The sequence below is a fragment of the Lycium barbarum genome, chromosome 10 (assembly GCF_019175385.1).
Source record: "Lycium barbarum isolate Lr01 chromosome 10, ASM1917538v2, whole genome shotgun sequence".
NCBI lineage: Eukaryota > Viridiplantae > Streptophyta > Magnoliopsida > Solanales > Solanaceae > Lycium > Lycium barbarum.
The window spans coordinates 2116391-2174249 of NC_083346.1; the positions used below are offsets into that span (position 1 = coordinate 2116391).

A 57859-nucleotide genomic window follows, 5' to 3' on the forward strand; every position below is an offset into this window, starting at 1 on the left:
AAAATTAATAGAAACATGTGACTTTTCTTCCCTGTAATTGTTGATCCTTTGTTAGGGAAATGCAGTGGATGGATTATTCCCTTGTTCTTTTGCAATACAGTGGATAGCTGTTAGCGAATTGATTCAGTTTTGATCTCACTGTGCTAGAAATCAAACTTGAAGATGGGAGAAAAAGGTGACGAAAATTGATGGAAGTGGGGTCTTGAGTTCTCGTTATGAATAATTTCTACCTTCCACTTAGAAATGATTTAGGATGGTCAATGGATTTTTATTCTTTCTCCATTGGTATCATAGTGGCATGATATCTTAAAGTCTGTGATGACATATCTTGTGCAAACTGTTGTTTATACATATTTCGTCTTAGACTGCTTATGTAATTGGACTTGGTTGGACTAAAATGAAGTTTGGCTTGATTATATATTTAACAGTGGGGAGGCGGGGGGTTATTTAGGCATAAATGTAGTTGCACCTATTTCTGGAGCGGAGGCGTCTGACAATCTCAGTTCTACTTATGGTTTTTGGTATTGAATTGATTATGTTGCTCATAGTTCCATCTGTATAATATAATTCATTCAGTTTGAGTTAGATTACTAAGTTCATAAGTGGTTGATTTTGCCTTAAAAAGCTTAATTCCGAGAAAGATGAAAGAGGTGTGAGTTGCATTTTTAGGCATCTTTAATTGTTATTTCTTGCACATTTATCATTTGGTAGTCCCAACTCCTACATGCTTGGTCTCTTCCTGATCTACTTTTTCTTTGAGTATGAAGATGAATCACATCTGAAAGGAAATCTTCATAGACGTTGAACTATGTTTTCATTTAAATTTTAAGTGAGACTTGAGCTCCTTTTTTTAGAAAAATGCCGGCGATGAAGTCATTTGCTACATATTAGAATAGTATGGCTAATGTGTTGGTGCTATCAAGTATTCAGCGCCAACTTTGCCAATAAGAGACCAGAATAATATTTCTATTCTGAAGTATCAAATATGACATAATGTGTTGATTGTTACTGTGCTTGTGGTTCGATTATAGAGCTCATTTACTAGACAAATTGGTCACTTTCGCTCGAATGTAATATCACTAATCCCTATCCGAAATGCAGATGGATCATTGACCCACCACTAGATGTGACTGTCCCAGCAAAACGCACACCATGGCCAGATTCTCCTCCGGAGCTCCCTTCGGGTGAAAAGTTGGTCACTATGCAAGAGCACACTGAGAAGCGCCCACCAAAAACACGATCAAGAAAACGTAGTTCTCGGGGAAAGAGGAAGCATGTAGCAAAGAACGTGGACGACCGTCGTTCAACCAGGCAATCAATGGAGAACTAGTAATAATCATCTGTGAATTCCGCAAGTTTGAAGACCGCGTTACTATCCTGTGTCTCGTAAATAGGAGAAGGCATTTCTTACAATAGCAATTGAAATACATACTACCTGTCCTTTATTCAATTATATCTTTGTATTCTTTTCCACTTCTTTTTTTCCCCAAATCTCTTCACCGGTTTCTTTTCTGTCCTATTTTTGGTCTTTAGTCTTTGTGTAATTGAATTGATGATCAGTTAGAAGGGTGTTGTTGCTGTTGTCACTGTTACTAGACTCCTTTTTGGCCAAAGGTTGTATTTGTGGCTTGGAGTTTATATATGTAATGACAACATCTAGAGATGAGAAAGTTTATGCTCAAATCTTGTTTTTTCTTTTTCAAAATAGTGTTTGATGCCTCCAAAGGAATTGTATGGTACTTATTCTCTGTAAATTCCAAGGGTTGAAGTTGTTGGGATTGAAATTCCCAGGTTTGAAGGTGTCACGCAGATGCTAACAAAGCAAGCCTTGAATGACTATAAATAGAGGTGGTTTTATGGGTTCGGGATTTTAGTTCTTTTAAGTTATTGAGTTCAATATTTAGTAAATTGTACATAAGTTAATGGTTCTTTTAAAGACAAATGTAGAGTTTGGACCAAAGTTATTGAGTTTGACTAAACTTATAAGCTATGAGACGATCCAAGAAAAATATACTAATCACCACACAAACGAGTATAAAAATATTGAGAGAAATTTCTCCTCCTGCTCTAGACCCCCAATGCCTAACCACTACATTGTGGATGTTATTGTTGTAAAGTGAAAGGAGAGATCTTCAAAAGTCCAAAACCTTTTCTCCCAAAAAAGAAAAAGTAGCAAGTCATTTGATGATTTACAAGCTCAATACTAGTATAGCAGAAACCTTTCACTCCTGGAGTGCTCATCTCGATCAAGGCAAAGGTCCATACCATTGTTTTAAAAGGCAGTGTTAGGACTCGCCCCGGGGCTCGCCTCGGGGCAGGGCAGTGGCAAAACGCCCTGGGGCTAACGTGCGGGGCTTAGTTCCTATGAAGCTTACGCCCTAAGCGCCCAACCATACGCCTTAAACACGCCTAACGCCCAACGCCCAGGGCTCGCCTAACAGTTCTTACACAAATTATATTTTAAATTCCTTAATTAAAATCATTCACCCTCATAATTGTTTAACAAAATAATGATACTTAATAGTTTTTCATCTATAGAAATAGAAGATTGGGTGTAACTCATATAACAAGTCGTAGTATTGGATATTTACTATTTGAGAACGTCGTGTGGGTGAATATCACTTATTTTTTAAAAAAAAAACACATAGCGGAATTGTACATTTTCATTTGTCATTGGTCATAAGTCCTATGTATCAGAATTATCATATAATTTTATTTTTTGTTCATGAAGAAGTTATGTTTTAATTGTAATATTGATAGATTTTATTGATTATTTGCTTATAGGGAGATAAAATGAATAGTATGATAGTAATAGTGTTTTAAGAAACTGTGTTTTTTTCCGTGTTTGAAAGTTAAAATGTTAGAATTGTTTTGCATTTCATAATAGCTTTTATTGCATTGTATTGTTTATACTTGTAAAATTATGTTATATATAATTATAAGTTATAAGCGGTGTATAATGGGCTTTGATCATTTTTTGTGAGGATCAAGCGCGCGCGCGCGCGCTCACACACACACACACACATATACATACATACATACACACACACACATATACATACATACACACACACACACACACACACACACATATATATATATATGTCATTTATTTACAGTTTTCTTTTATTTTTTTATGTAATTTTACCTATTTAAAAATATTTATTGCAATTATATTATTTTAAGAAATACTAAAAAATAAATACCCATGGGGCTTACGCCCCGTGCCTCGAGGCTTACGCCTCGTCGAGGCGTATGTAAAACGCCCCGCCTTACGCCCCCGCCTTTTAAAACACTGGTCCATACAAACACTCTCTTACATATGGACATAATAAGCTGTTTTTTATGTAATGAACATAAACATTTACATATGAACTGGTTGGAAACCGAGGTCTATAGATTTATTCACAGCATCGAGCACGAGTTGAGTGAGTCTGCTAGTACGAGGCCATTTGCTCTCCGGTTTGCTTTTCAACACTTCAATAGCCTTAACCAAGCTAGCAAATTCTTGAATCATAAAAGCCTCTTGTGGCAACTCAGAACTTACTTCAACTACCTGAGGTTTCATGTTCCATCCGATATGAAGATCCACAAACTTAGCACCAGAAGTGAAGTTGAACGAAGCAGAATCCTCATCAAACGGGATAATAAAGTCATAGAGATAACACGTCCCGTTAGAGCCATAAATTTTCAAGTCCATTGTCTCGTGTGAAACAAATGAGCAGTAAAATGTAGCAACAGTTTCCTCTTTTTCCCAATATAAAGAGGCACTACATGTCAAGATAACTCCAGCTGAGTTTCTTGCTACATTAGGCAGTGCAGTTACAGTTGTTGGCGGATTTTGGTTCATGGCCCACAATATCCCCCCAATGCAGTACCAGCCCGCGTCTCCTAGTGCCCCGAGGGCATCCAAGTCTGGCTTTACTCTGATGTTATTTTCAAGAAATTCTTGGCCCGGTGAATATGATGATGAGCTGTGGATCTTACCCAAAAAAAAAGGCACTTGTATAGATTAGTTTAGATAATCATCAATAACATTTTTGGAACAAAACCTAAACACAAAAGGATTTTATAGAATCATGAATGAAGCTGCATATCCTTATTTTATAGAAGCATATATCAGACTATCTGGAATGCCATTGACCCCCTTAATTTTCAAGCTACATAAAAGTGAAAATGCATAACGAAATGGTGCTCTGGAATAAACTGGTAATAGCACGAAATTAAACCTCCATAAACTAAGAACAGAGCTATTGTAAATTCCACAATTTGGTCATATCCTGGCATGGCTAGATGTTTATCTAGAGTGCAATCACAATTAGGTATCATAGTATTGTCTGATCCATAAGGATAGGAAGAAACCGCTAAATGATCAACAAAAGCAATAGTCATAAAAGGCCGTCGCCTTTGTAAATATCTAATGAACTTTAAGCCACTGTGGTAAATAAGGTAATGGACCATAATTAAACCATAATCTTCTCCAGATAAATGTACCAAACATCTAAAGTACAAAGGGGCTCTTGAAATACTAGTGACATTTCTAAACCAGACTAAATTCTTTTCCCTTTTAATATGCTGAACATCAGTCCTTTGGATCATCAAACTATCAAAAAGATGGGATGAACAAAGGACAATGGTAAAAAATAAATTCTATACTCAAAATATTATATTTTTGCCTTTCTTTATATTTTGGATCATTCATACTCTTGCCATAACTAACTCATTTCGTATTTGTCCTTGATCCTAATGGAGATCCAACCTAGAGTATAAGGAAGGGTAACTCTAAACCATCAATAGTACAAAGGTAAATTTGGACCTTTCCTTCAAATTGTTTTGACACATCCAAGCCACCCAATCCACACCCATAGTGGAACTCCATTATGAGATTTCTGCTAACAACAACGATATAAATGGCCTCAAAGTATAACATACCATAAAATTAAGATATTGTATAATGGAGGGTTAAAGTTTGAACCTTTTTCCCAGGAATTAAAGCACCCTCTACCTAAATACTCGGCTTTTGCCTGTGACAAGGTCTGAATCTGTGATGTGCGCCTAAACACACATCACAAGCTAAGCTCTTACCACTAGTCCAAATACCCCCAAATAGGACACAATTTGCTAAAGATAAGGATATGAATAACTCTCAAGTATAACAGAGGTAAAACTAAGATATAGCATAATTCTAAATTTGAACATTTTACTATGACTAAAGTACTAAAACTTACTGCTTTGACTTGTCCAAATAGCTTAGGATCACTAAGCAACTCCTTTAATTTACCAGTTCTTGGATGATGATACCACATACTAGCATCCATAAACTGGACCCCATTTTTCTCACAAGCATCAAGAATCTTATCCAACTCAGTTACATTCAAAGCAGTTGGTTTTTCCAACAACAAATGCTTCTTTTTTTCAGCAGCTAAAATTGCCCAATGAAGGTGAAAACTAGTAGGTAAAGGCATATACACTGCATCAACAAAAGGGTCATCAAGAATTTCATTATAACTTCCATAAATCTTTAAAGAATCTGATAATAAATTGTTCTTGATTGCAAAGTTCTTGGCTTTTTCAATTGAACGACTTGATATAGCATAAAGTGTTGAATTTGGAGATAAATTAATGGCTCTTGATACTTTTCTTGCAATCTCTGCACATCCTATGATGCCAAAACGAACTGGTTTTTCATCTTTAGACATTTTAATTTGCTGCTGCTACTAATTTTATTCTTTTTTGGTTGATGAAACTTGAGTAAAAGTATAGTTGGGTATTAAAGGTGAATGAACTGGTGATATAGAGAAAACTAGGTGGCATAGGCTAAGCCACAAGTACCAAATGAAAATTTAATAAGTACTTAAATTATAGGTGAAATACATGGTTCATTTAGATTATCCATTTATGGCCTATCTTAATTGATTAGTTTGCTGCATTTACTTTGCTTCACAGTGCTCATCTATATTATTCTGTCGTGACATCTTTAATAATTCTTTCCATCTTTGTCTAACTTTTTGTCTTGCTCTTGAGCCAAGGATCTTTCAAAAAATAACCTTTGTACCTTCTATAGTTGAGTTAAGGTCTGTGTACACTCTACCCTCTCCAGACCCCACTTATAAATTACATTGTGTTGTTATTATTGTTGCTCCCTATCTCAATTGAGTACTTGAATATATAAGATAAAGGTTTCTATAGATATTTCCGGTTCAAATTTTGAATATATTTTTTTTGTGCGTATTCTCAAATATTTATTACGTAGCTAAATTAACTACATAAAATATGTCAATTGGGTTTTCATCTTTCTACATTTTAATTTGTTGCTGCATTTTTTTTTTTTTGGTTATAATTAACAACATTAAAGATAAACTATTTTTGAATGAAGATGATCATTTAATTTGTGGCTACCTCAAAGACTGCTTCGTTGGGTTTTCATTAGTTTGTTGTGTTTGAGAAATGACTGTGTTACTTATTACAATTTATTAGTCTCAATTGTTTTTGGTTGTACGTTGTGCTTGCTATGGCTACAAGGTGTATTCTCCTGTTTAAAATTGTTCAAAATGTTTTAGAACCCATTGGAACATTAGAGCACATCCCCCGCCCCGGTGAAACAAAGACCCAACAGAACAGAAAGCACCAATGGCTACAAAACAATGTGTGTCTGGCATTCTCACACCAGTTTTATGCCTTCACCAAGATATTAACAAATTCTTTAGCTATATTGCTCGTCTGTTTCTTACTTGGCGCCACTGCCAACTGCAGAGTAATTTCAGTTTATTCAATTATGAGTAGCAAATAGCTGATAGAAGAAATCAAAAAATAATTCCTCTTGTAAAATAAGAGCAATAGAAGACAAGAAGCATAGACAAAGATGTCAAAAGGAGAAAGAGTTTCTTCTTATTTCAAGTGTTTCAAATTTCTTCGCATAATGTGAGAACACGAGGAAGTTGTAGTCATCCTAAGATTTACAAAACTTAAGTGAAATAGATACATGAATTAGTAATATCAATCAAAACGGCCGGCAGCAGCTCTGAGGGAGCCCCTTAGCATTGTTGTAGCAGACGCTCGAAGAAGAGAGATAGCTTCATCAATGGCCAATGCATCCACCGAGCCTTCCAGGAGAAGCTTTTCGTTCTCCAGCTCCTCAATCAACTGAGCAGTGTTGGCCAAGCCAATAGCCTCAGGGACATCACTCCCAGCAGGGGCATCTTTTTCAGAAAAAAGAATAGTGCTAAGAAATATTTTAACATATGAGTACAAAAGTCACTGATAACAAACGAAACAAAAGTCTTAATAGGGGCACCATTCTCAGCAGCAATAGGGGCATCATTCTCAGCAGTAGCAACATCTTTCTCAGCTTCAAGGGCATCTTTTTCAGCAAAGACTTGTGTTAAGAAATATTTAATACAAGAGTACTGCAGTAGGGAATTTAAATTTTATCTATGTGGATAGTGCCGTTTTAATTGATTTTGTGGCATTTCTTCCGCCTTATCACTTTGGGTGGATTTTGACGATTAAGGCTTGGTTTAAGAGCTATTAGTGCACCTTAACTCGGAAATTGTTTCCATTGTGCCACATATTCCTTTCTAATGTGGAACTTTCTATTTCCCCCACCCGGACATGTTGGGCCCGTGTTTAAGCACGGGCCTTAGCCTATCTTAGTTTAAGAATAAGAGTATGTCTCAAAAGTAGCTATGGAAAGGTCTCTTTCATGTTTTCCCTCATCTGACTTGTTTTTCCTCTCTTCTTTATGTGTGTCATGTTTAGTCCTTTTGCCCAAAATTTAATGTGCAAAATTAAACAAGTTTTGATTTTTGACTATACCCACTGATTTGACTTGAGAAATGTTGTGTCAACCAAGTGTTTTAAAAGGCGGGGCGTAAGGCAGGCGTTTTACATTTGCCCTGACGAGGCGTAAGCCCCGAGGCATGGGGCGTAAGCCCTACGGGTATATATTTTTAGTATTCGTAAAATATTATAATTACAATAAATATTTTTAAATAGGTAAAATTACATTAAAAAAATAAAAGAAAACTGTAAATAAATTATAATAGTAACATTAGTATTTATATTAGTGAGGATCAATTCAAGTCAATATGATATTAGTCATGTGTTTTAAAGACATTACCTAGGATGTTATTATAAAAACTTTATTTAATAATATGAAGATTTGAGTAGTTTAGTTCAAAGTTTTAAAACGTAGATAGTGTTTTTTCTTTCTTTTGTTATATATATTTTGTACTTCTTTTTACAATCTTCAATATTATTATAATGACTAATGTCCTTAACTTTTATAAGCTGTCTCATATTGATTTGATACTTGTCTATGATCCCTGAGACGTTATTTAATATAGTTCATAATGATATTCAAAGAGCCACTAGGATGGCTAATGTTCTTGATTTTCAGAAACTATTTTATTATGTCTTGATACGTGTATATAATCCTTGAGGTTCTATTTTTATGTAATCCACAGCGACATTCGAAAGGTATTTGATATGACTATTATCTTGGTTTTCAAATGATGATTCGTTTTGATTATTCTATTGAGTCTCAGATATGATTTAATTTGCATATGATCAAAAAAAAAATATAGAAATTCTAATAATATGTCCAAATAAAATTTCAAACTTCATATCATCATGATTCATCTATTTTAAATTGATAACTTTCTGTTTTGTCCTTTTTCCCGATTTTCGCAAGACGTGCCTATTAACCATGATTTGCCACTAATAAACTTGAGTTGAGGACAAAGCACGTTCTTCAAAAATGTGCTTATGCTGATGCCTCTTTTATCTTTTTTTAATTCCCTAAAAGTTTATTCATGTTTTGACAATTGCCTCCTAATATTATTTTTATTTTTTTTAGAATTAAAATATCATTCAACTATTTTTATTTTTCTCAAAAAATACTAAACATTACAAAATCCTCCTTCTCTCCTAGTTGACATGCCATGTCACAATAAAATTTTATTTTTTTAATAATAAACTTATGAAATAATTTTTAAGACCTCCCGCCAAATTTGCCTTTATAACACTTAATTCTCTTTACACTAGCCTCCCTTATTTTGATTCTTTTGTAACCAAACTATTTTTAAATACTAAAAAATATTTATGTTGCTAATATACCCTTTTGTAACCTTATTTATAATGTATAAAATTTTGACAATAATAGTTTCTCATTGATCATAACATTTTTCCTAATTCATAACTATCTAATTTTATAGATAAAAGTGCTAGTTTTTTTGTTGTCCTTGAAAATTTTAATCTAGAACGCTAAGAGAAACTTGAACCACAAAATTCATCGGTAAAAATTTTTGGGGCCTCAAAAGTTTGAGGGTCTAAAACAAAAGCTTTACTAGCCTCACCCTTGAGCCATCCCTGCTTACAACTTGCAATTATATATAACATAATTTTGCAAGTATAAACAATACAATGAAATAAAAGCTATTATGTAATACAAATCAACTTAAACATCTTAACTTTTCAAACAATGAAAAAATCACATTTTCTTAAAACAATATTACTATCATACTCCCTCTGTTTCAATTTGTTTGAACCTATTTCCTTTTTAGTCCGTGCCAAAATGATTGACCTTTTTCCTAATTTGAAAACAAATTCACTTTATGAATGATTTACAGCCACACAAATTTTCAAGGCTTATTTTGAACCACAAGTTTCAAAAGTTTTCCCTCTTTCTTAAATGTCGTGTCCAGTCAAATAGGTTCATATAAATTGAAACGGAGGGAGTACTATTCATTTTATATCAATAAAATTTATCAGTATTATAATTAAAATGTAATTCCTTCATGAATAAAATGAAAATTACTTTCAAATAGCGAAATAATAAAATATGATAATTTTGATATATAGGACAAAAGACCAATGACAAGTGAAAATGTACAAATCGGCTATGTATTTTTAAAAAAAATATTAAGTGATATTTACCCTCACGATATTCTCAAATAGTAAATATGCAATACTACGACTTGTTATTTGAGTTACACTCAATCTTTTTATTTCTATAGATGAAAAACTATATATTAAGTATCATTCATTTGTTAAAGAATTATAAGGGTCAACGATTTTAAATAAAGAATTTAATATATAAATTGTGTAAGAACTGTTAGGCGAGCCCCGAGCGTTGGGTGTTAGGCGTGTTTAGGGCGTACAGTCGGGCGCTTAGGGCGTAAGCCTCACAGGAACTAAGCCCCGCACGTGAGCCCCGGGGCGTTTTGCCAGTGCCTCGCCCTGAGGCGAGTTTTGAAACTGCCTTTTAAAACACTGGTGTCAACAAAGTAAGAGTTAAGGGTATTTGGCATATTGTTAAGTCATTAATCTGGACTTAGGAACTAAAGGTGCATTTTTATCATTAGGGTTATTTAGGACCATTTGAGGTGAACGGTTAGAAAAAGAGATGATTATTATGATGCACAGAATGAAGTTCGATATACCACTCCTGTATACTGCCTGTGCTTTGTTTCTTTTATATGGATCTGCTGTCTGCATGATATACAACGAGTATACTGTGTATACATGAGTTCTGCATATGTTCTAGTATGGTATATCTTGTATACCTATAGGATGGTTTAATTTTGGTTAAGTATGATTATTAAATGGGGTAATTGGCTGCCATGAATGTTTATAAATTTAGAGTCCCATTCGGGCTCGATGCCTCAAGATTAGCATAAGCCGGCCCATTTCATGCCTTTGTTTATCTTTGGTCCTGTCTCTTTAGTTTATACTGCATGGGCCTGTTTCTCATTTGAGTGCTTTTGCTATTTTCTTGTGCCTGCTTCTAATCGATTGTTATCATTGTTGGGGCTGCTAGTTGTATGCATGTGTGTGAATAAATCAATTGAGTGCTATGTGTTTTGTTTGTTTAAGTATGATTAGTTATGTAAGTTTTCTCATTCTAGACACTTACTAAACCCCATATCCCTTTCTTTTCTCCTCCCCTTTCGAGCTCCCGTGATGGGGAAAATCCTTGCATAATCTTGGTTGGGCCTGAGGTCCAACATGTCATCCGATCGAGTCAAACCTGCAATATGGCATGAAAAGAAAGCTAAGATGAAAGGGAAGCTAATATTGGAAGCATTGAAGGCTAGCAATGAGTGAAAATTGCATATTTGGGCCGATGGGCTTAGTACACCCATCGGCCCACTGCTTTTTTTTATATCATTTGTATTTTTATGTATTCTTGTAAACATATGTGTTAATGAAACCCTTATAGTCGAACCTAGTTGAAAACCTTGGCAAAACGATGATAACGTCATTTAGAACGGTTAGGATTACGATTTTTAAAACTAAGCTCGAGAGGGTAAAATGATTTAAAGATTACTTGATTATTTTTACGAACTTTAATCAAGTAGGTTTAAAAATTGGTTTAAGTTTACCTTTCTATTTCAAATGGTTTTAAACTTGAAACTCTTTCAAAAAGGAAAGGCAATTTGACTTGGCTTCTTTCTTTCCAAAAATAAGTTCGTCTTTTCCAAAACATATGAATTCCTTTCATAAACCTCTAAAGTTAAATGGTTTAAATGATACATCTTTTAATAAAAAATGTTGTCTTTCAAATTCAAACAGGGAAGATCTCTTTAAAAACCAAGGTTCGGATAATGGTTTTGGGCCATGTAGCATAGAGTGTCGGTATAGGCAGATAGTAATGGATGACCACTAGGAGAAATGTAGTTCTGAATTTCCTTACATCCAAAATCCTTACATTGACCCGAAATTCAAAACATCCCCAAATCAAAACATAACCGCTAGCTTGCACCTGATAATTGAGATTAAGAGAAGCGACAACTAGGAAGCTTAGATTTTAAGCTTTTTATCTCCTGCTGGTGTTGAAAATTTTGAATATTTTGAATTTCATCTGATTCAAAGTGAGACTCAAAATTGAATTAATTTTTGTATGAAAATTGTATACAATTTTAAGCTTTGAGCGAGATATACACATTTCATACACAAATTTTCATATCTATTTTGTAAGAAATTTACTAGTATATATTTTGTAAACTGAAAAGTATCGTCATGTTTTGTAAATACACTCTATTCTTATGTGTATATAGGTTATTCTCCCTATTTTAAAAGCACTTTAAACTTGCCAAACACCAAAACTAGAGCCGTCAATATGGGTTTGGCCCTTAAGGCCAACCCAGCCTGGCCCGCTATTGGGATAGGGTTGGGTTAAGATTATTCAAGCCCATTTAAAAGAAGTTTATAAGCCCAGCTCAAGTTATCCCACAGCCCCTTGAGGCTTGACTGAGGCTAGCCCGAGGCCAACCCTTGGACCAAAAGACTATTTAATTTAAATTTAAATTAATAGATAATTGTGAAAAAGAAGTAAAAACTAGAAATAGTGACTACCGAATAGTCTTAGTTTTGTACACAATACTTTATTCATTTAGTGTTAAATTCTAATCACCAAATATAAAAGTTGCATTCATAATTGTGATTTAATTTGAATTCAAAATTTAAGAGAAAATTATGAAGGAAAAAAAAAAGTAAATCCTAGGAATACTAATTACTGAATAAGTTTTAGTATCTTACACAATAAACTACTCATTTAGTGTTAAATGCCTACAACTAAAATGTCGAATCACCAAGTATAAAAGTTGCATCCATCATGAAAATATCCAAACACTTGTTCGTTATTTCTACTCTAAATCGATTACACAGCGTTACTCAAATTTAAAGAGGCAATATTTTTAAGTGAATTCAAATATTATTGATTTTTTGAAATGTAGTTATTTCATAATATTTAACTAATTAAAGTTGCATATGAATGTGGATGAAGATGAAGATGTTAATTAAGACAACTTTATCACAAACGAATTCAAATGTGCTGATGATGAATTGGTGTTGAATAAACTATAAATTGTCGTTGAATTATGTACTTTCATATAATCATATGTTAGAAATGCTAACAAATCAACATACTTATATTACAAAGAATTTTTATTATAAAAAAGGGAAAAGGGTCAAAAATGCCACTGAACTATTCGAAATAGGCCACTTATACCCTCCGTTAATTTTTCGGGTAAAAAATACCCCTCTGGTTAACGACTGGCCACTTAATCCGATGTGGGAAGACGAGGGGGGATTGATGTAAAAATAAAAAAAATACCAAAAATTTTAATTTTCTTTTAGGGGGGGAGGGGCGGGGGAGGGGGGTGGCTGGTGAAAAAACAAAAAAAAATATCAAAACTTTTTTTTATTTTTTTTAGGGGGGTGGGGTAGGGTGGGTGAAGGGTGGATGGTGAAAAAAGAAAAAAATTTAAAACTTTTGTCAAAAAAAAAAAATTTGAGGTGGGGGGAGGAATACCCCTGAACTATTCAAAAGGCTGACGTGGTCGTCCACGTGGATAATTTTTTCCACGTGGCACTGCCACATCGGATTTAGTGGCCAGCCATTAACCAGAGGAGTATTTGTGGCCACATTTGGTAACGGTGAAGGTATTTTTTACCCGAAAAACTTAGCAAAGGGTATGAGTGACCTATTTTGAATAGTTCAGGGGTATTGTTGACCCTTTTCCCTAAAAAAATAAAAAAAGAATGAAGGGTTAGCCCGCCTCAACCCGCGACCCTTATATGGCTGGGCCCTTGCGAATGAACGATCGGCCCGCTCCAGCTCATCAAATTTCTTGACCCGCAAGGCTTGAGTTAGAGCGACCCGTTTTGAAAACTCTACTAATACAAAGTGGAAAGGGATTTGAAGCCCATCCAAATCACGATTGAATTATAAGGTGCAACCATAGTAGAGATAGAGAAACCCCAGCAAGCAAGCAGTTCCAAATCCAAAAAGGACGAGCCAAAGACTGAGTCTTTTCAATCTCAATTAATTGCAAAAGATTGAGTCTTGTTTCAATCTCAGTTAATTGCAAAAGATTGAGTCTTTTTTCAATCTCAGGTAATTGCAAAAGATGAAGCAGAAAAAGAAGAATGAGGGAAAGTTAGCAAATAGTAGCATTTGTGCTCCAAAGATACAGAAGAAGAAGAAGAAAACAAAAAAGGCTAATCAACTTATTGTTTGCAGTGCGCCCCAAAAGCTTAATCAGATCTCCAGAGGTATCTGTTTTGTTTTCCTCTCTCTAATTTGCTTCTTTTTTTTAATGACATGGAACTTGTTGCCGCTACCCTTTTTGGGTGCCCATAGGGTAAATTCAACTCTGTGCAATAGCTTGCAAATCACATAAAAGAGTTAACCCGCACTAGGCAAGCCCCATGCTCAACCAATTGAACCATCCTTGCGGGTCTCTATCTTGCTTTATTAAACCAACCACTTTTTTTTTTTTAAATTAAACCAGGCATGTGCGTTGCGGAGCCATCAAATGATGATAAAACAGACCAGATGGACGATGATCGGAGGAGGGTAAGTTGTGTTACTTACAATTGAGTTTGTTACATGCTTGGTCCCAGGTTGGTTATAATTAGCAACATTAGAGATAAACTATTTTTGAATGAGGATGATCATTTAATTTATGGCTACCTCAAAAACTACTTCATTGGGTTTTCATTAATTTGTTGTATTTGAGAAATGACTGTGTTACTTATTACAATTTATTAGTCTCAATTGTTTTTGGTTGGACGTTGTGCTTGCTATGGCTACAAGGTGTATTCTCCTGTTTTAGAACCCATTGGAACATTAGAGCACATCCCCCGCCCCGGTGAAACAAAGACCTAACAGAACAGAAAGCACCAATGGCTACAAAACAATGTGTGCCTGGTATTCTCACACCAGTTTTATGCCTTCACCAAGATATTAACAAATTCTTTAGCTACATTGCTCGGCTGTTGCTTACTTGGCGCCACTGCAGAGTAATTTCAGTTTATTCAATTATGAGTAGCAAATAGTTGATAGAAGAAATCAAAAAATAATTCCTCTTGTAAAATAAGAGCAATAGAATACAAGAAACATAAACAAAGATGTCAAAAGGAGAAGAGTTTCTTCTTATTTCAAGTTTTTTAAAATTCTTCACATAATGTGAGAACACGAGGAAGTTGTAGTCATTTTAAGAGTTACCAAACTTAAGTGAAATAGATACATGAATTAGTGATATCAATCAAAACGGCCGGCAGCAGCTCTGAGGGAGCCTCTTAGCATTGTTGTAGCAGACGCTCGAAGAAGAGAGATAGCTTCATCAATGGCCAATGCATCCACCGAGCCTTCCTCAAGGAGAAGCTTTTCGTTCTCCAGCTCCTCAATCAACTGAGCAGTGTTGAACAAGCCAGAAAAAAGAATAGTGTTAAAAAATATTTTAACATAGGAGTACAAAAGTCACTAACATAGAGGCATCTTATTCAAGGGTTTAGTGACTTTTGTACTCCTATGTTACTATTTTTTTTTCTGAAAAAAATGCCCCTGCTGGGAGTAAAGTCCCTGAGGGTGTTGGCTTGTCCAACACTGCTCAGTTGATTGAGGAGCTGAAAAACGAAAAACTTCTCCTTAAGGAAGGCTCGGTGGATGCATTGGCCATTGATGAAGCTATGTCTCTTCTTCAAGCGTCTGCGGGCTCCCTCAGAGCTGCAACCGGCCGTTTTGATTGATATTACTAATTCATGTATTTATTTCACTTAAATTTTGTAACTCTTAGGATGACAACAACTTCCTCGTGTTCTCACATTATGTGAAGAAATTTGAAGCAACAACTGGGAGGGCAAAAACGTGAGGAGCATATGAAGACAGAGTTTGTTACAAATAGCTGTAGTAGCAGAGCAGTAGGCATCATTACTGAATTGAGTATTTTCCTCATCCCCTTTTCTAGTCTATCTCTCACGCCTCTAATCTTCTTCTTCTCATCCCTCTGTTCAACCTTCAGTGGTTTCCCCTATCCTTACTTTAAGTTTTATTGTAATTCCTTGTTGAGTGTTTGGAATACTAATATTACCAAGTTGTGTTGGAATCTGGTTATTATTTGCTTCATATGGTGTTTATCTCATATTTTGCAAGAACAGCAGTAACAGAAAACAAAAGTCTTACTCTCCTCATCTTTAAAAACAGCGCAGGAGGGGCATCATCCTCAGCCGCAGGAGCATCTTTCTCAGCTTCAAAAAAAATAGACTCAATATCTCCAAAAGTCTTACTCTTAACAGAATTCTTACGAGATAAAACAAAAGCCCTACTCTAAATTCACTGTTTATCTCATGTTTTGCAAGAACAGCAGTAACAGAAAACAAATGTCTTACTCTCCCCATCTTTTAAAACAGCAGGAGGGGCATTAATCTCAGCCGCGGAACATCTTTCTCAGCCACAGGAGAAAGATTCCCCTGTGGCTGAGAAAGATGTTCCTGCGGAAATAAAACAAAAGACCTACTGTAACGTCACTGTTTACTCAATCGCTGATTCAAAAATTTCCCATGATAACCAATTGCAAGAACACGTATGAAAACCGACCAAAGTATGAATCGAGCGTACAATCGCTGCAATCTGCAGGAACATCACCGCTCGAACATGCTTTACAAGTCATTTTAGGGTTAAGCAAAAAAAATTTAGGATATAAAGGATAATTTTCATTACGGAATAATAGTTGGTTTTATATATAGAGAGATTTTGGGGTTTAACTGAGCCAGAATGTTATGCTGGTGATAAATGGGTCAGAAGAGGGTTTGGTTTACATATATGCTAGCACAAACACTAAGAGGTCGTTTTGTAGGTAGACAAAATATCCCAGGATTAGGATGGACTAATTCAGGAAATGGGATAATTTCAGAATTAACGGAATAAATCTCATCTTTAAATTTGAGGTGTACTTCATATTTTGTTTCGTACAAAATATAAATTTATCCCTTCTAACAAAAATGATACAAAATTTATCACTAACATGATACAAAATTAATCATTATAATGGGATATCACAGCGAATACCGTGTACCAAAACAACCCCTAAAATAAATACCGTGTACGAAACGACCCCTAAAGACATGGTAGATGAACTTAGGTGCCGTTTGGCCATAAATATCAAAAACAAATTTACTTTTTTAAAATTTTTGAAGTACATCTCAGATCTTGCATAATTGCTAAAAAAAAAGGATTATAAAAGAATAAAAAAGAAAAAATATGAATAGATTTGACATTATAGAATGATTTAATAGCAAAAAGCCACAATTTTAATTATTTAAGAGATGAATTAGAATAAACTTGAATTGATTAAGAGCCTGTTCGGATGGACTTTCAAAAAAAGTACCTTATAATCAGATCTAGTATAATCGCTAACAAAAAAGGGATTATAAAAGAATGGAAAAGAGAAAATATGAATTGATGCATCATAAAAAGGTCTGATAGCAAAAAAAATGAAAACTTTAATAATTTAGCAGATGAAACTTGAATTAATTAAACATCATGAAAAAGAGTTACTAGTACAAAAACTCAAAAGAACTTGATAGATTTAGCAGATGAATTTGGTATATCTCAAATCCAGTATAATAGCTAACAAAAAAAGGATTATAAAAGAATGAAAAAGAGAAACCATGAACTGATGCATGATAGACAGATTTAATTGCAAAAAAATCAAAACTTCATTTGATTTAAAAGATGAATTAGCATAAGCTTGAATTGACGAACTAATGAAAATTGGAAGAACAGATAGAAAGAGAAGATGAATAGAAAAGTACAAAAGAAGAGAAGTAAATGGGTGGGATATGTATTAAAGGATTGTCAACTAGGGCTTGTGGAGTTTAATGCTCCACGTCAGGAGCTAGTTTTCTTTTTCTTTTCTTTTTTTTAAATTGCATAGTTGATTTCGAAAAAATAGTAATTTAAAATTTCAGGAGGAATTTTTAGAGTATCCTGCTTACTATATTATTATCACCAATTGTTTTAACTTGAACTAAGCAAAATATTTGTAGCCATTTTTAGTCCAAAAAAAATCCATTTTTAGCAAAATAATTTCTAACCTTTTTTTGTCCAAAAGAAATCCATATTCAAGGAAATGATTAACGATATTTACATAGTCAACTTTTTGCATTTTAATTTCACCATGTATTAACGACATCTACATTAAATAATAAACCTTTTAAATTGAATTAACCAGTGGCCTCCACATAAGCAAGGCCCAGTGGTCCCTCTAATGCCATGTGGCCTCCACATAAGGTATTAAACGGCTAAAACACGCGCTTGGCGTGAAGAAGCATGTGCTTTCCCACGTACCCATTCTCTTAATTTAAAAAATAGCATCTCAACAATCAGATCCGAAATCCAATACAGTAAATATACTTTACCTACTTAAGCGGCGGCATCTTGGGACCACAACTTCCTTTTCATTATTTCATTTCTAAATATAATTTACTCCTTTATTTTAAATACTATCAATTTTCCCCCGTTAATTAGGTAATCCCTCCGTCTCATTTTAAGTGTTTTAGTTTGTTTGACACGAAATTAAAAAATAAATGAAAAAATTTAGATTTTATAATCTTAAATTAAAGATGTGTGAGGTTATTTAAATTTTATGATCTCAAACTTGTCTTGCAATTGCAAAATTTATTAAATATAAAATAAGACACTTAAACTAGGACGGACGTAGTAACTTTTTTAAAAATGCCTTTATTTCAACCAGTACATTCATTCCCCTTTTTGAAAATAATTTACACCTTAAAATTTTACTTTTACATAAACCAATTTCCCGATTTAATTTTAAATACTACCAATTTCCCGCCACCACTAAATTAACCTTTTAAAAATGCCTAGAATTCTCCCCAAGTACCCATTTTATTATTTTAAAAAAAAAAAGATAGGATCTCAATTCTAAATGTTTGAAAATAATTTATACCTTTTAATTTTTCTTGAAAAAACACACTTCACCCTTAATTTTAAAAACATTTACTTTTCCCATTTTTAAACATTTTACCCATATTATACTTTCATTTTAATTTACACTAGTATATATATATATATATATATACATATTAATCTTATTATATCGTAATTTGGCTTTATTTGAATTTGTTGAATTATTATTATTGTTTTCAAAATTTGAATAGTCATGTTATTTTTTAATGTAATACACCTAATAACATAATCTCTACAAAATGAAAATAACGGATCATATTAGATGTTGAATAACTTTTATTACGTTCTTTATTCTTATTTCGACAAATTTTAAGAATTGTTTGAATTGTGAAAAATAGAATAAAATTTTAAACTTAAAAAAAAACAGAGTAAGAAAATATATAACTATGTTGTATGAGAAGTGTGTACGGTTTGAATCAGTAAGCTCGCCTCGGTTCGATGAAGGGTCATACGGGGTGATTACTGAAGATCGGTCCGAGAGGTCGGAGGGAACAAACCGAGCCCACACAAGGGGAGTCCGAGAAGATAAGTCTAAATCTGAGAGTTTATCCTCTTACTAATTTATCTCTGAGAATCACGCCCTCAATGGACGGGTTCGATATTTCCGAAACTGTTTATCCACGTTGAAACTTGAATCGTTTAGTTAGTATAGGACTCTAGCACTATAAATATAGATGTAACGGCCCCGTTAGAAGGCATATCCATCTCTTCGAGTTAGCAATTAACATTTGAAAGATTCCTTCATAATAAAGGCCCGATATTAGTAAAGCTTTGTCAGTTTTAGATTATTCTTAGTCCGAGCAAGGAGACAAATCTTTCTCCCACTCGGACCCGTCGTACAGGCTATCTTCTCTTAATTTTATACGTTATTCTTTGCTTTTTGATTATCCGTTTTATCTTGCTAACAAACTCTGTCACATATCCTTTAAATCGCGTACAAATTCAGTTGTTGATCTCTTTCAAAGGGAACAAGAAGCGTAGCAGATACGGATATATAATGCCAAGTGACAATTTAATAAAAAAAATATTATCAATGTAATAATAATAATAATTTGTACTTAGTTTGCTTTGGTTGACTAGTGCTTGGCCATCCTTCCCACGTACCCATTTTCTTTATTTAAAAAATAGCATATCAATAGTCAACAGTCAGATCCGAAACCTTAGGCTCATTTTCCTACACCACTTTACAGTAAGTATATATTTACCTTTAAATACGTGTCGTCACTACTTAAGCGGTTAATTAATTCCCTTTCATTATTTCATTTCTAAATGAATGAAAATAATTTATACCTTAAAATTTTTACTTTCCCCATTTAACACGTTAATTACATAATTAACGCCTAGAATCCTCCCCCGCATTAATTAATTCCCTTTCGTTATTTCATTTCTAAATGGATGAAAATAATTTACACCTTAAAATTTTTACTTTCCCCATTTAACACGTTAATTACGTTATTAACGCCTAGGATTCTCCCCCACATTAATTATTTCCCTTTCATTATTTCATTTCTAAATGGATGAAAATAATTTACACCTTAAAATTTTTACTTTCCCCATTTAACACGTTAATTACGTTATTAACGCCTAGGATTCTCCCCCACATTAATTATTTCCCTTTCATTATTTCATTTCTAAATGGATGAAAATAATTTACACCTTAAATATTTTACTTTCCCCATTTAACACGTTAATTACGTTATTAACGCCTAGGATTCTCCCCCACATTAATTATTTCCCTTTCATTATTTCATTTCTAAATGGATGAAAATAATTAACACATTAATTACGTTATTAACGCCTAGGATTCTCCCCCACATTAATTGAAATTAATTCCCTTTCATTATTTCATTTCTTAATGGATGAAAATAACTTACATCTTAAAATTTTTACTTTCCCCGTCTAACACGTTAATTACGTTATTAAAGCCTAGGATTCCCTCCCACATTAATTAATTCCCTTTAATTACTTTCCCCATCTCAATGGTCATCCGACGGCCGTCATCTAGGCTCATTTCCCTTATCATTAATATACAGTAAACTAGTACAATAATATGACACCAAATTTACTTTACTCATTCCATAATGGTGGACAGACTTTAATATTTTCTGTCCTGCTCTATCACCTACTCTTACTATAGATACTATTCATAGTCAAAGCAACGTCAAAATTACAAACAACTGAATTAAAAAAACTGGAGAAAAAAGTACCATCCAAACAAGTGCTGAACTGTTTAACAGGACAAGAAGGGAGCTGTAAATTTGTAGTTTACTTTGGGACTTTGGGTGACTAGTGCATGTGATAATGGAGTATTCAAATGTGAAAAGAATCTAACCAATTACTCCCTCCGTACTAATTTATGTTATGTGATATTATTTAATTTGACATGAAAATTAAAAAATAAGGAATTTTTTTTTAAATTTATGATTTAAAATAAATTTTAAATATTTATGTTGATGTAAATTAATCTCCTAAAATTAAATTATTACTAAATAAGAAAAGATAATTTTTTTTGAATAAATTAAAAAAATAGTATTATCTAAATTGGGACAAAGAAAATATTTGAAATCCAAAGGACTATACATTGCTTCCCGAGACTCTTTTGCAGTGATAATAATATTGATATGGGTGCAACTTGCAAGCAAGAAGGTAAACACCCAGTACAACTTCAAATAAGTGTGGTAAAGTGAATACTAATATTCTTTTTTTTTTTCTTTCTTAATTCAATTCAAAGTCTTGAATTTACGCTATGTAATAATACTACAAAGCAGTAATGTTATAGACTTATAGCCTTCAGAAAAAATGCCTAGGATTCTCCCCACGTATCCATTTTCTTTATTTTAAAAATAGCATCTAAATGGTCATGACGGCCATCATCTGGGCTCATTTCCCTACCATTAATTAATACAATTACAGTAAATATAAACCTTTTCTAGGAAAATTCAACCACCACATTCATTCCCCTATTTTTTTCAATTCTAAAACAATTTATACCTTTAAATTTTTCTTTAAAAATCAGACTTCACCCTTGATTTTAAAACCATTTACTTGTCCCATTTTTAAACATTTTACCATATTATGCTTTCATTTTAAATTATACGAAGTATACCGTACGATGCGTGGCGGATATAAATATTTATTAATCCAATTATATCGTAATCTAGCTTTATTTGAATTTGCTGAATTACACTATTTGTTTTTTAAAATTTGAATTGTCATTTTTTTTTTATGTAATATACCTAATAACAGATGCTCTACAAAATCAAATGGTGATATGTTTGGTGTGGTCACATTAAAATATTCAGGACAATGATATTTGATTCCATGAAAAGGACAAGTTAATTGCTTATGAAAATTGCGGGTATTTGGTTCTTCTAAATTATTAATGGCCGTGCTTTTTGAATAATCTGAAGCCAATAATGCTTTCTTTAGAAGGCATAGAAAGAAAAAGGAGATTAAAGCAAATCCGTTTTCGAAGAAATTACATTGCTTCGACACATTCTCATTTCATATTATTTTGATTATAATTTTTATTAACATGTAGATACTGATAGATGTTTTTGATTTTTTCATTTCGGTGTTTGGTACTCATTGTTTTTTAATCGGTGTATGATACATGTATTGGAGCTCGAATAAATTTAGATTCGTGGCGGCATGTCCACATCAAGTAAAACGCTCCCTAACAAAAGTGTTTCCATACCCGAATTCGAACCTAAAATTTCTAATTAGGGATAAAGAAGTATTTATCATTCCACGATAACTTTTATGATTAGTAGATACTGATAGATACAAGAATATAAATCTCTTTTTTATCCATTCGTTAGAGTGATTTCTAAGTGAAACCTTTTTTATGTTATCATTACAACTAATATCTAAAGGAAAAGATATGTTATATTTCGGTTCTTGAATTCATATTTGCAAGGTGAAATTTTGCACAATTCTAGCGTATTATACAGCTCACGTTTAAAACTCCTCAAAGAAAAGTAAGTTTACTTTAAGTTCGTTTGGCCAATTTTCCCTCATAATTCATTAGCAATTCAACATTATGATATAACTAGTTTATTGTACGCACTTTGCGCGTGTGCATCGTGTCAATCAATAAAATATGTATACAAAAAATGTCGAAAAATAGTACTTGATGTTAAATAAATGCGACATTTACTTAAATAGTAAAAATAAATACTATTATATTTACACAATAATTAAATTCAATAAATTTATGTTAGCTAAGAACTTTGTTAACTTGAAAAATATATATATGATAATTTTGAAGAATAATTAAATTGGATTTTTTTTCTAATTAATTAACTCTATTTATTTATTCTCAACAAAAAAATGATTTACTTTTTGTTGATTCAAATTTTTAGTAATTAGCTCATCCCAAGATATACATATTTAAGTTTAATAATTCTACTACCCGAAAATAACATTAAAATTCGAAATTGAAAAATAACAATTAAATAGAGATTTTACTTTTTTAAAGAAAAAAGGAGAAAATTTTAAGATATTATGTGAAACAACGATGGATTAGATATTGAAAAGTAGATTTGTTAGTTCTTAGAGATCCTACTTTTCAAACAGCTAAGAGTTAAATGTAATGCAAACTTTTAATAGATTCGTAATGATTAATGATTACGATACGTATTAGGACATTCAAATAAGGATAAAATTTATATAAGGTAATAATGTTAAATTCTTAATAGTAAGACATCCTGCATAGATCAAATTAGGAAATATTCAATAGATTTTTTTTTAATTTAATTTCAAAGTCCTGAATATTAGAAAAATTATTAAATGACTATTTTGTCTATTAAATAATTTTTTAATGAAGGACAAAAAATTCAATTAACATCTTTAAGGTCGTTCGTGCTTTTAATATAGTGTAGATTAGTTTTAAGTCTAGTTTATACGTACGTGCTTGCACGTGTCAATAAATTCAAAAAATTTATACAAAGAAAACGAATTATGTGTGAAGATAGTTCATATTTTCTTATCTAAAAGCTCATTTTATTTAGAAATCCATGTTCCTTACTCTGAAACTATGCACTGGTCCTAGGCCAGTAGAAAAAAAATGACTCAACTAAATGACTATATGAGTATGAACTTGTGGCATATTCGCTGATTAACCTATGTTCAAAAACCAGAATCCTATCTTTTACTTAGTTTCTTGTTAAAGGTCTTCCATTTCACATGTTAAAAAAAATATGATTCTCTTGTATTTTCCTTCATATCCCAAAACCATGACTCTTAAAATATTTTTTCACTGGTTCTTCGTAAAAAAAAAAAAAAAAAAAAGAGAGAGAGAAAAAAAAAAGATATTTCTTCTCTAGTATTATATCAACAAGAGTATATCGTTTTAACAAAAAAATTTACCATGATAGAAGCTCAACCAATAAAAGTTGTGTGAGACTCCACCATTTGTTTGACAAGTGGAATTCTGGGTCTCACACCTTTCTCTCTCTTTTATTCTAATCATCCGCTCTATTATTTTGCCCACTATCCCCATACAACTTAGCACAAATTTTAGTTTTATAATTTTCTCTTCTAAATTAAGCCATGCAATTTCATAGTTCAATCAACAAATATTTAGTTTTCAATAGTAAATTAATTGTTATTTTGTCTTCCAGTTCTCACTCGCTCTTATAAAAAAAAAGGAAGATTTTTTTTCAAAGTTTTTAAGAATATGCTAAACGTATATGTGTATGACGTTAACTTAAATCGTATTCTAAAAATCAAATTTATTAATTGCATTTCTGAAATGCAATTTATAATTGTATATCTAAAAATCACTTTATAAAGTACCAACAAAAATTAATAAAATACTAAAAGTCTTTATATCAGAATATTCTCCGCTTCAAAATAAGTGTCCACTTAGCTTTTTTATTTTAGTTCAAAATAAGTGTTTACTTACATTATCAAGAAAGCATTGACTTTATTTTTCAGTTTTACCCCTATTTACTCAAGGCAATAAATAGGCAAGAGTCTTATTAATAGAGGGTAGTTTAGTCAAAATATCTATTTTAGGAATTAATATTTTCTTAAGGGTGTTAAAAAGGCCAAGTGGACATTTATTTTGAATCGGAGGTATTAAATTATTTTAATACTAAGAATAAACCAACATAAATCGGCAAAATAAATTGATAAAGATAGAAATAGATCTTTTTGATTCCTCTTGATCTACTAAAATGTACGAAACTGACAATTGACCAATTATCAATACATAATTGTGTGAATTTTGTAAATGGCACACAACATAAAATGAATAGTTAATGCATTTCTGAAATATTGATTGACCATTTATTACATTATTTTGGAATAATCACTTTGTTAACTACATAAATTATTCAATAATTGCTTTTAATAAATTATATTTTTCATATGGGAGCTTAGTGCTCCAGGCGCCTTTTTATTTTAGAAATGTGATTTGTAAATATACTTTTATAAATCTGAGTGAAGCTAAATAGCTAAATATCATCTTTCAATGTTTTATTACCTCAATTAACTTAAACACATGTATAGTATATTGCATGCATTTTAATATACATTTTGCATATTTAGAATTCTGATAACAGTTATGCATTATTGAAGTCAAAAGTTCCATACTTTGGTGAAAAAAATAGAAGCGAAATATTTTTACATTAACTATTCTCTCCGTCCCAAAAAGATTGTCCTCTTTTGACTTGACATAAAGTTTAAGAAATAAAGTAATACTTTTGAAATGTGTGTATCAAAACAAACCTTAGATATTTGTGCAGTTATAAATCATCTCATAAAATTAAATTGTTTCTAACTATAGAAATGAGATAATTTTTTTGGAACAGATTAAAAAGGAAAGAAGAATAATTTTTTGGGAACAGAGGGAGTAGTATTTTGGATCTCTCTCTCTCTCTCGAAAAAGTTTTACATTCTATGAGAAAGAGAGAGATGAGAGAGCAAAAAGATAATTGGAAAGAATAAAAGAAAGAGAGAAAAGTGTGGATAAGCAAAAGTACTTATGGATCCAGAAATTCCAATTGTCAAGCAAAGGATAGAGCCTTACACAACTTTTGTTGGTTGAGCCTCTACCATGGTAAAATTTTTCCGTTTTAACCATCTGTGTGTTGAACTTGAGGTATCTGTGTTTAGTTAAGGTCATCTCCTAATAAAACTAGGGATAAAACTATGTATTGAAGTTATGTTTATGGCCTTTCTCCTAAGGAATCAGTTCAGTTAATACGGACTCTCAAGTATCGTAATACCCCATCGGGTTTGTTTTAAATTTTAAACATTGTGTCTTTGTAAGCCTTTTCTGTTAGCTTTGTGGGACTTTAATATTATGGCGCTATAGAATAATTTCCAGTAGATATGGAAAAACGATAACTCGTGATCTTTGGTGACTTGACCAAATAATTTCCATCTTTACATTAAGAAATTTGTTTATGGTCATGAAGGTATGAAACTTATTAATACTTTATGAGCAGGGTGTAATTTTAAATCTCCTAGGATACATAAAAAATGTTTATAAAGGTGTGCTTCCTTTACATATTATAGGAGAAAAAGAAAAAGAGTATTTTTCTACTTTTAAATAATACTTTCCTTCACGTCATAAAGTTTTTGACTCTGATTCCTGCAATCGTTACCAGATATGAAGTGAACATGTTAGCTACTTTTGGCCTATTTTTTTTTTTTTTTAAAAAAACAGTAAATATATCCCTCTTTCCCTGCTCTCCTCTGTTATGTCTCAATATTTGCATACATATGAATGATGAAATGTGATAGTTTACTTTGATTAAGATTTCTGTTTCACTAATTCGAAATCCAGTAATGTGTTTATTATGTCTCTGCTTCTCTTTTAATTTCGAGTAGTTGGTCTGATGATGGTCTAAAGTTGATAACAGAGGAAGAGGTTACTGCTCTTGATTAAGTCTTTGTCTAAATTCCATATTTACTAATGTCTCCTTCCCTCTTTTTAGTTTAAAACTGGTTGTTTGAATTCTTTTTAGGAGTTGAGTTTGGATATTTGGTTCGGAGTTAGTTCTTCTGAGATTTTGACAGACCTATTTATATACTAAAATTTTGATTGAATTAGGATGATTTATCTTGTTTGAAATTTTGAGTTAAGAGTTCCAGCTCGACTTTAGGTTTTTTGAAAGTTAGTGTTTGCTTTGGTTTTATTTCTGCCTTAGTTAGTAAACTTTGAAAGTGGTTAACAACTTTGAGCATGTCTTGGTATCAATAAACAGATTTGATTTAAATCCTTTACTTCCTTTGGCTTAGAAAGAAATGTATGTTCTCTTTGACATGAAATGCCACTGAAATGGCTGTATTTTTATGGTAAAATTGAATCAGAATATGTCTAGACTAGTGATCTCAATTTTCCTTTCCATTTTGTTGAGACATTCAGAGACCTGTTTCAACCAGTAGCCCATGTGATACTTTAAGTTTCAATTTGTTTCTTCCTGAGTTGACACGAGCACGTATTTTGGTTTGTTTAAGTTTTCAAGAATCTATATACGAGCATGAGCACCTGTTTGTCCCCCTTACATATTGTTTGTCTCAGAAAGAAAACCTGGCATGGCCTAATTTATAACGGCGTATAATATGTAGACCTATTTGAATTTGAATGCTGAAATTCGGGCATGACCGAACGAATTTCCAGTTCTGCCTATTTTCCAGAAAGTGTATTTTTAAATATGGCTGTATTTTTAGTTTAACATGAGGAGAAAAAGTAGCTTTTCTTATCTTCTGTAAATGGAAACCTGGAAACAAAATGTTGTTTTCTTGCTTAGATTAGGTCTCTGGCCGCATCTTCCAAATTTGTCAAAACTATATGTTCATAAGATAAATATTTTCTTCTTTTCCGATCCTCGGGACTGGTTTGTTTTGAGTTTTGCTTAGTCTTACTAGTTCTGATAAAAGAGTGGCTAATACGTTTATAATATGTAACAATTAGTTGTCTTTATATTTCTTATTCAAAAGGTGTCTTTGCTTATTTGTGTTTCATTGTTTAAGCAATTGACTTCCATTCGTTTATTCATTCTTTTTTACTTAAAATTGCTTGTCTTCGAGTATTTAAACGGATAAATTCCAGCATAGATTTGAATATGAGTTCGTCAATTCAATGTTTCTATCTTTCTTTTCTCAAAAAAAAAAATCAAAAAAAAATCAGCTTTTTGTGCGTTGCTGAAATTTCAAATGAGAAGTTTCTGAAACGGTTTTCCAATAAAACGTCAGTCTATTTAAATTTGCTTAAGAATGCCATGTGCAAGCCCATCATTTTTTTAAAGTTCAAAAACAATATCGTTATTCTTTTTTTGTTAGGGAAAATGACCTAATAATACCTATTTAAGATTTTATATTACAAAACATAAGGATAATTTTTCTTATTTACAAAATATACTATTAAAGTCGCAAAGTATATCAGATTTGGGCTTAATAGGATACTCACGATTTTAGGCCTTTTTTAAGGAAGAAAATCTGGTTTTAAATGTGGACTTAATTCTTGAATAGTTATGATTCAACTTCTTCTTATTTTTAAAAATATTTGTCTCTCTCTCTCTCCCCCTATATGATAGACACCACTTTCGCATCTAAAATTCATCTTCTCTCCTAGTGCAAATTTTCAAACCAATATTACAAAGTATTTTTGATTACTAACTAGTATATTAATTGTATATAAAAATTGATTTGTATCGTTTTGAGACATATACGATCATTGTGTGTTTTGAAAATCTGTATAAATTATATAAACTGTAGTTTTAAATTTTTTTGAAAACTAATATATGTATGAAATGTGTATGGAGTCTGCTATATATCATTTTTTAGATATATGCGGCACAATGTGTATAAAATGCGAACAAATTCGATATCAATTAGTCTTAAAAATGTTGAAAATTGATATGTGTATGAAATGTGGATAAAATTTATCAGAAAACTTATTATACATATATACTTTCTCATAATCTATACATACTTTGATTAGATTTTATACAATTTATATGTACTTTATCATAATCACAATATACATACAACTTTTATACATATTTTATATGTAGAAATTATAACGAATTTATACATTTATACATGTTGTATACAAAAATTAATATATATTTATTTTCTGGCGTATGAACTTTTTATGGAATCTGGTTTGTATCAATTACAAGTTTATTATACATATTTTTCTCAAAATTTATACATACTTTGATTAGATTTTATACAATTTATATGTACTTTATAATAATCAAAATACACATATAATTTTTATACATATTGCATACGAAAATTATACATATATATTTTTTGATGTATGAACTTTGTACATAAAAATGACAGAACTTTTTGAGTAAAAGTTAGAGAAAATTAGGTAACAATATCTCTTAATTTTGATTGGAGAGAGAAAAGTGGATGAAATAAGGAAGCAAAAGTTGGACAAAATCAAGTAACTATATCTTTAAATTTTGAATGGAGAGAAAAAAAGATAAAATAAGTAAAACGATTTCCTTTCCTTATTTAATGTGTTTAATTTGCTTCTTTATAATTTACTTAATGCGTATAGATTTTGTAATAAGTCTATTGATATATTTTGTAAACTGAAAAATATCGTCATATTCTGTAAATATATACTCTTTTACCAGGTACATATATGTTTTTGCATCAAAATTAATTACCCCTTTTGCCCGTATATACAAGCGGGCCTCCAAGTCCAACAGCTTAAACCAAAAGACCCCTCTAGAACACATCAGAACCAAACGGTCCCTTCAACCTTTATTCGTGGATATTGTCGATCAAATCTGGACCATTGAGTGTCGATTGAAGGGCAAAATGCCCAGGTTGAAATACAAAGAATTGGAATTTAAATTTGAACCTATATTCAAATGTTGTTTAAATTTGAACCTATCATATTAATAATTCTGTTTCTTAAAATGATTAAACTACTCACCTCTGTTTTTGTTTAAATATGTCTAAATCTGTATGTCATAGCATAAATTGAGAAATGAAATAGGTCTTTAAAGATAAAATCTCTGTTTTAAGATTGTAAACTTGGACCTGTTCATTTGACTCACTTGTACTGGACTTCTCTCCCAGCAACCACGTGTATGCCTCATTTTCTAATTTCAAAGAGATGTGAAATTATCAGAACGGTTCTCTAATTCTTTTGTGTTCTCCTTAAAGTAGTTAGTTACCCTCTCTGAGTTGTTGACATTTTCCCGAAATATTGGACAAGTCCTTTTTTCCACTTCCTTTCCCGCTTTTCTTACGTGTGAATGGTTAGGCTCATTGGTGACGATTAAGTAAGAATTTAGGTTTAGGGAAGTAGCAATTACCAATTATAAATGGTTCATAGAGCTTTGCAGTCTGAAGCTAATTCCAAGCAGTGTGACCGCATGTTTGCTTTTGAGCATTAGTGAGATCCAAAAATGATGTGTAGAAATATGAAGGCTACATGTGGTCTGCTAGAAAAAAGAAAAAAAATAGTAGACGTGGCAACTGGGAAAGGAAAAAGAATTTATAGTTTGGGCTACGCAAATAACCTTTTGTATTGACGCTGAAATTTGTGGGTCGTTTCACGAAATGAATGTGATCTTAATTTCTGGTGAGTGCTCTCTCTTATAAAATGGCTGGTGAGAATCACTTTGATAATCCTCCTTTATTTTGAAAGAAGAATGAAATTTCTTGGCCATATTGTAGAGACAAAACATCTTCTGTTGAGCATAGGAGAAAGTTTAATTATCTATTTAGTCTCTTTTTGCAGTAAATTTAAAACTAAATATTGGCTATAACTATGCCACTCTCTGTGCCCACAGGTTTGTGGTTCTCTCTTTTCTAGCTTCTAATTTGCGCTATCATCTTCTCATACTAATAAGTTCAAGAAAGGACTATTTTCACGACTTCTATTTTAGTTAGAAGATTATAGCATCTTGACTATGTTTTTCGGATTGAAATGGTGTAAAGTTGTCAGATCTTGCTTCTTTATACGTCATTGGTGTCCAGACCTCGAAAGCAAAGAGAAGTTTTGCTTCTGCATGAAAGTCATATTCTATATTTTAATTTTAATAGTTCTTTGTACATATTTTTGAAGTTCATAAGTTTGATAGACAATAGGAGACTATGCGAAGAAGATCTCTATGTTCTATAATCTTTGTTGCTTTAAGGGTGTTCATATATCAAGAATTGTCCTGAATAAGAGGAAAATAAATGTATTACCTAACAGGAAAATAAATGTCCTGAATAAATGTATGTTGGTTGAGTTTGATTATTTACTAAATTCTAAATAGATCTAATTTACTGTAGTTCCTTATTATCTTCTTTATTCCTCTTAATTTATATTTTCCAATTGTAAGAGCAGTCACCCTGGTATAGAATATTTTGCCACAACAAAGGAAGTTCTCTTTTGGCAAGAATAGTAATGTCTCACTCTCCTCCCTCCCAGTTTTGTTCAGTTTCCTCCCCCTGGCCTCGTGACATTTACAAAGAAAGTTGATTAGAATCGATAAGATCCAAGAAAAAGTAAACCCGCAGCAGAATCGGAAGACCTTTAGTAGATTGTTTTTAGGTCCACTCTTCATATGTTAGTCATTTCACCCATATTCTCTGTTTTAAGACATGATCATCTGCTTTTATTGCTAAATATATTTTGTAACAAATTGTTTAACCAACTTTATTTTTGAAGCTATTTTCTTTTATATGTCTCTTCAAGCTGTTGTGTGTGTGTGTTTTTTTGCCTATGATGTGCAAGATTTGAAGTAGGAAAATACTTGTTGCTTTTTATCTCCTCCGACATATAAGGCAAGTTCAGACCATTACATTTCTTTTCATCATGTATAAAGATTTATAAACAGGTTTTTAACTACATTGTCTATAACTTATGTGCCTAGGCGATTGGTAAATGTTTCATCTTAATATTAGTTCCACTAGAATGTTGTCTTTCCTTTCCGTTGTGATAAACCGGATAGCACCTATTTAATTCATCTCTGTGTGGTTGGCAGTGTCAGAAGTAAGTGGCATAATGAGCCATTTGATTTTGCATTCATGTACGGTAAAGGCTTGTATGGAGATCTTAATGATTTAATTATGTTACAGGATGCTATTTTGAATTTGTTGGCTTAATTCGGATTTGGATTACATTGCCGTATTGCGTTGATGTAGGTGTATACAACTCAAGAGAGGTATGCACTAACCTTCAGTATTGCTGCGTGTCAGTGGTTGATAAGATTACTTGAAAGACAGAAAATTAAAAAAGTGGTAATAGTAGTTAAGCTCTCATATTATCGGGATACTTTCTAGATATCCATGCTTTGTGCATGACACCATGTGCATTGTTAATTTATGTGTAGATTAAAAGGTGCAATTTGATTTTACACACTGGGCATTCACATTTATAGAATGTTTTGAAGCACCCTCAAGAACACATTTCCCTAGATTATTGATTTCCTTGAGACTTAACTTGATATAGCTACCCATTTATGTATCTGATAGGATTATTTTTTATTATGGCTGATATTGATTTTCCTCGATATGTTTCTCCTCCAGTCACTTGAAACTGATATTATTGTGCACAAGATGCATTATATATTTTCATTTTTGTACAGAGTACTACTGATGTTGCCACTAAAATATTTTGAAAAAACAAGCATTTCATGTATAGAGATCTCTCTTTAATTCTCAAACTAAAAAAGTAGAGGTCTGTTTTTGGTTTTAATCTTCAAACTTCTTTGTAGGTATTAATATTTTTGTATTAAACATGCAGATTGCAATTGTACTATTCATGTATTTATTAATGGTCAGATTATTGGTATGGATGCCATTGCCTTTGTAATTGAACACAACAAGAGGTTTTAGTGAAATGAACAATTAACTCTTATGTTGCTCAATACTAATTTTGTTCAATTTGTTTCACGCATGATGAAATTGTTGAAGAATATTGAAGTTGAAGATAGTTAAAGGCGGGAATATACGGTTGCAGCTACTCAAGAATACTGCCTAGCAACTGGCGTGGAGGTATGATTTGAATAACAAATTTTCTCTACTGATGATAAGTTTAGACCTAAGTTGCGCGGACTCTCCGTTTTGAGTGCCATCCCCGTACCGGATACGGGTGCGAGATACGTCTCGGATACGGTCAACCAACTTTGGATCTTTGACTGGAGTACATCAAAAATTTGGGGGGAAATTTGAGATTTGATTTCTCAAAATTAAAGATAAAACGAAGTTAAGATAAGGGAAATGGCATACCTTCAATCTTATAGTATTTTTGTCTCATTTTTGCAGCTTCGTCTTTCAAAGAAACTAAGAATTCAATGTCGTGTTCTGAGTTTGGATAGTAGACAGTAGCAACGACATATCTTTATAGCTCTATTTTTTATTATTTTGAAATTTCTTAGCCGAATCCATACTTAGATACGCACCCCCAAATCTTAAAATTTAGATTATGCCGAATCCTACACTCGGATACGTTCCCGTAATGGATACCCGCACCCGAGTCCGAGCAACTTAGGTTTAGACATTAACTTTTAAGTGCCCTCAGCTTTATGATTTTTTTGCTTTTCTATTAAGTGGTTTGACTGCAGGTACCTTACTGAGAAATTGTATATTCATTTGTCTGGTAGCAAATTACGCGGCGTGATTTTCTGGAGTCACTTTGCATAACAAACTGTTTGATATAACGATCATTTTATTGAATTGAGGCAACTATATAATATCCTTCGTGAGTAGGAGAAACTTGAATCTTCAAATTTGTTTATGTTTTCATCCAAAATCTAAATATTCTAGCTGTAGGGATGTACTATGGACTGACTGTTGGATTAAGAGAGGCACGTTGTTCATGCTGCAGCACTGGCTAGAGCTTTCAAGCTGGAAGATTGTTCTCATGAACAGGTGGTGCAGTGTGCCATCACAGGAGCAGCTATCTCCACTGCTGCAAATCTGCTTATAGGAAAATTTTAGGCTGAGTCGAATATCTTCAGTTGGAGAGTTATCACTACTATATTTCCATGGCACTGCAGTAGGGAATTTAAATTTTATCTATGTGGATAGTGCCGTTTTAATTGATTTTGTGGCATTTCTTCTGCCTTATCACTTTGGGTGGATTTTGACGATTAAGGCTTGGTTTAAGAGCTATTAGTGCACCTTAACTCTGGAAATTGTTTCCATTGTGCCACATATTCCTTTCTAATGTGGAACTTTCTATTTCCCCCACCCGGACATGTTGGGCCCGTGTTTAAGCACGGGCCTTAGCCTATCTTAGTTTAAGAATGAGAGTATGTCTCAAAAGTGGCTATGGAAAGGTCTCTTTCATGTTTTAAAAGTGGTTATGGAAAGGTCTCTTTCATGTTTTTCCTCATCTGATTTGTTTTTCCTCTCTTCTTTATGTGTGTCATGTTTAGTCCTTTTGCCCAAAATTTAATGTGCAAAATTAAACAAGTTTTGATTTTTGACTATACCCACTGATTTGACCTGAGAAATGTTGTGTCAACAAAATAAAAGTTAAGGGTATTTGGCATATTGTTGAGTCATTAATCTGGACTTAGGAACTAAAGGTGCATTTTTATCATTAGGGTTATTTAGGACCATTTGAGGTGAACGGTTAGAAAAAGAGATGATTATTATGATGCACAGAATGAAGTTTGATATACCACTCCTGTATACTGCCTGTGCTTTGTTTCTTTTATATGGATCTGCTGTCTGCATGATATACAACGAGTAAACTGTGTATACACGAGTTCTGCCTATGTTCTAGTATGGTATATCTTGTATACCTATAGAATGGTTTAATTTTGGTTAAGTATGATTATTAAATGGGGTAATTGGCTGCCATGAATGTTTATAAATTTAGAGTCCCATTTGGGCTCGATGCCTCAAGATTAGCATAAGCCGACCCATTTCATGCCTTTGTTTATCTTTGGTCCTGTCTCTTTAAAGTTTATACTGCATGAGCCTGTTTCTTATTTGAGTGCTTTTGCTATTTTCTTGGGCCTGCTTCTAATCGATTGTTATCATTGTTGGGGCTGCTAGTTGTATGCATGTGTGTGAATAAATCAATTAAGTGCTATGTGTTTCGTTTGTTTAAGTATGATTAGTTATGTAAGTTTTCTCATTCTAGACACTTACTAAACCCCATATCCCTTTCTTTTCTCCTCCCCTTTCGAGTTCCCGTGATGGGGAAAATCCTTGCATAATCTTGGTTGGGCCTGAGGTCCAACATGTCATCCGATCGAGTCAAACCTGCAATATGGCATGAAAAGAAAGCTAAGATGAAAGGGAAGCTAATATTGGAAGCATTGAAGGCTAGCAATGAATGAAAATTGCATATTTGGCCGATGGGCTTAGTACACCCATCGGCCCACTGCTTTTTTTTATATCATTTGTATTTTTGTGTATTCTTGTAAACATATGTGTTAATGAAACCCTTATAGTAGAACCTAGTTGAAAACCTAGGCAAAATGATGATAACGTCATTTAGAACGGTTGGGATTACGATTTTTAAAACTAAGCTCGAGAGGGTAAAATGATTTAAAGATTACTTGATTATTTTTACAAACTTTAATCAAGTAGGTTTAAAAATTGGTTTACGTTTACCTTTCTATTTCAAATGGTTTTAAACTTGAAACTCTTTCAAAAAGGAAAGGCAATTTGACTTGGCTTCTTTCTTTCCAAAAATAAGTTCGTTTTTTTCCAAAACATATGAATTCCTTTCATAAACCTCTAAAGTTAAATGGTTTAAATGATACATCTTTTAATAAAAAAATGTTGTCTTTCAAATTCAAACAAGGAAGATCTCTTAAAATACCAAGGTTCGAACAATGGTTTTGGCCCATGTAGCATAAAGTGTCAGTATAGGCAGATAGTAATGGATGACCACAGGGAGAAGTGTAGTTCTGAATTTTCCTTACATCCAAAATCCTTACATTGACCTGAAATTCAAAACATCCCCAAATCAAAACCTAACTGCTAGCTTGCACCTGATAATTGAGATTAAGAGAAGCTACAACTAGGAAGCTTAGATTTTAAGCTTTTTATCTGCTGCTGGTGTTGAAAAATTTGAATATTTTGAATTTCATCTGATTCGAAGTGAGACTCAAAATTGAATTAATTTTTGTATTAATATTGTATGAAAATTGTATACAATTTTAAGCTTTGAGCGAGATATACACATTTCATACACAAATTTTCATATCTATTTTGTAAGAAATTTACTAGTATACTTTGTAAACTGAAAAGTATCGTCATGTTTTGTAAATACACTCTATTCTTATGTGTATATAGGTTATTCTCCCTATTTTAAAAGCACTTTAAACTTGCCAAACACCAAAACTAGAGCCGTCAATATGGGTTTGGCCCTTGAGGCCAGCTCAACCTGGCCCGCTATTGGGGTAGGGTTGGGTTAAGATTATTCAAGCCCATTTAAAAGAAGTTTATAAGCCCAGCTCAAGTTATCCCACAGCCCCTTGAGGCTTGACTGAGGCTAGCCCGAGGCCAACCCTTGGACCAAAAGACTATTTAATTTAAATTTAAATTAATAGATAATTGTGAAAAAAGAAGTAAAAGCTAGAAATAGTGACTACCGAATAGTCTTAGTTTCGTACACAATACTTTATTCATTTAGTGTTAAATTCTAATCACCAAATATAAAAGTTGCATTCATAATTGTGATTTAATTTGAATTCAAAATTTAAGAGAAAATTATGAAGGAAAAAAAAAAAGTAAATCCTAGGAATACTAATTACTGAATAAGTTTTAGTATCTTACACAATAAACTACTCATTTAGTGTTAAATGCCTACAACTAAAATGCCGAATCACCAAGTATAAAAGTTGCATCCATCATGAAAATATCCAAACACTTGTTCGTTATTTCTACTCTAAATCGATTACACAACTTTACTCAAATTTAAAGAGGCAATATTTTTAAGTGAATTCAAATATTATTGATTTTTTGAAATGTAGTTATTTCATAATATTTAACTAATTAAATTTGCATATGAATGTGGATGAAGATGAAGATGTTAATTAAGACAACTTTATCACAAACGAATTCAAATGTGCTGATGATGAATTGGTGTTGAATAAACTATAAATTGTCGTTGAATTATGTACTTTCATATAATCATATGTTAGAAATGCTAACAAATCAACATACTTATAGATTTGAATATTATATTACAAAAAATTTTTATTATAAAAAAGGAAAAAGGGTCAAAAATACCCCTAAACTATTCGAAATAGGCCACTTATACCCTCCGTTAATTTTTCGGGTCAAAAATACCCTCGCTGTTACTAGATGAGGCCACAAATACCCCTCTGGTTAACGACTGGCCACTTAATCCGATGTGGGAGGACGAGGGGGGATTGATGTAAAAATAAAAAAAATATCAATTTTTTTTGGGGGGGGGGGGGGTCGGGGCGGGGGAGGGGGTGGCTGGTGAAAAAACAAAAAAAAAAATCAAAACTTTTTTTTATTTTTTTTAGGGGGTGGGGTGGGTGAGGGGTGGCTGGTGAAAAAAGAAAAAAATTTAAAACTTTTGTTAAAAAATTTTTGGGGTGGGGGGGAGGAATACCCCTGAACTATTCAAAAGGCTGACGTGGCCGTCCACGTGGATAATTTTTTCCACGTGGCACTGTCACATCGGATTTAGTGGCCAGCCGTTAACCAGAGGAGTATTTGTGGCCTCATCTGGTAACGGTGAGGGTATTTTTGACCCGAAAAATTTAGCAAAGGGTATAAGTGACCTATTTTAAATAATTCAGGGGTATTTTTGACCCTTTTCCCTAAAAAAATAAAAAAAGAATGAACGGCTAGCCTGCCCCAACCCGCGGCCCTTATATGCCTGGGGAACGATCGGCCCGCTCTAGCTGATCAAATTTCTTGACCCGCAAGGCTTGAGTTAGACTGACCCGTTTTGAAAACTCTACCTAATACAAAGTGGAAAGGGATTTGAAGCCCATCCAAATCACGATTGAATTATAAGGTGCAACCATAGTAGAGATAGAGAAACCCCAGCAAGCAAGCAGTTCCAAATCCAAAAAGGACGAGCCTTTCCTTTTCGTTTGCAAAGACTGAGTCTTTTCAATCTCAATTAATTGCAAAAGATTGAGTCTTGTTTCAATCTCAGGTAATTGCAAAAGATTGAGTCTTTTTTCAATCTCAGTTAATTGCAAAAGATTGAGTCTTTTTTCAATCTCAGGTAATTGCAAAAGATGAAGCAGAAAAAGAAGAATGAGGGAAAGTTAGCAAATAGTAGTATTTGTGCTCCAAAGATACAGAAGAAGAAGAAGAAAACAAAAAAGGCTAATCAACTTATTGTTTGCAGTGCGCCCCAAAAGCTTAATCAGATCTCCAGAGGTATCTGTTTTGTTTTCCTCTCTCTATTTTGCTTTTTTTTTTTTAATGACATGGAACTTGCAGCCGCTACCCTTTTTGGGTGCGCATAGGGTAAATTCAACTCTGTGCAATAGCTTGCATCACATAGAAGAGTTAACCCGCACTAGGCAAGTCCCGTGCGACGAGCTCGACCTAGGCTGGGGGTTTCGAACCTCCATTATGAAAGCCCCATGCTCAACCAATTGAGCCATCCTTGCGGGTCTCTATTTTGCTTTATTAAACCAACCACTTTTTTTAAAAAAAATTAAACCAGGCAAGTGCGTTGCGGAGCCATCAAATGATGATAAAACAGACCAGATGGACGTTGATCGGAGGAGGGTAAGTTGTGTTACTTACTTACAATTGAGTTTGTTACATGCTTGGTCCCAGGTTGGTTATAATTAACAACATTAAAGATAAACTATTTTTGAATGAAGATGATCATTTAATTTACGGCTAGCTCAAAGACTGCTTCGTTGAGTTTTCATTAGTTTGTTGTGTTTGAGAAATGACTGTGTTACTTATTACAATTTATTAGTCTCAATTGTTTTTGGTTGGACGTTGTGCTTGCTATGGCTACAAGGTGTATTCTCCTGTTTAAAATTGTTCAAAATATTTTAGAACCCATTGGAACATTAGAGCACATCCCCCGCCCCGGTGAAACAAAGACCTAACAGAACAGAAAGCACCACAATGTGTGCCTTGTATTCTCACACCAGTTTTATGCCTTCACCAAGTTATTAAGAAATTCTTTAACTACGTTGCTCGTCTGTTGCTTACTTGGCACCACTGCCAACTGCAGAGTAATTTCAGTTTATTCAATTATGAGTAGTAAATAGTTGATAGAGGAAATCAAAAAATAACTCCTCTTGTAAAATAAGAGCAATATAAGACAAGAAATATAGACAAAGATGTAAAAAGAAGGAGAAGAGTTTCTTCTTATTTCAAGTGTTTCAAATCTCTTCACATAATGTGAGAACACGAGGATGTTGTGGTCATCCTAAGAGTTACAAAACTTAAGTGAAATAGATACATGAATTAAGTTGGCTCATAGTTTGGGAAGGACATCCATGCAATTCATGTATTCCAGGTTTATCTTTTCTGAGCTCTTGGTTGAAATGTCTAATATTTGAATACTTTAACACAATTGTCTGTTCACTCTTTCTTGTCCTATTTAGACCACTGCAATTCACTTCAAAGAGGAAATAATTATGGAGATCCTCAGCAGATTACCGGTGCAGTCTCTACTTCGATTCAAATGTGTTTCGAAATTTTGGGAGGCATTAATCTCTGATCCTTACTTTAAGATGAAGCATCTCAATTTTGCCAAAAATGACCAAGATTCCCAAAAGCTTCTTATTAGCCAAATGTGCCCTAAGGATTTTATATTTTCCATATATTGTTGTCCTTTGTCGTCTCTTCAACCGGTTGAGGATGTGCAGAAACTTGATTTCCCTTTAAACCCTAAACCAAATCGATTCGTAATCCGTTGTTGTTACGATGGCTTGGTTGTTATCCAGGTTCTTGATAATTTGGATGGTTACCGCCACAATCTTTTGTTGTGGAACCCCTCCACAAGAGAATCAATAGTACTTCCCGCTCTAGAATTTAAACTGGATGATTGTTCTCGTTTTGGAATGGGTTATGACTCAACCAGTGGTGAGTATAAGATCCTTCATGTGCACCAGGTCTTGGATAGATCCATAACTAATGAAATTCTCGCGTTGAAAGGTGGCTTCTGGAGAAGAATTGATAAACATCCTCGTGGCTTTTTGATTAACTTGTTTTTTACGCCGTCTTTGGCATTTGTACATGCGGCATTTCATTGGATCGGTCTTTCAAGAAAAAAACATTTTGTGGTGGTTTCATTTAGTATTTCAAATGAAGTGTACAGAGAGATACCCTTGCCAGAGGAAACGTTAAGCTTGAGGGGCCGCGCTTATTTTGGCGTTTCAATGTTGGAAGGAATGCTTTGTATTCATTCTAATACTTTACATCAGAAAAGGTTTACTTTTAAGTTATGGGTATTGAAACAGTATGATGTCAAGGAATCTTGGATTCCATTGGTTGCCTTAGAAGATCCTTTGATTTTTAATGCCGTACCGACATATAAGTTTGCGAATGGTGAAGTGCTATTCCTTTGCAATTTTTTTGGAGATTTAGAGAAGGCGTTTAGGACACCCAGTGGACCATTTGTATCATGGCCTCAATGTGAGATGCATCTGGATGGATACGCTTTTACAGAAAGCTTGATCTCTCCGAAATCACTTACTTATTAGTTTCTTAGGTATGATCGACACACCTTTTTTTTTTCATTTTTTAAGCTATCACATGTTGTAACGTTGTATTCTTATTTGTTTAACCCTTGCTGCTCAACAGACAACAATGAGCAGTAGCAATCTTTGTTGACTTAATTTAATTTATTAATCTTTGACTTTTTTATTTCTTAAAGTTAAGAATAGAACTTTCCCTCTCTTCCTTCTCATTTAAAAAAAGACACAACCCTCTCTCTCTTCTCAATTCTCATCAAAGAAACAAACCATCTCTTCTCAATTCTCATCAACTAAACAAACCCTCTTCATTGCTCCAAAGCCAAAATCCCATTCGGCTGCTTCCTCCATTGACCCATTGTAAGGATCTTTTCGTCTTTCTTTCTTGATTTCTTTTGAGTTTTTTTTTTCTTACAAAAATGCTTTTTTGTGTTAAAATTGTAATATTGCTTGTGAATTTTGTACATTTATGTATAAAAGTCATTTTGCTTGTGGGTTTTGTACATTTACGTATAAAAGTTGTAATCTTGATTGTGGGTTTTGTACATTTATGTATAAAAGTTGTAATTTTTCTTGTATATTGCTATAAATAAATGTTTCATCGGAAAAGACGAATAACCCGAATCAAAGTTCGAAAAGACGAATAATCCGACCCGAAGCCCAAATTGATTGAATGACGCATGGCACCCGGACACTTCAAATCCTGGATCCGCCTCTGCATCTACTACTTTCCTTTTGAGCCGAGGGTCTATCGGAAACAGCCTCTCTACCCCATAAAAGTCAAGGTAAGATCTGCATACACCTATCTTCCCCAGACCCACATTGTGGGATTACATTGGATATGTTGTTGTAATCAGATTTGAGAAAAATGAAGTTGAATATCTTGCCTTGTGTGGATGAACTAGAGTTTATTTGTATTTTTGTGATAAGTTATGAAAGGGGTAGTCTCAATGGGGTTAGTTTTAAGTTTTTATTGAGGATTTGATTGTTCTACGCCCTCTCCCTCCCCTCGCCCGTTAACACAAGTCTAATATCGGTGGGAAGGGTAATTTAATTTCTCAAGTGATATATTTGTATAACTTATAAAAATAGGAACAAAATCTAAATAGTGACCTAAAAGCGGACATTTGTGTAGATTAGCCTGGAAACTAATGGGTTTATAAGGCGGGCCATTTATGGAGTCCACTTTCAAAGGGTCTACTTCTTATGGGAGATCTTGTTGGGCTTCTGGTATATTTAGGAGCCCAAACTCATATTTTGCTTGACCTATGAGTATAGAAAGCCCAAATATACTAAAGGGGAATGGACATAAATGGTCAATCGGGTAAAACTATTGACACCCGGTAGCTAAAGTATTCTTAAAATGCATTTTTAGCCTTTTCAAAATAATTTCAATTTCTAGTCATTTTTTAACTAATTTCAGCATATGCATGTAAAGTGTACCATTTTTTATATGTATCACTACCGAAAATGTATCGTTGCTGTATAGAAGATGTATCATTACTGTATATGTGTATTAAAATTTATACTTTGTGTATAATAAATGTATGTCAACGTATAATTTTTGTTTTGATAAATGTATACTTAATGTATACTTATGAATTATACACTATATAATTAAAAATTGATGTATTATACAAGTAAAAATCGGCATCAATGTATAAAAACTGTATAAATATCATATAAATTATGTACACCTAACGTATATGTATAGAAAATATATCATTATTGTATAATATGTGTATAATAAATGTATATCATTATTAAAAATGTATACTTTCTGTATACTAAATGTATGTCAACGTATAATTTTTGTTTTGATAAATGTATATTTAATGTATACTTATGAATTATACACTATATAATTAAAAATTGATGTATTATACAAGTAAAAATCGGCGTATAAGTAAATATCAATGTATAAAAACTGTATAAATATCATATAAATTATGTATACGTAACGTATATGTATAGAAAATATATCATTATTGTATAATATGTGTATAATAAATGTATATCATTATTGTATAATAGTTAAAGACCAGTCCATTTGAAGGGAAAACTGTGCAAATTACTTCAAAAGCTAGAGTAGTGAATTATTTTTTTGCGCGGATTGACCTTTATACGGACTGGTCTTTAAGTTTTTCCCCTCAAATCGTTGGTCTTCAATTTTTGCCCCTACTTCTCATTTAATGAAAATTTGTGGGCCAAAGTACCCTTATTCGTTGGTTTAGGAAACCAGGGATTCTGGGTTCGATCCCTAGCAGAGTCGAAAACAAAAATTCGCAAGGCAAAGTTTCATATTTCGAGCAAAGTTACATAGAAATTTTGCATTGTCCGGCATAAGTTATGTAGAAAAGAAGTTATCCGGCATAAGTTGTGTAGTAACTAATTCGCTTGGCATAAGTTTATAAAAACTTTGCCTTGTCCGACATAAGTTCTTTAGAAATGAAGTTATGCCGAATAACTTAATTCCTACAGAACTTATGCCGGACAAGGCAAAGTTTCTATGTATGAACTTTGCCTTGCGAAATTAGGTCATAGATAACGGTAGGCCGATTTTTTTGTTTTTGTTTTGTTTTGTTTTTCTGATGTCAGGAGTACTTTCGACCACTTTTTTTGTTACTTAAAGTGTCGAAGGACAAAAATTAAAAACCAACAATTTGAGGGACAAATTAAAGACTACCCCAAGATAGGGGCATTCGTGCGAATTGCCAGCAAAAAAACTTTCCAAAAAAAAAAAAAAGTTAAAAATATAAATTTTAATGTAGTTTGAGCCCGGGCTTAGCACGGGCCAAATGCCACTAATTTTATGTAGAATTGACATAGCAGCTCCTTATATCAGTGGTGGTGTGATGAACAAGAAAACAAATGGTGAGTCTTAAAAGAAAACACAAAGAAGAAAAAGGATACTAATAATAAGGAAAAAGGAAAAAAGTAAAAGAATGAGATTGAGACATTTACCGCTGAGTTGGTTCAGCGAGTGATTTCCCGATTGAGAGATCTTGGAATCGATTTTCCTAGCCAACAACCTTCCCAGTCTGAACTCATTGGACGAGACTTGCCAAGTGCAGTTTACTGCATGGTTTGTTGGCTATTCTACTAGGAGCGGAATTTACCCAGCTTGCACTCAAAGGCTAGCGGCTGCGAGTTCCCTATGGGAAGAAAAAGATGTATGATAAAATGTCGTCTGTAATGGAGTACATGTGTAAACTGTCATTTCCATGGACAACATCAACATACAATAATGTCATTGAGGCATTCTCAGATGCAGGTGACGCAAAGAATATGGAATACACCTTTGATCAAATGCGTGCCGAAGGGATGAAAGCCGACACCAAGACCTTTTGCTGTCTGGTCAGAGGATATGCAAATGCAGGCCTTTTCCATAAGGTGATCAACACTGTCCAGTTAGCTGGGAAATTGGAGATCCCTGAAAACACTTCCTTATTCAATTCTGTTATTTATGCGTGTGCAAAGGCCGAGGATATCCTGGAGATGGAGAGAGTTTTCAAGTGAATGAAAGATAATCAATATCGACCCGATCTCATGACTTACTGTACTATGATTGCTGCATACCAGAAAGAAGGCATGACAGACAAAGTTTATGATTTGGAACAAGAAAAGCTCATGATGGCTTCCAGTCAGTCCAATGACAGCCAGAATGATGAGGAAAAACCAGAGCTGCTGCCTACTTGAGAGCTAAGTATGCAATATTGGAGCGTCCAAGCTACATAATTTTATTTGTTTTATATAGAACTTTAGATTGCCTAAATCATCTAGCTGTCTTTCTGAAATTGATAATTGTCCACTGTCATTGAGTTCATGAAGTTTAGAGGTGACCCAGGCATGACTAAATACTTATTACTGTGTCAGTAGAGTTGATGGTTAATTCTGGTGTACTTCAAATTGAAATGAAGATTTTGTTTTCTGTTTATATAATGGATTTCTAACTTTTAGTATCAGGCCATCCTGTTCTCCCAATACTGAACTGTTATGTGAATAAAACTTGTTATTTGAAGTTCAAGCAGGTTGTGCTCTATCTCAACTCAAGAGCGATAGAAAGGGCGTCCTTGCATCATTTTCCTCACTTTAAACAAATACTAATAGATACAACAAGAATGCGGAAAATGGATTTAATTACCAAATAGTAGTAGTTCATATGCGTAACTATATGATAAAGAACACTGGGACTGGTATGGATTGCCAAATTGGCATGATGATACAAGCAGATTATTTTATCACAATGAGACTGACTTCAATTTTCTTCTATCTGGCCTGTCCAAACAGAAGAGGAAATATTCTCTGTACAATAATTGGTGTCATGATCAAATTCTAGCTACTAATTAGAGCATGATATTTTTAGTAGTAATCCCATGCACAGTGACTTCAGCTACTATAACACAAGCTCCTTTGACCTGATAGCGGTAATTGAATAACCAAATCGGTATAAATCTTGGCCATCCACAAGATGTATGTGATGCACTGAACCAATAGTTGGCTGCAACCAAAAGTAGTATAATGATGATGACATAATAATGCTCCATTAATCTTTTCAACACTTCATTAACTTTTATAGTACTGTACCGATGTTAAGTACCTTTGTCACTGTAATATCTCTCATTTTTTGAATCAGGGATACGCAATGTCAAATCTGCATATATTTGAGTGCCCTGAGAAAGGCTGCTTGGTTCTGCCAATGTCAAGTATAGTGACAGGTGGCTGCCTGTGCCACTTCCTTTTCCCTTGGGGTATACTTGTATCTTCCTGTTTTAGTTTTATACGTACATACAAATAGCCATTATATATACATATTGAGTTACACAATTTGAGAAAAGGAAGCGAGTGATTGTACCATTTATGTTCTCCTGCTATGAAGGTCCTAGAGTCTTCACAATTTGCAGTAATAGCAGAGAACGTGTTGATCTTCCAGGTGTGCTCAAAGCTAATGGGGTCTTTCACCATGGAGAGACAGTCCCCTCTACCTGGGAACTTTTCTTGACATACATAAACCTCTGCTCCTAAGACACACGTATCATCTACAACATACCCATTTTCTGGATTGCTGAAAGCTTCTTGACTCATGAATCGATCAAATCCCCATTCCACCTTCATAGCATGGAATCTTCTTCCCTTTTCATTAGATGTATCTGTTGTTGTAATTAAGAACTTTGATTCTTTCTCCTTCATTATGTTCATAAAAAGAAATTAAGTAGATGTAAGAGAGAGACCTTGGAGGACCAAGTAATTGTCGTTGTTTTGATCAAGCAAATAGAGCCGAAAAGCAGCATGAACCTCCCAACCTGCAGGGGCAAGTGAGGTTGCATCCGCCATCATCAGATACACAGAAACATGGTTGCCTGCTTTATTCTTGTTTTTGTTTCCATTTGGATGAAACACCAACTTCCTGCACAACCAATCAACTGGTTACAAATTTAAAACTCAAGAAACTAGTAATACTAATTAGATTCCAGTAGGGATAAAGTTGCACCATTTATAGCCGCCAGCTTCAAAATACGGAGAGGTGTATTTCTCAATATTGTTCTTTTTCAGAAGAGAAAGTGACTGAATTTTGAGTGTGTAATGAGTAGGGGGGGTTTCTGAAATGGATCTTGAAACTCCTGCAACAAAATATTTGTAGTACAACACAACATTAGAACATATATACTGAATGCATCATGCAGGAAAGATATGCTAGCTTTTAATCCATAAGGGCCCACCATCTTCGTTGCATAAATCAGCCATGACCAAGTATTTGTTATTAACGCCTTTATCTTCCAGTGCATAGCATTTCTATAGTCATTAGCCTGTTATTTATATGTATCACAATTCATAACCGAGTTGCCTCGAAAAGTTATCCTTTGCTTAAGCCGGACTATGTATGTTTCTTCTGTTAGCATTCTCTTCTCACAAACATTCCAAAGTTCCAAATGGAGGTTTCGAATTCATATTTACACACTACAAACTTACACGTAAAGTAGATTCCTACTTTCCCCTTTTCCTCAACCTTTGTTGCTTATTACCAAGTAGTATAAGTTAACTCTCATGTTTTCTTTTTACACGACAGTCTTCCTTTTTTTTTTAGCCTATTTAACAAGAATAATAAATTTTATATTTAGATACTTTTTAATATCATATATATTTCACTTTATATATCTTATTACAATCACACAAATGTCACTACATGTCTAACACAAGTTTTAAAGATACTTTTCTTTATTTTTAAATTTTCTACCAAGTCAAACATCACGGTATAAAATGACACGATTGAATAGTATACAAAAATAAAAATACTAATATAACATCTTTTAAAAGGCAGAAACGTGAAGCGGGAAATCTTAGGATATGGGGCGAGGTGTAAGCCTCAAGAGATGATAAGCCTCGCGGATCTTTAAACTTTTATTCTATTAATTAAAAAAATAACATAATAATACAAAACAATGTTGAAAAACCATTAGAAGTTTAAGAAAGTTAGAAAGGAATAAAGAAAATCATAAAAACAAAATCTAAGATTTTATTACAAGTATAAACAATGCAATAGTATCAAAGTTATTACTTATGAGATACAAATCAACTGCAACATCTTAACTTTCAAACAAATTTAAAAATCAGTCATAAGAAATGTCATCAAACTACACATTTTATCTCCATTAAAGTAAATAATCAATAAAATTTATCAAAGTTATTACTACAAAAAATAAATAAATTAGAATTAGCTGCAAACTTTGTCACTAATTTGTTGCTAAATAGCTAGTAGCTAACAAACTCTTTCTGATAATTTATCCCCAAAATAGGATTAGCGGTTGATTTTGTTATTTAGCTACAAACTTTATTCGTCCCTTGTATCAAAGAGATCGGGATCAGCTTTGAGGTCTGAATACACCGGAATATTTGATCGATGAAGGGGACAGCGCAAGCTTACGGGGAATCATGGTACTGGGACAAACGATATACTGATGAAGCTGCAGGTCCCTTTGAATGCTACCAGAAGTATCCGGGGGCGGATGCACATCCAACCGCTGAAGTATCCATCACTCAAACCACTCCTCAACCTCTACGTCCCTCACAACCATCGTGTCCTCATTGTCGGTTGCGGCAATTCCGGTATCATACATTCCTCTGCACTCTCTATTCCATTTTCACTTTGTTTCCGAAAATGAAAAAAGAACATACAGAAAGTGTTATGTTCCAGTCCCCCATCGGTATTTCTAAGTGCTGATGTGGGGTTTATATGGCCTTGGCTCTCCCACCTTAGTCGTTAGCTTTTGGGCTAGGTTGTAACAGAAAACAGTTTCTGTGCATGTCATAATTCAATCAACTAGTTACAGATAAAGCTTTGTTGTCCATTTTTTCAGTTTGATTTTGAAAAGAAACAGGAATCGATTTAAAAGTACATGGAAGTTGTCTCAAAGGACCTAATAGAAGCACGTGGCGATCCAACTAGTTAGAGTTAAAGCTTTGTTGTCCTGTTCTACACTTACTTCAGGTTCTGTGCATGTCATAACTGTTTTAATCTGATAAGAAACATGCATATTCGTGTAGGGTAATTGAATTTAGAGAACATCTAGTTATATAGAACTCCTAATTTAAGTTAAAAAAGACAAATCGGTTAGTATTAGACTGAATAGGCCTAAATAGATCTGAATGGACATATCACTGCCTCCAGGTAATTTGGAATTTGAATTTGTTGATTCATTGAATCGAATTAGAATCTTATTCCAAGATTCAACCATTCTAAAGATATAATCTTTTATCTTCCTCTTTCTTTGTCCTCCAATGCGCATTATTCAGTTGGTAATGTAATCATTGATTGGCCTTGGCTCTGATTCCTTCCACTATTTCTTCCCTCTCATCTCACAAAAGTTGTTGAAAAGCATTAGAAGTAATATTGTATATTATTTGCTTGTGTGCGTTTTTTGTTTCTGTTTTGGTGTGTTATTATACTTGACAGATATTGTGTTTGTTGAAGCTTTTAGCGAAGGCATGGTTGATGATGGTTATGGAGTCCGGAGCCAAAATGGCATATTTTTACAGCAATTAGACCAAAATAGGCTGTCTTTTTTTTTTTTATACCCAAATGGGTATTTCGTTGATCATTCAACGAAATACCCCAGTTACTGTTCATAGCAGCAACTCTTTTTTTTTAATTTTTTTTTTGCATTTCGTGGAACAATCCACGAAATAGCTTTTTTTTTTTTTTTTTTTTTTTTTTTTAATTTCGTGAAAAAAATGATTTTTTTTTTACATATCATGACACAATCCACGAAATAGATGTTTTTTTATTTTATTTCGTGAATAAAAAAAGAAATAGGAAATTATATTTTTTTTTTGTTTTTGCATTTTGTGTATTAAAAAATGAAATAGGATAAATTTTTTTCTAATTTCGTTCGTATAAAAAGGAAATTGGAATATATATATATATATATATATATATATATATATATATATATATATATATTATTTCGTGTATTAATGAAGGAAATTGATTTATTTTTTTATTTTTTTTGCATTTCGTAATCTAATGAACGAAATAGGTTTTTTTTTTTTTTTGTATTTAGTGAATAAAAAAACGAAATAGGAAATTATATACATATATATATATATATTTTGCATTTCGTGTATTAAAAAACGAAATAGGAAAATAAAAAATAGGAATATATATATATATATATATATATTTCATTCATGTACCAATGAAATAGGATGAATATATATATATTTTTGTGTTTCATTTATAAAAACATTTATATATTCACGAAATAAAAACAAATCTTATTTCGTTTTTTAATAAACGAAAAAAAAAATAGTTGTAAAGTCAAGACATAACTTTATTTTAAATATAAATATAATTCTAAAAAATATAGGGAGAAAAACTAGTTGTAAAGTCGTCAAACTTTAGATGGTCATAACTTTGCGCTCGGACGTCCGATTTACGCGATTTTTTTTTTGATTTTGGGTATTTTTCCGAGATCTATGCACACAAACTTCCGCAAGGCGGTTTGGCCGAGCCGATTTTTAAAAAAACGCCTTTTATCACATTCAATTTCAATTTTTCAACAAATTGGCATTAAATTTTCAGTTCAATTTACTTATAAGATGATGATACGCAATAGATTTCAACGTAAAAATCCAGGGATAATGTATCTGTGAATGTCAATTTCACTTCTGCGGTTTCAATTACAGTTAAACACTAAGTTTTTTGAAAAATATATTTTAAAAAAATTAAAAAATGGCTTTTAATCAATTTGGAATATATATATATATATATATAAGATCAATTTCAAAAATATATAAAAAAACTGTTTTTTTTTATATTTCGTGGATTGTTCCACGAAATGCAAAATAAAAAATAAAAAATAAACAGTTTTAAATTAAAAAATAAAACAGTTTCGTTAATATAAATAAAACTGTTTTTTTTTTTTTTTTTTTGCATTTCGTGGAACAATCCACGAAATATTTCATTGGTACATGAATGAAATATATATATATATATATATATATATATTCCTATTTCATTTTTATATAAACGAAACAATTCCTTTTGAAACTTTCGCAAAGCTCTCCTTTCCTTAGAGTGAGTTGGTTTTGAATGAAAGCAGGTTTCATCCCGACTTTCATCGGGGACAGGTACGGGGAAAGTCAATTTAGTGTTTTGTGATCGCTCTCTTCTGTCATTGCTGGGTGAGTTGACCCATTTCGAATTATGAAAATAAAATTATTTTCCTATTTCGTTTTTTAATACACGAAATGCAAAAAATATATATATATATATGTATATAATTTCCTATTTCGTTTTTTTATTCTCTAAATACAAAAAAAAAAAAACCTATTTCGTTCATTAGATTACGAAATGCAAAAAAAATAAAAAAACAAATCAATTTCCTTCATTAATACACGAAATAATATATATATATATATATATTTTCCAATTTCCTTTTTATACGAACGAAATTAGAATTTTTTTTATCCTATTTCGTTTTTTAATACACGAAATGCAAAAACAAAAAAAAAATTATAATTTCCTATTTCTTTTTTTATTCACGAAATAAAATAAAAAAACATCTATTTCGTGGATTGTGTCATGATAAGAAAAAAAAATCATTTTTTTTTCACGAAATTAAAAAAAAAAAAAAAAAAAACTATTTCGTGGATTGTTCCACGAAATGCAAAAAAAAATTAAAAAAAAAGCTATTTCGTGGAACAATCCACGAAATAGCAAAAAAAAAAAAAAAAAAAAAAAAGAGTTGCTGCTATGAATAGTAACTGGGGTATTTCGTTGAATGATCAACGAAATACCCATTTGGGTATAAAAAAAAAGACAGCCTATTTTGGTCTAATTGCTGTAAAAATATGTCATTTTGGCTCCGGACTCGATGGTTATGAGGATGTGGTCAATGTTGATATATCTTCTGTGGTAATCGAAGCAATGCAAAAGAAGTATTCTGATCGACCACAATTGAAATGTAAGCTCTTATATTTATAGAGGTGATCTTAGAGTCCCACATCAATGTGGGATGTGGTAATTTGTTTCCTTATATGATGGACATTTCTACCTCATGAGGAGCTAGATTTTGGAGTCGAATCATGCCTTTAAAGTTTGAGCTAGTTATATTGTCCACACTGAGGGATGTTAGAATCCCACATCGATATGAAATTGAAGTTTGCTGACAAATCTCACCTTTAAAACTGTCCATTTTGTATTCACACCTTTACATTCCCAAATGTCATCGCATGATATCTTTTATACTTTTCCATGAGATGCATAAAGACGACGAAAAATAATGTTGCTTGCTAATAAGGCAAAATCTTTTGTGTGATGTGAAAACATTTTTGAATATCATGGCGTTTTCCTAATTAAGCAGATATGAAGATGGATACACGAGACATGAGTTGTTTTGAAGGTGGTTCATTCGATGGTGTTGTTGATAAAGATCTTGACGTTTAACAACAATTTTTTTTCTGATTCTAAAAACTTCAAAAAGTTTGTGACATCTTTTTTTCATGTGGCCTTTCAGGAACTTTGGACTCTATCTTGGTGAGTTCTTTACATCACTGTGCACATACTTGAATAGGATTGACATTTTATAGAAAAATGTCTTTCTGCAGTGTGGACAAAGCTCGCAGCAAAATGCTGCTAAGATGTCCGAGGTTGGCAGGTAGATCGAGACATTTCTAGTGCTTTCACTTATTGAGCGTCTCCTTTTGCTTTTTGATCTCTTCATTTATTGAAGCAGTTGATGGCAAATTTTAGGGTCTTGAAGGATAAATGAGTCTATATTCTGGTAAATGTCTGTTCTCTTGCTAATCAAAGAGATGTTTCACTCGTTTGACCTAGCATTGTACTACTCCTAAACACCCATCAAACATCTGAAGACATAAAGTGTGCTAATAAACTAAGTGAAAAATTACATAATCTTTCTAAGCATTTTCCCTCTTTTTATCCATGTTGATTTCAGAATATCAGATATATCATGAATGACTCCTTCCTGGTTTAACTAATTCTGCAGATTACATATGGAACGCCAGTTTTCCGACTCCCATTGTTGAGAAACTCGTGCTTGTGGAGTATTAAACTACATGTGATAGGTCTCTTGAACCTTCCTACTGGTCTTTTGTGTTGGTGCTGATGTCATGTTTATTTGAATCAGCTTTTTCCCGCAAAAAGTGAAGAACATCTTTATTGATAACTCCGATATCCATGTTTATATCAGCTATACTATGAAGAATATATTTCTAAGTTTGAGAGTGATTAGTTTGTAGTAGAGACAGTTTTGATGGAATAGCTGTCATCATATTCGGTCCGAACTCTGGTGGTAGAATATACCTACCAAAAGTAATTGGAATAAAGATGATAATTTTCTCATATCTAAAGATCTTGAATTTCACTTATTTGTTATTCTCCTCATCATTCCTCATGTTGGGGGTGGGGAGTGGTTGCGAGGTGGGGGGAGGGGGGGAAGGCTTCAACAGATAGTCAACTTGTTTGGGCTTATGACCATCTGACAATTCAAAGTCCAAGTAGGACTCTTTTTTTTTTTTTTTTTGGAAACCACTATATTTTATTAATAGTAGTACATAATAAACAAGAAAGTAAAAACAGCAATGATCTGCAAAAGCAAAAGCAGAAGCAAAAGCAAAAAGACTAAAATAAAAAAGGAATAGCCCCAAGTAGGACTCCTAGAACTTGGGCTGTTTGCAAAAATCAAATACACAAAATGAAGAAAGTTAGAACCCAAAAGGAATGTTGGAAACGTTCTCTACTTAGCAACTTATTTTGTAGCCTACTGTATTAAAAGTTAATAAAACACCTATAATTAGAAAAGAAATGTATGGCTGAAACTACTGAATAAAAGTTACAAAAATATGTCTGCTTAGAAACATGAAAAGTCAATAGTAAAAGTACAAAAAAGGCTACAAATTCAGCAAGTTTTCTTTGCTTCTAAAACCCATTATATTTCTCCCTTTTCAAGCATTTAATCCTAATAACCAAAGCTAAAGATAAGCTAGAGGTCAGAGAAAGTTAGGTATTTCAAACAACGGAGAAACTACACACGAAAAAAGGATGTTTCCTTAGAAATGAGACAAATACTAGACATTATGGGAGACTCGATACGAAGTAGCAAGTAAATGAGGACTAAGTCCCATTCGGACCCCAAACAGGGTTTCATGCACAAAAATGAATAATGAAAGGATTAGCACGTGCTACAATATGTAATACAAAACTTATGTTAAATCACAAGTAACATATGATTTCAAACAAGCTACTGTTTTTTATACATAGAAATGAACAAAATAGTAGCTTGTTTGACAATAGGGAAAAAATTGAAAGGGTACAGGTTCTGTTATAAATAGAGAAACACTGGGAATGGTCCAAACACTGGTTTTAAAGGGATGAAGGGACTGAGGTATATATGATATACAACTAAGGTATACTGAACAAGAAATGACATGTTTTTCATAAGAACAACCCACAACACTATGTATCAGATTTGAGCAATGAAGATAGAAGAGATTGTATTGATTCTAAAAAATTGAGTAATGATTACAATCTAGTAGAAAAGGAAGGAAACATATTAGGATCAGATCAGAAACCCTCAACAATGGTGGCCTTCAGATTTTTGAAGTTTCATCGTCAAATTGAGCTCAATCCAATTTCACTCGAACCCAAACTTCAGAATCGTCTTCCTTTGAGCTATTTCCAACAAAATGAGGCAACACCCATTCGAGATTTCACAACAAATTTTAGACTGGGCAAACCCAGATTCTTCATAAGATATGATGATGGATTGTATTTGGCCTTTTGAGGTTTCTCTCCATTAACAAGTCAGAGAGAGAGCGAGGGAGGGAGGGAGAGAGAGAGAGAGGGAGGGAGGGAGGGATGGAGAGAGGCAGACGCACGAAGTTAATGATACCTACGTAACTAGATCACTTACGGGTATTGGGCCATAATTATCATTTTTTTGCGCGGATTGCCCTTCGTTTGGGGTGGTCTTTAAATTTTGCCCCTCAAATTTGTGATCTTTAAATTTTGTACTTTATATTTGTGGTCTTTAAGTTTTGCCCTTTGCTTGGAAAGGTGGGCGAATACATGAAGTTCTGAGTTCGAACCCCCGCTCAGGCATAAAATAAAAAAATAATTTCACAAGGCAGGATTGGGGGAGTGTATGCCGGATCCAGAATACAATCTTTAAAGAAAAAGCTAAAGTTATGCCGGATCCGGCATAATTAAAAGTCTGTCCCATAAGGCAGAATTTTTCCTAAGACATAGCTTAGTTATGCCTTATGGGGCAGAATATTAGTTAAGGCATAACAAAATTATGCCCCATAAGGCAAGAACTTTTCTTAAGACATAGACTTTGCTTTATAAGGCAAAGTTTAAGTTATGCCTTAAGAAAAAGTTCTGCCTTATGGGTATACTTTTAGTTATGTCTTTGGGACACATTTTTTAGTTAAGGCATAACTAAAAGTTTACCTCGAAAAGTAAATATATATCTGTGTGTGTGTGTGTTTAGTTAAACATAACTAAAAGTCTGCCGGAGAGGGCATAGCAAATTTAAACTTTGCCTTATAAGGCAAAGTTTTAGTTATGTCTTAAGGAAAACTTACGCCTTATGGGGCATACTTTTAGTTATGTTTTATGGGGCACACTTTTAGTTAAGGCATTACTAAAAGTTTACCTTGAAAAGTTAAAAAAAAAATACATATGCATGCTTCAAGGCAAAGTCTGCCCATAAGGCATAAGTATGCTCCCATCGGCATAAGTTTGGTAATTCCTTAACAAGATTATGCCGATGGGGGCATACTTTTAATAGACAAACTTTTATGTCGGTGTTAGAACCCGTATTTTTGTACAGTGGAATAATCTGGATTAATTACGATAAGTTAGGGACAAAATTATTTCGGGATACAAAGTCGGGATTCTTGACCTTCGATTTTATTTTGAGATATAAGTTGTGCATGAATTTATTGGTATGGATCAATTAGGAAAAATTTGGGACCAAAAGTGATAAAATTAGAAGTGGAAAGTCATCCACAAATTCCATGTGGTGCCCACACAATTTGGTGTCATCTTTTAAGTGGTCCAACTCATTTAATGTGGGCCAAGGGACAACAATGCACTTCATATTAGTTAAAAGATGACCATGTATTCATCTTTCTCACTTCCCACAAAAAAAAAAAAATATCTAAAAGTTGAAGGAGAAAACCCCCAACCTCACGGCCAAGTTGAAAAAAAAAATCAAGATCAATTCTAGCCTTCCAAAAATTATTTCTTTGGCACAAATCAACTATATTGAGGTCCCTAAGTAGCGTGGAAGCATTGTGGGAGCGATCAATCCACTATTTCTCATCTTGTGGAAACCCTAGGCTTGTGGAAGTTGAAGATAAAAAGGTAAGATTTGATCTTGTTCTTGTGTTATGATGGTTATATTCATGTTGTAGTATCTTATTATGGTTAAAAATCATGAAATAAAGAATGGTGAAGTGGATGCCATATGTATGAGGGTTGGGCGTGTGATGGGTGTTGTTGTGTTGTGATTGAAATTATGAATTAATGTTTAGTTAGTTGATTATGATCATTGTAAGGTGAAGAACAATTGGGAATCATCCATATATGTGTATGTGTAGTGTTGATTGAAATGGTTCACATTATATGACAATGAGCGAATGAATATCGCTTAATGTTTTAATCGTCGTCGCTTTGAATTTTATGCTGGAAATGAATGTTCATTGGTTCAAATTGAGGTTGTAGATGTTGCGGACTGATTTGGGGGCTTTTGTATATTTAATGTAATTGGTATATGGGCGAGATAGTATTGTTAGAAGGTGAATTGTGAATACAAACCATAATTTGTCAATGAAGAAAAAGTTAGAGGGGCTGTTTCGGTTAGGGGGCTGTTTCGGGTAGCTGGAGAAAAATTTGGATTATTGGAAATGTTGTATGAATTGCTTAGAATGTCCTTAAATATTGTTGGTAGGGGCATGGGTTAGTATGTGAATGTATAAGCGTCGATTTTGGCTTGAAGGTAAGTTGTCGAATTGAATTTATGTAAGTTGTTGAATAGTGGAAAAAGAAAGCTATTGTTGTTGTATTGCTTTCCGAATTAGTTGTTGATGTTGTTAGGTTGGTTGTTGCTGTTGTTGTTGATTGATATGGCCGAGTTAAATTCTCGGGGTAGCCTATTTACAGGGGAAATGCCGCCCAAATTTCCGTAGAGTTAAGGGCGAAATTGGAATTTAATGCCCAAAAAGTCTTTAGCTAATGTTTGGCATTTTATGGCTTGTTTGTAGACCTTGGGCAGCCCGAATCATAGTTTGGACTTAGCTGGAGTTGGATCATATTGGAGAGCGTTTGAGGTATGTAAAGCAACCTTCCTTCTTTTGGCGTGCCTTAGTTTCACATAGGCTAGATTGGAGCTTTAAGGGAATTCCAAATTCGAGATCCGAGCATGTTATGATCCATATATATATATTCTTTGGCACTCTTATGTATGTTTTTATGAAATATGAACCATGATGTATTTGAAGTAATCGCTTTCCGAAATTCGCATGGAAAATGTTCGCTTTAAGGAATTTTGTAATCTCTGAATGCCATATTTTTCGCATAGAGGCTCGGATCGCTCCAATAATTTTTATAGGAGTTTGCTTGATGTATAATGGGTATGTTTTTCATAGGCGGACTCAGTTCGGGTCTATACTCGTCCGTGGGTCCCGCGACGCCCTTTATGTAAATTCGACAACTTTGAATCAAAAAGTGATAATTATTACTCCGATTTCAAATATGACTATTTTACTTATCCTTCGGATTTATAATAATGATTTTATGCATATGATTCCTCACTACTCCGCTCGTGCCTACTATGATATCGTTCGCCGGTTCCCGGGCCGGTTCTGTTGTCGTGCGCTTTTTGATATATTCCGGTGTTATGCTGTGTTTATGGTTCACCGTGCTCCTTGCTCGAGGGCCGGGTTCCACTTATGTTTGGCGTTATGCTGTGTTTGGCGTTATGCTGTGTTGTGATGTGTGACGGGGATTCGGAGATTTGAAACTTTCTGGTGTTATGCTGTGTTGTGGCGCCATCGACAGGCGGGCGACCACATTTTCCAGTGCCCTATGCATAATTTATACTTTGGGAATAAACATTTTGATATGTATTATTTTCTATATATCTGATTCGATTATTATTCAGATTTATTTCTGTACCTTCTGCTTTGCATACTCAGTACATATTTCGTACTGACCCCCTTCTCCGGGGGCTGCGTTTCATGCCCGCAGGTACAGACGCACAGCCTGGTGATCCACCTGTTTAGGACACCCTTTCTGCTATTCGGAGTGCTCCTCTCTTTCCGGAGCTTATACTTTTGGTATATATATTTATTAGTGCATTTGTATATATTCGTTCATGGGTACGGCGGGGCCCTGTCCCGTCATATGATTCTGTCGGTCTGTTTAGAGGTCTGTGGACATGTTTGTGGGTTAGGGTCTTTCTGTATGGATGTATGTACATGTCGTTTGGGTGATCCCATACGCCGAGGCGGCCGGTCCGCATATGTTGTTTGGGCGATCCTATACGCCGAGGCGGCCGGTCCGCATATGTTTATATCTTGCTTGGTTAGCCCTGTGTGGCTTTTGTTGGTATTTTCTGCGTGCAGGGTATATTGGATAGTCCGTAAAACAAAGGAAACTCTGCCGAAATTTTTCTGGAAATTACTTAAATTTGAAATAAAGCCTTGTCGGCTTCCGCCATATACTAGAATGAGTTGATGGAATTTGAGATAATACTTAATAGATGGGTTCGGGTGCTCAGATCGGGCACTAGTCACGGCCTACGGGGTTGGGTCGTGACAGAAGTGGTATCAGAGCGAGGTTTGTCCTCGGAGTGTCCACAGATCGTGTCTAGTAGAGTCTTGTTTATCGGTGTGTTGTGCACCACATCTATAAACAGGAGGCTACAGGACATTTAGGATGTTGTCTTTTCTTCTG

General features: G+C 33.4%; 4 protein-coding genes, 1 long non-coding RNA gene and 1 pseudogene across 12 annotated transcripts in view; 4 read left to right on the plus strand and 2 right to left on the minus strand.

Moving 5' to 3' along the window:
- Positions 1–1683, plus strand: part of LOC132614853 (beta-1,4-xylosyltransferase IRX14-like) — a 7212-nt gene extending 5529 nt beyond the window's left edge. The window contains exon 4 of the mRNA XM_060329405.1: positions 1102–1683. Within this exon, the coding sequence (XP_060185388.1) occupies positions 1102–1330 (229 nt within the window). The 3' untranslated portion in view covers positions 1331–1683. The remainder of the gene's footprint in view (positions 1–1101) is intronic.
- Positions 1684–3303: 1620 nt separating this feature from the next.
- Positions 3304–5832, minus strand: LOC132614854 (uncharacterized oxidoreductase At4g09670-like). The gene is made up of 2 exons (XM_060329406.1): positions 5229–5832; positions 3304–3982 (listed from the first exon to the last, which is right to left on the minus strand). Exons 1-2 carry the CDS (start codon positions 5697–5699, stop codon positions 3365–3367), a joined length of 1089 nt encoding a protein of 362 aa, XP_060185389.1. The 5' UTR covers positions 5700–5832; the 3' UTR covers positions 3304–3364.
- Positions 5833–25636: 19804 nt separating this feature from the next.
- On the plus strand, positions 25637–33946 carry LOC132615375 (uncharacterized). 5 transcript variants are annotated; one of them, XR_009572671.1, is made up of 4 exons: positions 25637–25841; positions 31832–31917; positions 32669–33455; positions 33527–33946. It is a non-coding gene; the product is annotated as an uncharacterized LOC132615375 (long non-coding RNA). The 5 variants fall into 5 exon arrangements; XR_009572672.1 differs by having other exon boundaries at positions 33582–33946; XR_009572670.1 differs by having other exon boundaries at positions 32669–32749; positions 33305–33946.
- A 3648-nt stretch (positions 33947–37594) lies between these two features.
- On the plus strand, positions 37595–44319 carry LOC132616162 (F-box/kelch-repeat protein At3g23880-like). 4 transcript variants are annotated; one of them, XR_009573029.1, is made up of 6 exons: positions 37595–37859; positions 37932–38089; positions 38382–38446; positions 39286–40394; positions 40988–41162; positions 43646–44319. XR_009573029.1 is itself a non-coding variant. In XM_060330769.1 (5 exons), exons 2-4 carry the CDS (start codon positions 37945–37947, stop codon positions 40384–40386), a joined length of 1311 nt encoding a protein of 436 aa, XP_060186752.1. In that variant the 5' UTR covers positions 37595–37859; positions 37932–37944; the 3' UTR covers positions 40387–40394; positions 43646–44319. The 4 variants fall into 4 exon arrangements, 1 of the variants encoding a protein (XP_060186752.1); XR_009573030.1 differs by having other exon boundaries at positions 43652–44319; XM_060330769.1 differs by lacking the exon at positions 40988–41162.
- A 171-nt stretch (positions 44320–44490) lies between these two features.
- On the minus strand, positions 44491–46237 carry LOC132616163 (protein RESTRICTED TEV MOVEMENT 3-like). The gene is made up of 6 exons (XM_060330770.1): positions 46098–46237; positions 45869–45998; positions 45609–45784; positions 45233–45527; positions 44978–45144; positions 44491–44878 (listed from the first exon to the last, which is right to left on the minus strand). The coding sequence occupies exons 1-6, from the start codon at positions 46120–46122 to the stop codon at positions 44724–44726; spliced, it is 948 nt and encodes a 315-aa protein (XP_060186753.1). The 5' UTR covers positions 46123–46237; the 3' UTR covers positions 44491–44723.
- A 1038-nt stretch (positions 46238–47275) lies between these two features.
- Positions 47276–52263, plus strand: LOC132615269 (uncharacterized; annotated as a pseudogene).
- Positions 52264–57859: the final 5596 nt, after the last annotated feature.

Excerpts from the sequence above, each read along its gene's own strand:
- LOC132614854 (XM_060329406.1), bottom strand. The coding sequence starts at position 5,699 with ATGTCTAAAGATGAAAAACCAGTTCGTTTTGGCATCATAGGATGTGCA. Across the intron at positions 3,983-5,228 it reads TATTTGGACAAGTCAAAGCA|ATCCACAGCTCATCATCATA; the intron begins GTAAGTTTTAGT and ends TTTTTGGGTAAG.
- LOC132616162 (XM_060330769.1), top strand. The coding sequence starts at position 37,945 with ATGAAGCAGAAAAAGAAGAATGAGGGAAAGTTAGCAAATAGTAGTATT. Across the intron at positions 38,090-38,381 it reads GCTTAATCAGATCTCCAGAG|GCAAGTGCGTTGCGGAGCCA; the intron begins GTATCTGTTTTG and ends AAATTAAACCAG. Across the intron at positions 38,447-39,285 it reads TGGACGTTGATCGGAGGAGG|ACCACTGCAATTCACTTCAA; the intron begins GTAAGTTGTGTT and ends TGTCCTATTTAG.
- LOC132616163 (XM_060330770.1), bottom strand. The coding sequence starts at position 46,122 with ATGGCTGATTTATGCAACGAAGATG. Across the intron at positions 45,999-46,097 it reads TGATTTATGCAACGAAGATG|GAGTTTCAAGATCCATTTCA; the intron begins GTGGGCCCTTAT and ends ATTTTGTTGCAG. Across the intron at positions 44,879-44,977 it reads GAGATATTACAGTGACAAAG|CCAACTATTGGTTCAGTGCA; the intron begins GTACTTAACATC and ends TTTTGGTTGCAG.